The sequence below is a fragment of the Nelumbo lutea genome, chromosome 2 (assembly GCF_056320005.1).
Source record: "Nelumbo lutea isolate HS-2025 chromosome 2, American lotus-T2T, whole genome shotgun sequence".
Classification (NCBI taxonomy): domain Eukaryota; kingdom Viridiplantae; phylum Streptophyta; class Magnoliopsida; order Proteales; family Nelumbonaceae; genus Nelumbo; species Nelumbo lutea.
The window spans coordinates 53,050,712-53,121,621 of record NC_142685.1 but is presented as its reverse complement, the minus strand read 5'-3'; the positions used below and the strand labels follow the sequence as shown (position 1 = coordinate 53,121,621).

The window sequence follows — 70,910 nt, the reverse complement described above, 5'->3', positions numbered from 1 at the left end:
AACTTAGTCAATATAATTTAAAGCTCGGGTGTTCGGTCATCTCAGCATAAAGGCACCTTGGCATAAAGTCAGCTTGGTACCTAATCCAGTTCGGGGCCCAAGAACCGAAGTAACATGTAACTGACTCCAAAAGCTTCATAGTAGACTCCAAATCTCACGGGATCATGCCACATAAACGGTTGGTACTACCCTCTCCCTACCCGGATCGGGCAGAGACGATAGACTTCATTAACTGACACGTTACTCCCCGATTAAAGCAAAAACAGATCTTATCCACTCAGGCCGAAGACCCCGGAACCATTTTTGTGAGGTCCACAATAGCTCAACTATATAAGGGCATCAACCCCTCCGGGTCCCAGGCACGCGTGATTATCTGCTCACTAGTACACTTATCATTCAACTTTCAGCTTGCAATACTAACTTAAGCATCGGAGCGACCTCGTCGGGTTATCCACCCTGGGTTCTCTGAGCTTCACTATTTTGTAGACCGGACTAGCTTGCCGCACAGCTAAGTTCCAGATCATCCTCCAGCTAGGAGCATCCAGATCGCGCACCATCATTTGGCACCATTTGTGGGAAACGATTGAAAGGTCATTCCAACCTTTATCTTACTCTCAATGGACTCTTCCAGCAACACCGTAAGAGGTATCGACATGAGCGTCACCGGGGGGCAAGATCAGCAATCAACTCTCCCTCAAGCTCCCACAGTGTGTATTGGTCAGTTTACCATTCCCCTAACAGCTTCGGGGGTCCCATCATTGTTTGTACCGTAGATCACCCCGCAAGTGAGCATCCCGCTCCCCCAGGTGGGCACCACCTTTTTAGAGCCCTCCATGATTCCCCCTAAGGTCGGGCACTCCCAGTTCAATAACCTGGTTCAGTGCGTCTGGACGATGCAGATCTAGATGCAACAGGTCCAACAATACTTCCTCTACCAATAGTATCAACAATAGTTTCCACCATTGCAACTGAGTCAACAATCGGTTCCACCCCAACATGCCACTCAGCAATAGGGGCAGAATCAAAGCCCGCATAGATCCACACAGGATGTATGCCGATCTCCCCATCGAGGTGAGGGAATATCGTAGGTACCAGTACCTCCCAAGAGCCAGACTTCACCACGGGGCAGGACGAATGGGCAACGCACTTCTTCGATCTCTTAGGGAGCACCCGAGAGACATGCTCGAAGTCAGCCAGCTCAACAGAAGCAATCAACTACAACATTTGCGGCCTAAAAACAATAGGTCATGGAGAGAAGATCATTAGATCGGAGCCCGAGGAGTAGACTTGAGGCAAGCCCCCTTTGTGCCTCACTATGACCAGCGCAAGCTTCACACCCAGGAGGAGTCAACGAGAAGGAACCCTGATCCACCTCGCGATAGTGTTCAGGAGCGTGAGAGAGCAAGGGTCGAGGTACCAAACCAAATTAAGGCCAACAGCACCAATGTCAAACCTGCAAAGAGGTAACAACGGCGGCGTCGCAAGACTCACCACTCTTCAGCCAGGAATAGTCCGCCAACAAAGCCTAGCCAGCCAATGGAGCGGACCTGAGAAAGAGAAGAGGTGAGCTCGGTGGCAACGAAAACTACGCCTGCTCTATTGAGCCAGTCATCCCCCTATCACCTGAGCTCCTAGTGGCCCCGATGCCAAAGGACTTCAAGGTCCCCACGCTAGACAAGTATGATGGGTCGTTCGACCCTAATGACCACGTGGATGCCTTCCAGTCTCAAATGCACCTTGTCAGGGCTGACGAAGCCTACATGTGTGTGGCTTTCTCCACCACATTCAGAGGAGTAGTTCGGACCTGGTGTAGGAACCTCACACCGGGCTCCATCAAGAATTGGGATTAGTTTGCCAACCTATTCACGGTGCACTTCATCACTAGTAAGAAGTGCCCGAAGTCACAGGAGAGCCTTCTGAACGTGGTGCAGAAGGAAGGAGAGTCTATCAAGAGATACATCAAGCGCTTCAATAAGACGTGCTTGTAGATACCGGACCTCGATCCAATGGTGCACCTCACTGTAGTGAAGAAGATGATCACCCACAAAGAGTTTAAGTGGCATGTGGTAACAAACAAACCAAAAAACATCATCGAGTTCCTCAAGCTGGCTGATCAGTTCGATACCGAAGAGGAAATCAACCAGAAGATTGACAATCTGCCAGGTGAAAAGAGGAAGAGAGAAGATGAAGGAACGGACAATAGCAAGCAAAAAAGAAAGAAAATTAAGTTCCTGAGCAGAAAAAAACACAAATCCCCACGTTCGAGAAGTAAGTCCCCCTCGCGTGGCTACAAGTCAGGTCGGCGTTCTAAGACCCCTCCAGTAGAGCGAACTAACTACACCCCCCTTAACGTAAAGAGAGGAGAGATCCTGATGGCTATCAAGGACTCCTCCATTGTCAGATGGCCACCCAGGCTAAGGGGAGACCCTGCCACAAGGAACTCAAATGTTTACTGCCACTTCCACTAAGATCACGGTCACAACATGGAGAACTGCAGGAATCTTCGCGATGAGATTGAGGAACTCATCCGCCGTGGGTACCTGAAGAATTACATCCTATAGGAAGAGAGAGGGCAGGGAGACCGACAGGAAGATCGTCAGGGAGACCAGAGAAGGAATGCCCCCGAGACTAGCAGGCAGAACGAGCAATCACTTGGGCAATTACCAGAGGAGAGACTAGTCCGTGGTGTGATCAATATGATCACTAGCGGGTCCATCATTGTGGGGTGCACATCAGCAGCAGGGAGGACACTGATTCGTGAATTGGGGAATGAAGACGAAAACCCGCCAAAGTGACCTTGGCTCGAAGAACCTATCTACTTCACCAAGGATGATGCGCGGGATTTAGTATCCACATGATGATGTCTTAGTCGTGAAACTCATAATCAATGACTTCGAAGTGAAGCGAATTCTAGTGGACTCAAACAGCTCAACAGATATCCTCTTCAAGGAGACCTTCGATAAACTGCAGTTATAGCGGAGCGACTTGAAGCCAGCAAACGCACCCTTGGTAGGGTTCAGCGGAGAAGAGGTCAAACCCCTTGGCCAGATCATAGTACCAGTGGAGGCAGGCACGTGGCTGAACATCGTGCAATTTGAGCACACTTTTCTGGTGGTCGCGACTCCATCCCCCGACAACGAAATCATAGGTCGGCCTATCACACACGTTCTACATGCTATAGTGTCCACCTATTACTTAGCGATGAAGTTTCCAACTGATTACGGTGTGGGGGTCGTGCGAGGTGACCAGCTCGAATCCCGTAAGTGCCACATGGCCGCCCTGAAAGGAAAGGCAAAACTGGTGGAGGACATCGAGCTCGAGCAACCAGCGGAGCATACAAAGGAGCGAGCCGCTCCGATAGAAGAAATGATTCACATACCAGTTTTTGAGACCGAGCCGACCAAAACTCTTTAGATCGATACCTTGATCAACGAACCGCTTTGAACTCAATTTGTAAGTTTCTTACTCAAAAATCTAGATATCTTTGCTTGGTCCACGACGAAGATGCCCGGAATCGACCCTAAAATAATAACTCACAAACTTAATGTGGACCCTCTAGTCAGGCCAGTAAGACAAAGAAAATGCAACCTCACCCCGGAGCGGTGGAGGGCAGTCGATGAGGAGGTTGGGAAGCTCCTCACCACAAACTTCCTCAGGGAAGTCCATCACTCGAGTTGGGTCACCAACCCGATGCTGGTGAAGAAGGCCAATGGAAAGTGGCACATGTGCGTCGACTACATTGACCTTAACAGAGCCTATCCGAAAGATTGCTTCCCATTGCCCAAAATTGACTGCCTAGTAGATGTGACCTCGGGGCACGAGTTGCTGAGTTTTCTGGACGCCTACTCCAGCTACAACCAAATTAGGATGGACCCTGCTGACTAGGACAAGACCGCATTTATAACTGAACTTGGGTTGTACTGTTATAAAGTTATGCCCTTTGGTTTGAAAAACGTTGGGGCAACATTCCAACCACTTGTAAATAAAGTTTTTGAGCCATTGATCAACAATAAAGTGGAGTGTTATGTTGATGATGTGGTCATGAAGACCCAATTTTCAAACGCTTTGTTAAATTATTTAAAAGATTTTCCAATTTTAAGGAAGTATAAGATGAAATTAAACCCAAACAAGTGTGTTTTCGGGGTCATGTTAGTTAAATTCCTCAGCTACATTGTGAACCAACGTGGCATCGAAGTCAACTCAAAAAAAAAAAAATAGAGCTATTTTAGATATGAGACCACCCCAGAAAATAGAGGAAGACCAAAGGCTGACTGATAGGGTAGCCACCCTAGGCCGGTTCATGTCTAAGTCGACGGGTCGATGCCTGCCTTTTTTCAAGGCAATAAAAAAGAATGAGTACTTCGAATGGATCGAGGAGTGCTAGCTCGCGTTTGACGAGCTCTTAATCACTTGTTCCTTTTGGTAGGTGAACTCTTCTATTCACGACTTAGCGGCCCAGGTGGAGAGGAGCTCGAGGTAGGCGCGAGCTGCCGAAGAGGCTCTTCGTGCTGCCGAGGCGACTACCCGAACTGTTGAGGCGGCTGCTGATGCTGCTGAGGAGGCTGCTCGTGCTGCTATGGCCAGGCAGGCGAGGTCTCAGAGGGATGCCGAGGCCGTGGGGGTGGTTGTGAAGCATATGGCGGACATGAGGCTGGATCTGCAGCATCAGGTCGAATACCTTCAGGAGGACATAAGGGAGAAAATGCAGATCTTTTCCCAAGGCATCGAAGATGCCAAGAAGAAGGTCATTGAGGACTACATTGCCTTGCTGCGCTTTGACGACCTGATGGTGGATTCTTACAGAAGGGGATTCAAACTGAGCCGGCGGATGATCCGGAACACGTACCCCGAGCTCGATATTAATGCCATATCCACTTCGTGTATAACTTAGGAGATGGCCAACGCTGCTGATGGTGAGTCGGATTCTGAGGGCGAGGCAAGACCTTCGGGTGTCGTTGAAGTGCCTTCTGATGAGGAAGAAGTAGCTCCGGGCTTGTGAATATATATATATTTCAAATGTACTCTTCCTTATCTTGCAATGGAATGGACTTTTCTTTTGGTTAAGTGTTGGTCGTTCTTTCTCTCGAACTGGCATATTTGTCGAGCTGACAATATGCCCGATTTGTTTCTTGCCCGGGTTATTGCACTCGCGCGACCTGTTTCGGTGTTTGATACTTAGTCTTCGCTTCGCCTGAGTCTTTTGGCTAACTTTCCTTTGCTTGCCTATGTCGAGGTTCCTCCGTTAGCTCGACATCCTGGCCCTTAGGCTCTTGTAGCGATTTCGTTCACTTCGCTTGGCGGACTATAGGTAGTATCGCCTTAAGTTAACAATGTTCCACACTCGGGGTACTTGTTTGCCCTCTAAGGTTTCGAGTTCGTATGCCCCCTCGAGCACTCTTTTTACTCTGTAGGGCCCTTCCCAATTTGGTCCAAGTTTGCCCATGCCAGGTTCGGGCACCATAATCTTACGGAGAACCAATCGCCGACTCGAAAGCTTTGCTTCTTTACTCTTGCATTGTAGTATCGAGCTACTTGTTGCTGGTAGGCTGCTGTCCGGATGTGTGCGAGGTCTCTTATCTCGTCCAGTAGGTCGAGGTTGGTACGCAACTCGTCTCCGTTTGTCTGATCATCATATGCTTCTAGTCAAAGTGTAGGTATTTTGATTTTCGTTGGGATTACCGCTTCAGTGCCGTAGGTGAGGTTAAAGGGGGTCTCTCCCGTGGTGGTTTTTTCTGTAGTCCGATGTGCCCATAAAACACTTGGTAGCTCATCCGCCCATAATTCTTTAGCTCAGTCTAGTCGTGCTTTCAGTCCGCGTAGGATGGCTCTGTTCATTACTTCTGTCTGACCGTTTGCCTGCGGGTGTGCGACCGATGTGAAGTTCTGACGAATTCTCATATTCTGACACCATTCTTGGAACTTGATATCCTCGAACTGTTTGCTGTTGTCGGAGATCAGTACCCAAGGTAGCCCGAAGCGACATACTATGCTCTTCCAAAAGAAGTTCTATATGTTCAGGGCTGTAATTATTTCAACTTCTATCCATTTTGTGAAGTAATCTATTGCCACCACTAGGAATTTTCTCCCACCTATTGCTGGCGGGAATGGCCCCAGGAGGTCGATGCCCCATTGTGCGAAGGGCCATGGGCTAGTGAGGTATTTGAGGTCGGAAGCAGGCTAATGGTGGATGTTGGCATGCTTCTGACACTTGTCGCATTTTTTGACGAGCTCGACAGCTTTTGTCTTCATCGTTGGTCAGTAGTATCTTTGTCGAAGTGCCTTTTGGGCGAGGGCTCTATCCCCCAGGTGTCCGCCACACAGACCTTCATGAATGCCGCAAAGTACGAGCTCGACTTCGGCAGGTCACAGGCAACGCAAGTAGAGGAGCGTGTAGGACTGTCGGTACAACCGTTCGTTTATCATGACGTATTTGGCTGCCTGGTGCTGCACCCTCTTGGCTGCATTGCGGTCTGCAGGGAGGGTTCCATCTAGCAAGAAGCTCGTGAGTGGGTCGATCCAGCTTGGCTCTGCTTCAAGGACGGGAGCGACCTCCTCTACCCCACCGAGAATGCTAGGCCGAGGTAAGTCCTCTATGTACACTGTTCTCATGGTGTTTTGAATCGTGCTGGCTAACCAGGACAGGGCGTCGACCTCAGTGTTCTCTGACCTCGGGATTTGCCTGATGAAGTGTGACTGGAAGTTGAGCAGAGCTGCTTTTACTTTCGCCAAGAATGCGATCATAGAGAGCTTGCGTGCTTCGTACTCGCCCGTAACTTGGTTGACCATGAGCTGGGAATCACTACAGATGACTATGTGCTTTGCTCTTACCTTTTGCGCTAGGTTCAACCCGGCTATCAATGCCTCGTACTCTGCCTCGTTGTTGGATGCCGCGAACTCAAAGCGTAGTGCGTATTCCAATTTTGTGCCACTCGGGCCGCATAGGACTATTCTAGCCCCACTGCCCTGCTGGTTTGAGGAGCCATCTACGTGAAGGATCCAAGGCTCCTCATCCCAGTTCGCGCTTGGCCTAACCAGGAGAGATGTCACACTGGCTGCTACTTCACTGGGTTCAAACACTATTGTCTTGGGAGCTCTGGGTTCATCCGAACTAGGGATCTCGGGCTCAACCGACCCAGGGGCTTCGAGACTGAATGTGCACTCGGCGATAAAATCTGCTAAGGCTTGGGCCTTAATGGCAATCTGTGGCTTGTACTGGAGGTCGTACTCGCTGAGCTGGATGGCCCACTTCGTAAGCCGACATGAAACCTCGGGCTTGAGTAAGACTTGTCTCAGAGGTTTGTCAGTCAAGACGACGACGGTGTGAGCCTGGAAATATGGGCGAAGTTTCTGAGCTGCAATTACCAGTGCGTACGGTAGCTTTTCTATCTGCAGGTATCTCGCCTCTGCTCCCTGCAGAATTTTACTAACATAATAGACGGGCCGCTGGACCCGATCTACTTCTTTTATTAGTACTGAACTGACCACCTCGTCGCTCGCCGAGAGGTACAGTTCTAAGACCTCACCCTCCTCGGGCCTGGCTAAGGTTGGCACAGTAGCGAGGTAGGTCTTTAGCTCGTCGAACGCGAGCTGGCAATCTCGGGTCCATTCGAAGCCTTTGCCTTTGATTGCCTTAAAGAAAGGCAGACAGCGGTCTGCCAATTTGGACATGAAGCGGCTCGGAGCGGCTATGCGGCCGTTTAGCCTCTGAACCTCTTTTACTTTTCGAGGTGGTCTCATATCTAGGACGGCCTTTATCTTGTCCGAGTTGGCCTCAATACCGCGCCGGTTGACAATGTACCCTAGGAACTTACCCGAGGTGACACCGAAGACACACTTGTTTGGGTTCAGTCTCATGCTATATTGACGCAGAATTTGGAAGACAGAATCTAAGTCTTTTATTAATTCCTGCGAGAACTGCGTTTTGACGACCATGTCATCTACATAACATTCTATTTTCGTGCCAATTAAGGGCCGAAAAAGCTTATTTACAAGTCTTTGGAATGTCGCCCCAGCATTCTTTAGTCCGAAGGGCATGACCTCGTAACAGTACCGACCGAACTCGATTATGAAGCTAATTTTTTCCTCATCGGACTGGTCCATCTTGATTTGGTTGTAGCATGAGTAGGCGTCCATGAAGTTTAGTAGCTCATGTCCCGAGGTCGCGTCTACTAGGTGGTCAATTCCGGGCAGGGGGAAGCAGTCTTTTGGGCAAGCTCGGTTCAGGTCGGTGTAGTCGACGCACATGTGCCACTTGCCGTTTGCTTTTTTCACCAGCACCGGGTTGGCTACCCAACTCAGGTAATGAACTTCCCTTATGAAGTCCGCTACGAGGAGCTTTTCGACCTCTTCGTTGACCGCCCTCCAGCGCTCCAGGGCTAAGTTGCGTTTCTTCTGTCTAATGGGTCTGACTATAGGGTTAGTGTTAAGTTTGTGATTTATAAGGCCAAGGTCAATACCGGGCATATCGGCCACAGACCATGCAAAAATATCTAAATTTTGAAGTAGGAAACTCACCAGTTTGGTTCGTAGAGGCTCTTTGACGGAAGAACCAATCTGTAGCGTTCGAGCTAGATCTGTAGCCGAGGTCGGGATCGCAACCGTTTCTTCTGTGGGTGAAGCTCGTTCCTCGCCCTGCTCCGTAGGCCGCTCCAGTTCGAGGTCGTTGGCTGCCTTGGTTTTTCCCTTCAGGGCGGCAACATCACTTGTGGGACTCAAGCTGGTCGCCCCGCGCTACCCCCACACCGAAGTCCGTGGGGAACTTCATTGCCAGATAGTAGGTGGAGACCACTGCCCGCAGAATATGTGTAATTGGCCGCCCTATTATGGCATTGTATGGGGAGGGGGTCGCGACCACTAGGAAATCGTGGTTGAGTCTGACTGCGCAAGGCCATGTGCCGACTTTCACAAGTACCATTATCTTCCCGAGGGGCCTGACTTCCTCTCCACTGAAGTCCACCAGAGGAGTGTTCGCGGGTTTCAACTCGCTTCTCTGCAACTGTAACTAGTCAAACACTGACTTGAAGAGGATGTCTACTGAACTGCCTGAGTCTACAAGTATGCGCCGGACTTTGAAGTTGTTGATCCTTAGTTTTATGATGAGCGTGTCATCGTGGGAATAGTGGACACCTCGCGCGTCGTCTTCCGTGTAAAAGATCAGTTCTTCTGTCTTCGGCATCTTTGGAGGGTTCTGTTCTTCTCGGGTTGCCTCGCGAACTGACGTCCGAGCTGTTTCCGAAGTGCAACTTGCTACCACCGAACCTCCCACTATCACATTGATGGTTCCCCGAACTGGTCTCTCTTCTAGAGGCGGTCGCTGCAAGGCTTCGGTCGATCTGCTGTTGGATTCGGGGGCATCCTTTCCGTGCTCCCCTTGCCGACCTGCTTTATTATTATTATCATTTTGTACAAAATTTCTCAAGTATTTGCGACGGATAAGTCCCTCTATCTCGTCCCAGAGATTATTACATAGTCTGGTACTATGATTGTGATATCTATGGAAACTACAATATAGATTTTTATTTCTCTCGTTTGGATTACTCTTTAGGCGAGGTGGCCAGTTCACGTAGGGGGCATCCTTGATCGTCATCAAGATCTCAGTCCGCCTTGTGTTCAATGGCGTGTAATCCGTCCGAACTGCTAAGGGAGCTCGGGACGGCTGGCTTGGCTTCGCCTCTCGGGCCTGGTTTCTTCTGTCGCCTGGATTGGAGGGCTCACCTTCCCTTTTTCTTTTCTCGACCCCGCCCTCAGTTCTTTGGTTGATTTCTTCCTCTGTTCTCATGAACTTGTCCGCGAGCTTGAAGAAATCAGCCACGGTCGCGGGCTAGCTAGCCACCATGTGTCATTTGAACTCTTTGTGCGTTACCCCTCTCTTGGCCACCGTGAGCTTCACCACGGGTCTAAACGCGGTATCTGCAAGCATGCTTCATTGAACCGCTTGATGTAGCCCCAGATGGATTCTCCTTCCCTCTGGACTACCCCGAAGATGCTTTCCTCGGTTCTGGGGCACCGCTTGCTAGTAACGAAGTGTGCGGTGAAGATCTGCACGAACTGGGCCCAGCTTCTTATTGATCGGGGGGCTAGGTTCCGGTACCATGTGGGGGCCACCCCCTAAAGGTGGTGGTGAAGGCCACGCACATGCATGACTCACTGGCCCTAGCGAGGTGCATTTGTGACTGGAAAGCGTCGACATGGTCGTTGGGGTCAAAGGACCCATCATACTTGTCCAAAGATGGAAGCTTGAAGTCTCTAGGCATGGGGACTACTAGGAGTTCTGATGCGAGGGGGGAAGAAACCAAGAGAATTGGGACAGTTTTTACCTCGTTCAAGCTCGTCTCTTCCTTGCCTCTAAGCTCGGGTAGGACACAGGTAGCAGTTCGGCGACTTCGTCGCCGCCTTCGTTGAGCGGGCTTAGTGCTGGCGCTGCTGGCCTCCGTGTTGCCGAGATCGATGGGCCCGGAATGTTGGTCTGCTGCTAGGGAACTGAACCGGTTCTCCATGAGTGGGAACTCAGGCTTGGAGCGCCGAGGTGCTGACATTGTGGGCGAGGTTCCCAACCCACCTGCGAGCTGCGAGGCAGGGGTAATTTTCCTTTGCTTTCTGCCTGGGGATGAGGCCTGGCTATTAGGGGGGTTATGGAGTTGGGAAGCTTCTCCTCGGTGAGGGCATCCACCTTGAGGGGAGGCCTAAAACCGGCTTCGGAATAGGGTGTCAAGGTGGAAGCAGTGACTGGTTTAGGGGTAGCTGAGGGAATTGCTGTTGATAATGGTGTTGGGAGAGGTGGTGTAGTACCTGGTGCTACTGGAGTTGATGCTGCTGGAATTGTTGCATTTGGGCTTGCATTGCCTGCATACATTGCATTAGGTCATCCAGCTGGTTCTGGCGGGTCGCCAGTGGGACAACAGTTCATTCAGCGAAGGTTGCTTCGATAGGGAGTGGAAGAGGGATGTTCAAGGCAGGAAGGTTCAGGGGTGCCACTGCTTGTGGCGCACTCAAGCTGGGGATCCCATCCATTGAAAGAGGGATGGTGAACTGCCCAATGCACACCGTGGGAACTTGGAGTTGTTCCCCGGTGGTGTTCGTTTCTATGCCACGTCCGACATTGTTGGAGGAAGCCATGGGTGTTGGGAGTTCTTCTAGAAGAAGAGGAGGTTACGGAAGTATTAGAGGGAGGCTTTTAGAAGCGTTTCCACAGACGGCGTCAATTGATGGTGCGCAATCTGGCCAGTCCTAGTTGTCAACGATCTTGTCTCTGACTGGAGCAACGGGGAGCCTGAAATGGAGAAGATGAGGGAACTCCGGGGGGAACTCGGTGAGATAACTCCGAAACTCAAGTTAGTATTCTCTCAAAGGCAAGATAAAGACCAGATGGCGCAAAGTTCACATACCTTGTTGTTGGGGGTAGGGGCCTTTTATAACCACTTTGCGCACTCACTCCGAGGCTTCTGTTAGGTCGGGTATGATTACTTCTGTGTTTCTGCCAGTTCGGGTGTCATCCTTTCTGCTGGGACAGAACTGCCACTGCTCCTTGTCGGAGCCGTCTTTGTAACTGGAGATGGCGGTGTCAGGTGGTCGTTTGAAATGCGGCTGTCAAGCGTTAGATCCAAAGTCAATCAGGTGCGCTGCCCCTGGATACGAACTTCCTCGGTGTCAGGGATGGTACGGTTTGTTCAGTTTGGCGTCCTGGAGGCGAAGTGCTAGAGTGGTGAGTGAGGTGAAGTCTTGAGTTCAGAGGTATGTCCCGAACTGCCATAGGGCAGGCCAGTTCGGTGAGGTGTGTCCAGAACTACTACAAGGCAGGCCAGTTCGGAGGTGTGTTCCGAACTGCTATAAGGCAGGCCAGTTCGGAGGTGTGTTCCGAACTACCATAGGGCATGCCAGTTCGGAGGTGTTTTCCAAACTGCCATAGGGCAAGCCAGTTCGGAGGTGTGTTCCGAACTGCCATAGGGCAGGCCAGTTCGGGTTTGGCTCGGGGCCTAAGGGAGAGTTCGGGTTCCCAGTAGTGAGTTCAGACTGCTGGTAGATAGTTTAAACCGCTGGTTCGTTCGCGCCTTAGGCGCGCTGTTGTGCCGAGCTGTTGCCTTTGCCACATGTTGCATAATTACGAGGTCGGGCCAAATCTTCCTTCATCGGTTTTGATTGGTCCATCTCGTGTATAGTGGACATGTAAATTCAATTAGAAAGTGTGGTTGTTATTTTCCCAAAATAAAAAAGAAAAGAAAATTGAAATTGAAAATGAGAATATTGAATTTCCCAAATTCGCCTTCTCTGATCATCAAAGAATAGTAAGATTGGGAGAATTGATGCCTATACAAATTGTAATATAAAATAAAAACTTGTGGGGTGGGTTTTAATGAGATTTTCCCATAAAGAAAACTTGGATGCCTTCTCTGGTCCGATGCATGGCACTGAGAACGAACAAAACAAATAACTTTTCTCTTCACCCATGCGAGAATAAAATACACAAACAAGACGCAAAGAAAAGGATCACCATAAAAATAAAAAATAAAAAATAATTATTAACTTACAAAAAAACAAAGGAATGGAAAGAAAACGATAAAAAACATTATTGATGCTGTTCATTTTGATCCTCAGGCATTTCTTAGAAAGAAATAGATATCCTTTGTTTACGCATTTATAGTTTTATTGACATTAAGGGTCAGTTTGGGAAGAGTACAAATGCAAACATATACAGTATAAATACATATAAAATACAATGTTTTGCATTCTACATATTTATATTTATGTTTCTTCCAAACTGAGTCTAAACAACTACGTTGCTTTTCTCTGTTATTTTTACTTAGTTTTAAGGAAATTTTGAGAATTTAACATTCAGTTTTTTTTATTTTTTTTATCACATATTACACATGACAGAGGATTAACGTAGGGGGTGGAGAACTGGAGACAAGTAGATCTGTCAATGGGTCCATCTAATTAATAGAAGAACCAAAACCAACTGATCCAATTATATTGTATCCTACATTTGCTACGACAGTGTTGTAACCCTGCAATGAAACAAGTAAATCAAAACTTTTGATTTATTGTCATAACTCTTAAATTAGACGAAATAACTTTTTAATGGGGCCACTGCAATAATCCAAGGCCATGGTTTTCTATTTTAACCATATACTAGGACAGCGTTAGCAGAAGTGAATTCATTTTATTGATAGTTATGGTTTTATGGTTTGTAATCCAATTAATAAATGAATCCAAACTCGTTCTTAATTATATAGTTAATAATAACAAATAAAAATATTATTATACTGTTAAAGACACTTAACAAGATGTTATTATGATAGATAGATGTCAAGTATAATGAGGACTTGACTATCCTAATTAATAAATGGGTTTGGTTCAGGATCCATATCATAAAACCGATTAACATCTCCATCCTGTACGTTTCAAATTACACCCGACCCATTGACAGCTTCAAGAGGCAAGGGCAGGTCAGGATGCATGGGATTGGGACCTGGGAGGTCTACTGATCACCTTACCATGGAAATATGCAGTTATACCGGTTTGATATTGCGCCTCCATATTTGGAGGAGGGACGGCGTTGAGTGATTCAACTTTCACTTTGTAAGGTTTTGTTTGGGAAGAATGCAAGTAGAATTATGTTTACTGCAAAACCTTATATATGGTCATTAGTTCATTACTCATTACTTGTTTGTACTGTATAGCAGCGGTAAGCGGTGAATATGATAGTATAGCAGTAGAGGTGCGTCTGTAGATGCTATCTGATCTGATGTCTGTATTGGTTACATGTCTTTTTCCCATGGAGTATGGACCGTTTGATAACAGATGAAATTGCGGAATTGAGAATCCTTGCAGTTTTTGGTAATATGGCCCAAGCTAAAGTTGGGTTGATTTCTATATTCTCCATTTCTCATTATTTAATATCATTATTTTATTCATTATAAAACAAAATAGCAAGTCGTTCGGTTCAGCCGTCATCATACCGCCCTTAAAATAATGGGCAAAATGATTGAGGTCCATTCAATGTTAAATCAGCCCGTTCAGTGACCAAAAGTTAGTGAGGTTGGCAAACATAGGACGTGGCAGCATTGAGAGAGTCAATGCATCTGCTTGTTTGCGAATTGCGATGATGATTTTGAAGAATAAATCGTCCATCCACCCCACGGATGAATGAAAATGGAAATGTTCGCAATGTACGTTTAGTAGTGGCTTGCTAGAACGCGTTGGAAGCGTTTTTGTTTCTATTTTATATAATATTCTTTTTATCGCAAACGTATACGTAATTTTCTTGATGTCGGCGATGAAACATGTGAGATCAGCAAATGAGTCAATCCTGCTGCGTATCATTCTATAATTCCCGCTGGTCGAGTTGCTAATGTTACTTTGAGAGTGTGTATGATTATTTATCAACTCTTCCGAAGCGAAGCAAATAGCAGCGAATATGATAGAATTGACACGTGTTTATATGTTAAAATATTATCCCAAAATAAAGTATCGATTGACCTTTTAGGGTTCTTCAATCCATTATTTCATTATCATAAATACAGAACTTATTGTGTCCTTGTCTATGATGATACGGCTAAATCAGTCATTTGAGAAAATACATTTATCATTAAAAATGGGATAATCATTATATCATACCAAATTTTTGGTATATTTTTCATTTTCCTCGGTAGTTCTTCCGAGTTCTGACTGACACAAATAATTTTTTTTTTTCTTTTAGCTTTATAAAAAGGTAAAATTAATTTTGTTTCGAACTTCTTGTCGCTCCATGGAAATATATATACAGGTAATCGGCGTTAGCTTTCTCTCTGAGACATTTCCCTCAAATTTTTTCTATAACCCCATTTTTTAAACGGAACATTTTCTCATTTTATAATGTGTGCGTCCTGGCTTGAATCCGGATTTCTTTGTTAGAAATCAGAACAGAGCAAGCCATGAATTTCTGCAGAAAAGTCTGTAGTTTGCCTCCAATCCTTCTCTAGTTGTAGCCTGCTATTTATTTGTTGCAGAAACTGAAGTTCTTGCACACCTTTTTCTCTGTTTGTCAGTAGGCAACTAAGGTACTGAGAGGTGAGAAAGTGATCAACTGATCAAATACCTACTTGTTGAAATCTCTGCAATTTCAGATTTTGCTCGAATTTTTTAGGACTTTATCCTGCTCCTGAAGCGACAAGTGTTCGAGCACGAGACCTCCAAAATTTCAACCTTGGAGGGCTTTCATGTTCTCCCTTTGCGGCAGTCTCAAGCTGCTCATTGCACTTACATGAAGTTTCAGGTCCTGGGTTTTGGAAATGGCAACCGTAGGGAAGTCGCACTCCCATGTTGATTTGGAAAGGGGAGGTCGTCGTCGTTCTGTCGCTGCAAGCGACGCAGGGAGTGAGGGAAGCACACGCTTCTCCGATGCTGACGACAGATCGTGGCACTCCCAGTTCGGTTCTACTGCCGGTGGGTCGTGTGAAGAGCATAGGTGCTCCAGTGTATCCGATCCCGAGACTGGGAGGACTTCAGGCCACCGCCGGAATTCTTCGGCGGCGGATTGTTCGGTGGAGGTAGATTTGGAAAGTGGGGTTCCGGAAATTAAGGTGCATTCGGCTAAAGTGGACAAGGATTGCAGGATTTGTCATCTGAGCCTGGAAAGCACTAATCAGGAATCTGGGATTCCTATTGAATTGGGCTGTTCTTGCAAGGACGATTTGGCTGCTGCTCACAAGCAATGCGCCGAGGCTTGGTTCAAGATAAGGGGAAACAAGTAAGTAAAAACTCAAGTATTATTGCATTCTGGTTACAAATTTTCAATTTTTTTTGTGAGAAAAAAAAAAAAAAAACGGATACTGTGAATTTGACTTCAGCTTCTTATTGTACCTCATCTTTTCCATACTGTGAATTTGTCAAATTTCATCCCTCAAAAAAAATATTAATTTCCCCTGTATTGGTATATTTCCTGTCAAGTTGAGGCAGGAAATATTTATCGTAGTAATTTCGTGGATTTTAGTTGGATTTTTTTCCCTTTTGATTTTAAAGCTTTTACGCTCAAGTCTTAGAGGTTGAGCTCATTTTTTAGGGGACTGAGATTTAAGGATCTCACTTAAGATAAAATACATAGTTTTAGAAACTTAAATAGGACGCAATATGCTTCTTTGTCATGGATTTATTATATAGAAAAGGAGAAAGTTAAAGCAGGTTATATCAGACAAAGGGCATCATAGAAATAAAGCAAAAGCTAAAGCACCAACAAATTATGCTTGTGTATTTAACTGAAAGAATGATTCCTTTCTTCTTTGTTTTGGAGTTCCAATACAGCAGCGGAAGCTTCTCTTCCTCTCCTTTCTGATTTCTCCTTTGCTTTACGCAAGTATTGGTTTGCTATTAGTGATGTGATCAGCATCAAGACGAGGGATTTATTATTACTTGGAGATACTGTCAAAATGGTATTCTTACTTCATCACTGACTGCAAATCTGAGATATTCCGTTTGTTTAATGTAGTGCCAAATGCATTTCCTACGGAACATTATTTCACAATGCATATCATTGTAAGAGTCCAAGTCACCTCTATCTTCCATCATCACTTTGTTCTGCTTTGACAAAATGATGAATCACATAATTTTTAGGTGAAAAGACCATTGCATTTGACCCCAGAAAAGTTGGATCAATCGTATATTTAAAAGAAACCGAGTTTTTTAAACCAAGAAAATACTAAAAAATTTCTCACAGAACCATCATTTTGTATGCACAATAACAAACTGCATGAAATTTTCATGTAGAATCATCAATTCGTAATGCACTGCATTCTAAAGAGTCCAGGTTCATAATGCTTTGCATTGCAAAGAGTCCCGATGAGATCCTTTTTCCATCATCTGCATTTTCTGTTGCAAATTAGGGGGTATAAATTGCATTGTTTTTGTTTAAAAGGACAATTCTATGTGGTATTATACTGTGGAGTGGAACAGCATGCCAGCTGGACAGATGGAAGAATTTAGATACCTATGACATGGTTAATATGACTAATGGGTACAGATGTGAATATCTCTCTTTTTGTTTTTCATGGTTTGAAATGTTGTTTTCATGTTTTCTTTTGGTATAGCTTTTCATTTGTTGTCTAATTGTATAGAAAACATAATCTAGTCAGTTTCATGTATTTTGATTTCATTATCATGAAGACAAGAAACCAAAAAATTTAATTAGTGCCCTTAGTTATTTTATAGGCATATTGCAATCCAGCTGTTTTTTTTTTTTACTTTTTTTTTCTCAGTAGTGTTTCTGGAATTATCCAATTAAAAGTTGGTTCCTATTTAATATCTCTATGGATTATGTTTTCTGTTAGCATAATCCTTCAACTGCAAATATTTCTTGGCAGTGTTCTATTAGGGGGTGGCAAAGGGCCAGGCACTGGATGAGTTCATGAGTTTGGGTCAGCCCCGGACTTTATCACCATCACATTTTTTTTTGGTGAATGATGCCTAAGTTGTTTTCCATCCCTTTCCCATTAACACCCTTTCTGCTTATGTCATTAACAACATAAGCCAACTTGATGATGCCATCTTGAAAAACTAATACTGTCGCACGTCTGGTTGTGGAAAGTCTAGACTAATAGAGTGACTCCTGATTTTATTTTTGATTACCTGAAGCAAAAAGTATTTTATCCATGGGAAGGGGTTATGTTGTAGATATGGTTCTGTACCCTGCTAACCTATTGGAGCTATAAGGGGAAATAAAGAGACAGAAAAGCACAGGCTTTGAAACAGGTATAGTATTTATTTCAGGGCTTCAATTCTGGAGTCTCTGCGAAACAAAATGTTTCTTTTCAAGAAAAAGAAATGAAAACAATTAATAACAGCAGAATTGTGGAAACAAACTCCTTGATAGCCGTAGAAAGGAACTCCTTTCAAATATCAAATACAGAATCATAGAGAGATCAGAGGATAATAGGAATCAGAAAAATACATCCAGATATTTCATTAACCACAAATATAGCAACTAAGACCAATATGACCTACACTGCCCCTGCCTCACCAGCCTATCCAAGCTTACAGCATTTCCACCTTTTTTCAGTCTTCATATTCATTATGCAAGCTATTATGAAGCAAACATTAACAATGCAAGTTGTTCAGTAGCAAATGTGTTTTCAATGCAGTTTGATGCAAAACATTTTCTCCCACTGGGAAAGGAACAATCAAGCTTTCATAAAATAATCGTTTCTTTGAGATTCATGGTGCTGAATAATTCTTCCATTCATAGTCAATAAGATTTGAAGTTGATTTGAAATTACATCTATTATATCTTGTTTTTCCCTTTTCAAACGTATCAAGATTGTTCAAGCTAGGCCTGCAGGTCTGGAATTTACCAAGTTTCAGTTAGGTCTGGAATTGCATCTCAACCTGTTAACTCCAGGCCTAGCACTATCTGTGTCAGAGATGCATTTGGCTGTACATTCCCTTCGCCATTGATGTAGGGCTGTTTGCTTTAATCACAAATTGATTGGCGATAATAGGGTTTAGAAATGTTTTAGTTATTGAAGATGAGGATATGTTGGGGTTAGTTCCTAGGTCAAATTGCTAAGGATTGCAGATTCTTCACAGGATGACGAAAATAATAAAAATTAAAAAATTTAATGTAGTGATGAAATTTTTATATTGAACTTTGTAGAAGCCTTCAAGTTAAAGGATTGTAATGGGTCGTTTAATTTGAAGGCATTCTGAGTAAGTTTTCAAGAAAAGGATGAAAAGTTCTCTTTGTGAGAAAAATTGTCAGAATGCTATAAATTAGGGTTTTCGATGGAGTTTATGGGATGAAATTTCGTAGTATACCCGTGGAGGGAACCAAATATGAAAGCAATTGGAAGTAGTTTGACAGAAAGATGAAAATGACAGAAAATTTTGGATTTTGACATAGTTAAAGCAAAATGTGTCTTAATAAATTTCAGTCGAGTAAACTCTTTCGATGAAGAATTGATGGGCTATTGATAGTTTAATGGCTGATTGCAGAATTAGAAAGATGGAGAGAGAAAACCTAGAGTGCCTAGATCATTAGAGTTTATAGGAATGAGGAATCACTCACCATTAGCATGGTATGCAGAAAACTTACTCAAATGTCAGGTACAATTGTCTCTCTCACACACACATATAGAAACTATAGGGGTGGCTAATCCTACAAGAACATGCAAAATGACCAAAATACCCCGATTATTGGGAAATACAAAAAATACTTGAAATTTATAAACTCTTTATTTGACCAATTGATTCCTGCCCTAGCCACAATCTCTTTTTTCTTGAAGGTTTTCTAATTCAGTTATATCCTTGTGGGAAATAACTCTATTTAGATTCTCCAATATTAAAGAATAAAACCTAACTGGTAAAGTGGTAAGGCAAAATAAAAGCTCAGAAAGTTGTGGAACTTTTCATTGCTCTAGACAGGTCCAAATGAGGAGCTATTTCATTAATTAGCTGTTGCAGGTAGAGTAACCACAACAATAACATGGTCACTCTAACCATCTAGCAGTCTCATCCTTTTGGATGACCAGTGTATATGAGTAGATCTCTTATTCCTTTTCCTCTTTTTATTTGTTTCTTTGACCGTTTGAAAGCATGCAATTTTTGGATAGCTTGGATCAGCCAGCTGGTGTGGTATTATACTGTGGTGGCTATTCCTAGAGATTGACCTGTTGATTGGACGGTGTGGATAAATGCAATAGCCTCTGGCTCAAGGGCAGGATGTTTCTATTTTTAGCAGCATTACAAACCACTGCTTCTTTTAGGTAAACATGCTCAGAAAGCTAATACCAACAAGGTGTATATGTGAGTAAAATATTGGTATTGCTCTTCAAGAATGTTACTTGGCTTTTCTTCATTTACATGGTAGTGTCTTGTCAAATTAGAGAAATTTAACTACTAGCTTTAAGAAGGCCTTTGTCATGGCTGGATTGACGAACATGAGAAAAACAAAATAACGATTTTTTTTTTTTTAATTCTCTACAGGTTTTGGTATCATAGTGGTATATTGTATTAATTGAGGAAAGTGTTCATTGGTACTGAATCTTTAGGATTCAGTGGTGTGAAAAGGTCTACCTGTATGATCTTGGAGGCATGTGGTCTTGATGTCAAAAATGAACTGTCCATCATGAAAGTCTCTATCTTTGCATGTCCATGAAGATACAATATTGAACACATCATAAGATAGGTATTGCAAATAAGAATTTTAGTGTTGTAAAATCTGTGAGCATATGGGTATGTGTATATGCACATATTTAAATACCAGCCAATATAAACTCAAAGTACGTCGAGGGGTATCATAATATTAAAAGTTGTCAAGTTGAATTGGCTTTGTATCTTCTTCATTGTTCCAAGCTCATCTTGCTGGTGGTGGTTGTGGTGAACTTTTCTTTCTTTGGTTGAAGAAGACCATATTGTTGAGTAACATGGACGTACCACAGCTCCCCACTTGGATTTAGATCAAAGTTTTTGTATAAAAGGCCATATATATAGTCACCTTCTTTGCAGTAAGACCATGCATTTTTGAACATTTAGCTCCACTTGGAATTAGTCCTTTGTATTCTCTTGCTTTATGCGTTTACTCTCTCTCTCTCTCTCTCTCTCTCTGTTTATTTATGCATTATTTCTCTTTACAGGACATGCGAAATTTGTGGTTCAATTGCACGCAATGTTGTTGGTGCAAACGAGACCGAGTTCATGGAGCAGTGGAATGAGACAAACAACCCTGCAGCAGCATCAGCAGCTGCAGCTGCTGCTGCTCCACCTTCTGAGACTCGAAGCTTCTGGCATGGCCACCGCTTCCTGAATTTTCTGCTGGCCTGCATGGTCTTTGCATTTGTCGTTTCTTGGCTTTTTCACTTCAACGTGCCAGCGTGAAACACCATAAAGTAGATCCACTCTCCCTCTCCTTCAATGATGGATGAGAAGCAATCAGGCAAGTCTTAAAGCCTCAGTATCTGTAAGGGTAACTGCCCCTATACCCTTGTCCTTCAATCCTTGTCTAGAGTATATATGAATATTATCTATATTCCTTTCTTTTTTTACCAATCTTATTCAGAGCATCCGCTGGCATATATTTGATGTTATATTTTTGTTGGTTTCCTTTTTTAAGGGGACATATAATATTATATGTACCATTATTGCTTCATTGTATGTCCTGGAGTGGTTTGTTCTTTTTTGTCTTTGTTCCTTTTCTGCTTTCCATATTCCAATGGTGGTCTGGGCAGACTGATTGCAGGGGGCGGCCCTCTCTCTCCTCAAGATAAGGTGATGCATCAAGGCAGCAAATCGACTTCTTGCACTAACCTTCAGATCAGAGCTCAGACTTTACAGTTATGGAGTAAGGCCAAGGGCATGCTTCATAATAACTTGTTCCACACATGCTATTATGATTTATGGTGAACGAGAGACTTCCCTTTATTTTTACAGTGGACATGACTTCTCAGAATCCTGGAACTAGGAATCCTCTTCTGGGTGTCTCCTCTTCAGGCCCATTTAGTTGCTTTTCTGTTGCACAGCAATTTTCTGTCAATTCAGATTGCAGAAATGCAGATACACACGCACACATGGAAAAGGAAGATTGAAAAAAAAAAAAAAAAATCAACAAAATAAGATGGTCCTGCCTTCTGCGGAGCTTACCGCCTTATGTATCTATCGTACACAGAAATTTGTTATACCTTCTGTTTTCTTTATCATGAGCTTTCGAAAGGATATAATGCAACCAATGAGAATGCAGTAGCTTCATGTCTTGGGCCTCTTGGCCCAACTCAATGACGCCGAAGGGAAAAGGACAGACCGAACGGAAGCCAAAATGCCCATGCCATATATTGTCCCTTTATTGCACATGTATTTACAGAAAAGCCCTCGAATGTCGGTTACTTAAGACAGACCTAGAGGCCCGTTGGTGCACCCTGATGGTTTTTTTCCCCGGCTAAGTTCAATGCTCCATCTTAGAGTTGAAATCCAAAATAAACTATATCCTTGAAGGTATTTTCCAACATGAGTTTTTTTTTATTCTTTTCTTCTTTTTTCTTTTTTTCTTGTTTCACGAAAAAATAAAAACTCACTATTGGATGTGTTTTTGTCTTTCCGTCATCATAGATTATCATTTTCCCTTTCCCTTTCTCAAAACAAAATGTAGATTTTCTTTTTGTCTTTCTGGTATCCTAGTCAAACCCTCAGTTGATTGCTTATAAGTTTTTATGGTAGCGTATCTTTTTGGCATCATAAGCGAACCCATTTTTTAATTAAAAAATCTTGTTTAAAAGGATGCAGAGTGCACATGTGGTTTGTTTAGTTTACGGGAATGGAGGGCTTGGAATAGGAACTAGAATGATCATTCTAACTGTGGTTAGGTGGAACGGAATTTCATTCCCATTCCTGTTGAAATGGCATTTCTCCATTTGAAAAAATTGTTATTCCCTCCCTCTCTGAAATGAGAGATCAAATCAACCCTCCACAACCTCTCACAACACATTCTTGCCGTGTAATGGGAACACCTCTCTATGATAATATCAGAAATGATGATATCATCATCAAGAGATGTTTTTAATACAGAGCAGGGATGTGCTGTGGGACGTTGGGGGGGGCTGGATTTGAACTCCTGGAATGAAATCCCATTACAGCTTATTCTAATTCTAATTCTGATTCTAATTCCTTTATGAACCAAGCAGGCTATGGGAATAGGTTATTCAGATTTTGATTTTTATTCTAATTCTGATTGTCAATCAAATTGACCTTCAATTTCATTCTGTATGTGAATACATGTTGCATTAAACACAATTTCAAACCACAAAGTCTGAACGTGCTTTCAAAAAAAAAAATACAATAGTGTAATAATGCATTTTAGGTTTAAAGTCATGGTATATAACCAAGCAAATATTTTCTGGGTTTTTGCTTTTTCAAATTAGGTTACAGATCCGTGGGTTTCGGACTCTTCTTTTTCAGAAGTCAGTACTTGTAAGTTGTAACGGGGAAAAATTCAGACATGGGAGAACACCCCCCTTGGATTGTGATTATTCTCAGCTTATTCCAAGAACCCCTATAGCAAGAGTGAAGAGTATTCCTTTTTGACCCCTTGGTAAATGGGAAAGAAAAAGAACAGTAGTAAGGCCAAACGATTTTTAGAATGATATTGGGAACACTGTACCTGTATGAACTACGAAGGATTTAAAGTTGTTAATAGGCAGAACCGCAAACGCAGAGGTGAGGGAATAGGGAGTAAGAGACGTTGCATTCCTGTGGGAATAAATAGTAGAAAATGTAATCGAAGAAGTTGCTTCTTGCTTGCAGTGGTCCGTCAAATCGAGATTCAGAAAGTTTCAGAGTGGTCTTTTACTTTTATTTGAAATTGAAAGTGCTTCTTTTGATGCATGCTAGCTTTCTTTTTCTTTCTCTTCATCAGTTGTTTTCCAGTAGAACACTAACACCGACCATATTATTTGTTTTGGTGAATAAAGTCAGCCTTTTGCCAAGGACCGAACAGAGTGTTGCATATAATCTGGCCTTAAAAATAAAAATTAGGGAAAATTCTCGATCAGTATCGTGTACCTTGGTTCGAGTGGCAATTTGATCCCCGAACTTTAAAATGCGATAATCCAATATCTGAATTTTCAAAATGTGACAATCTAGTACTTGTCATTAACCAGTTCGTTAATCAACTATTAAGTGACATTTGAAAAGTCAAAAATACCCTTTAAATGTCATCTAATTCTCTTTATTAACCATCCAAATATTGGCAAAAAACTCAAAGGTTCCAAATCCTACCCTCTTCTATTCAAAAAAGTTGGTGACTGTTTAGAAGAATCTAAAATTTGGGACTGCTCATTTTATTGTCAATGTCTGGATGGTTGATAAAGAGAATTAGATGTCATTCTTTGGGCATTTTTTACTTTTCAAATGTCACTTAACGGCTGATTAACGGACTGGTTAACGGCAGGCACTGGATTGTCACATTTTGAAAGTCCGGGCATTGAACTGTGGAAGTTTGGGGGCTGATCAGAAATTTTCCCTAAAAATTATACCTCTTATTAAAAATAAAAAAAAAAAACTTAATAGGAGGAATAGAAATCTTTTGTCTCCAATACCATTCTGTTGTGCATAATTTTGTTTTCCTCATCAGGTTTAGGTGATGTTTGGCATCGACGATGATTTCCTAAAAATGACATCACATGGGCCACATTAGAATTTGAAGAATCAATGATTTTTTTTCTTGTTTGATTAGTCGATTATGCCAATTTCTGGAAAATCAGCCAGAAATTGATTATTGAAATTAGCCCTTTTCAGGGATCACCTTTTCTGGCGATTTCTTGATTTTTAACGGATTCCGTTGTTTTGAAGACATGGCATTGAATAATAACTCTAATACAAAAATAATCAGTCCTTGAAAATCAGTATCAAACAACTCAAAATCGATTTCTTAAAAATCAACTTACATGGCATAAATAATAACAAACAACATTTTTTTATGATTTTTCAAAAACCACTAAGGTGATTTCTGGATAATCGAAAGGAGAAATCATTATCGATGCCAAACATCACCTTTATATTGGATGTACTTTTTCATATGCACATAAATGGGGTTCGGGTTGACTGCCATATGGATAAATTGAAAGGATGCACATGGATGAGTTGAGGATCAACACATATGACATATCCCCAATTCAGAAGAGCGAGACTACGCTGATGCGGCGCATTGCCATTTAACCTATGAGCTGATGGTGAAAACCGCAAGTCTCAGTTTAGATAAAGACATGTAGTGAAACACCAAAGGACTCAGCCTAGCCAACCACTTCACTCTCTTGACTGACTCGAGTGTTGGAGACTTGGGAGTGTTCCTCTTCACAAAACCACCTTAGGGCCTTTAACCTTCTATGTGTGCAAGTCGTTGAATCCAGCACTTGTTCAACACTTCACAAAAAATGGCAGATTATCTGCTATTTTTCAACGTCCGTTTGAACACCAGATACCCTGAATTTTAGTAAATCGACTTCAACATATGTCAGTTTTCTTTTTTTTAATTTTGATATACTTTATGGTGGGCAACTGGAGCTCAGATCTCTTATAAGTAAAAACTCTAACCATATAGCATCCAACTGCATATTAGAAATATCTCCCAATCATGCATATTAATTAATAAAAGTAGCAGAAGGAAAAGGAGGAGGCAAATTCAGGATTGCAATAAAAAGAAATCGCCCCCGGTGAAAAAGTTGTTCGGTATGTTGGGCCCACGATGAGGTAAGAGAACCCTTTGAAGTTGAAGGAGCATAACACAACCAAACAAAATAAACCAAACGAGTTCATTTCCAACAAAATCTAAACCAATTCCAATATACCATTAGCAACCTGAAAATGAAATACATCCAGTTTAGAGGTGAACCTGCCGTACCATACAGTGGGACGTTGGGTAATAGCGTGATACTTCCATAATTCAACTTGCATAGCATGGACGACTGCAGAATCCATATCTTTTGACTCGATTACAGCTATTGCTAATTTTTATCACAACGTTTACAAAATCAATGAGTGGTCAAAGTGAATTCAATAGCTAGGGCTACCATAATCAGATTGGATTAATTTCACTTGGAATGTATTCCTGAAGGGATTTACCTGTTGGTGGCACTGAGTTTGAGTTTACCCTGAAATTCTGAAGCCGACAAACGAAACATTCAAGGAAGAAGATTTATCCCAATCATTATAAATAGAAGAAGCATGCAGAAATGTATCACATAAAAAGAGAAACTTCTTTATCAAAAAGAGGTAAGTAACATGTGAAATAGGGTTTCTATTTATGATGTTTCCTGTGGCTTTAAATAGACTGATATCAAGGTGCAAAAGAAGGTGGCAACACTTTCTATTTTATTATTTGATTTTCATGTCTTCAACAGTTTTACTTGTTCTAAACTCAGCAACAGCGTTGTCAAAAGTGCTCCTCACATGCTGGCACATAATCATGAGATCCTGAAGTGCATCTTTCAATACTTCTTTTGCTGGATCACCTGCAAAACCCCAAATAACAACAAATGTTGTCTCAGTTAATGTTCACTCTTTTCAATGGAAAAAACCTTAACTGGAACTCAGACACCAAAATTCAGAAAAGGCAAAAGAGAAATTGTCCCCTAATAAAATCTTTGGCTTATTTAGGAAAGAAGTTTGCTAAACGGGTGGAAAATAGCTTCTAATAGGAGCCCTTGTTAATGCTGGAAACAGATTGACAAGCAACCATGCTTCAGACATCCCACTTGCAACCAGATGGACGCCTCAACTTTGCATGCTGATAAGATCAACCAGAGGCAATATCAACTATGAAGTGGAATGGCAGAGTAACAGCTGTCTGCCTCTGCAAAGGAAATGCATAAATAAGCTTTCTGTCATCTAGCATCAACTAATAACATTCCACTCTTAGGATACAACAGTAAGTACTTCATATCCATTCAGAGATACTCCAGGCGAAGAGGATAAAACCCCAAAAAAGGCTTGTTTAGCACTTACATTTCATGAGTGATTAAGCAATGTCATATGCCTACTCCTGAAATCATATTAGTCATTTTTGAGTGATAACATTTCTAATAATGAATCATCTAACAATCACTATTGGGTAAACAATTTTGTATCAGGTTTTAGCCAAGGTTCAAAGTATTGATACGATATGCCCCGTATTGGGTGTATCGTGTTGTATCTTTTGGTCTCAATACACCTATTTACAAGTGTTTTGGACCCCCCCCAATTTATTTCAATAAAAAAACACTTAAAAAACATCTCTAAAAATCAAAATTTGAAAAAAAAAACTAAAACATTGAGCGCTTGATTTTTAGTACCGATACGCCCCTACCAATACACAGGGGCATATCGATACTTTGAACCTTGGTTTTAGCAGGTAGTTTTGCCACATTTTCTGCTGCATGGCCTACAAAAATCTTCATGTGAAGGATCAGACTGGAACATGAACTTACAAGTGCAAGAAATGGTTCTTTTCATCTCATCAGCAATATCCGGTTGGGAGCATTTTTTTTAAGTTCTTTAACAAACATCAAACTCTAGAAAGTTGAATTCCTTCTCCTTCAAGAACCATGAAACTTTAACTTTGATGGATTGTTTACTGTTAAATCTAGAAATTAGAAGTTAGAGCAACTTGTAGAGGCCATGATGATGAGGTCATTTTGGTCTCCTGTAGGCAAATGGGAGAAAGGGATATAGTCAAGTGTGTATAGATTGGGTGCATGATATTTCAGAGGGCCCTTAGAAAGGAATAGGTTGGGAGATCACATTTATAATGTGGAGCACTACCAGACCCAGAGAAAGAATTGTACATGGACTACCCTCTGGTTGTGTTTGTTCAGTACTGACTATTGTACATCAATGATAGTTTGCTCTCAGATATTAGAACATCCTGCCTGATTGGCAGGGGTTTCTCTTTGCATCATAACATTAAAGGAGTCAACTGAGGGCATTTGATAACTGCCTAATGGATTAGCTTGAATGACTTATTGCCTTCATCTTTTAGTCAAGAAGTCATTAAGTAGGTTGAGTGCTCCTTAATGGCTGAATGACCATCTAGCCTACCCCCGCGATAGAATTTCATTTTTTTATTTATTTATTTTTCTTTTAGAATGATGTGGTGGTGCCTAAGCAGCACCGTTAATGATAGAAGTTTTTCCACAACCAGATTATTATCTGCTTAAGATCCAAACCCCACTTTGATTGCTATATGTTCTATCTAACATAAATTCACTGGTAAAAAGTTAATCTTCAGGTGAGATGCTGAGGCCCCTTGTTGAAACACAACCCTTATTTATTTTGTATTTTGGTAGCCCTTGTGATTTCCTTTTGATAAAAGAGAAGGTAAAGTTCATTCCAAACAGAAATATAGTACAATAAATTCAGCAGGGGCAAAACCCCTGTAGCACTATAACATTAATCTCTCACAATATTACATTATGCAACAGCTCCCCCACCCCCACCCCCAAAAGACTGACCATGAAATTCTTTAGACACTTACATCCATGACCCGACTCTTCTCACAGATAGCCTAACTGGCTCATCCACTGCCTTACACCGATTATAGAAAACCCTCCTGTTCCTCTGTGACCACAGGATCTGAACAATCAGCTGGGGCCAGCTCCCAGATCTGCTTACCTTTCCTTCTAAAACTCTGAACCACCAAGCAAGCAGCACCTCCTTAAGGGTCCTAGACTCCTAGGCATCACCCAACTCAGACCAGCCACCTTAATGAGCCACCTCACAATGTATAAATAGGTGATCCACACATTCCTGCACCAAACCACATAGTCCAAAAGAGCAGTCTTCATTCTGCAAGCCCCTTCTTGTCAAGTTTTCCTTTGTGAGGCACCCACCTACCCACAACAGCCGTCCACACTAGGAAACCCACTTTTGATGGCATCCAGCATCCTGGGCTTCCAAACCACATGGCAAGGAAAATCAGATTGCCAAGGTAACAGATGTTCCTCACAAAAGGATCTGACAGTGAAGACACCACTTTTCTCCCATTTCCATTGCCATTCATCAACCTGCCCCGGGCTGACATTTTGAGACCTCAACAACTGCAGCAGCTCTAACACCTACTGCAACTCCCAGGGATGACAATTTTGGTTGCCCTTGTGATTTCTCTAATCCTTCCCTTAAGTTTATTAGACAGTGGATGGATTTTACAATTGAAATTTTTGCCTTCACAAAATAAAGTTTATTTAGATTCCAATTAAAAGGTCAACAATATTGACAACATGGCAGTTTCTGAGGATTTATCTCCCTGTATTTGTCATCATTCATCAGTTTCACTCAAAGATCAAATAGTTTGTGGTTTCTACTATTGAGAGTTAGCAAGGCCTATGAGATTTAAAGCAAGCAATCTCCCAGGATGGATGCAAAATGGCCCTGAGAAAAAGATAATCTGCCTGAAACAAAATTTATGTAATACCAGTTGTCTGGACCCTTATGTTGACCCGAGCATCTGAAGGATGAGGAATGCTGTACCCGCAGAACGTCACCCTTGGACTATAAAAAGAAAACAAAGAAAGTAATCAGAAAAATAATAATTAATACATAGATAGATAAAAGTGTTAAAGAGACATTAGTGTAGCCATCCCCATATAGTGGGGACAATGCTTAGTTGAATTGACTTGAATAAATGCATCAAAGACTAGAAACAACCATGCAGGTGCTTGTCAGATATCCAGGCTAAATGATGCACTATAACTAGGAGGTAACTGTGAGCTCAATTTCAATGAGTTTTAATAAAAAGTACAACGGTCTTACCTAGCAAGGTTCAAAATGTTGTCACGTATTGGTATGTATCATATTGGTGGGTCACTGATACGCGAAATAAGGGGAGTTTTGGGGTGAGACCTGTTTCAGGGGGTAGCCAGGCATTTAACCGACCCACCTGAACATGTTTGGGGAAAAAAAATAAAAGAAAAAGTGAGAGCATGTTGATACAAAGTCCAATAAGCCCAATTCGGTGTATCGGATTGTATCGATACATCAAACCTTGTTACCTAGGGTTTCAATCCCAGTAACCTGAAAATGTACAGCTCATTTTTCTACTTGTTTAGTATGATGAGAAGAATTACCTTCAGAATGCTGATAAAAAGAAACTATTGTCCTCAGAGTATGTCAATCAAAATACAACTCACATACTTCAGATAAGTACATGATCAGTTTAAATGATATATTTTTATCAGGTCATTGACCTTGACAAATAAAACCATAAGACAACAGGGGTTGCTTAATGTATTTGAATGAGAAAGAACAAAAGGAGAGAATACAATATAGCTATCAACAGTCAAATGATTAGTTCAAGACATCTGTAGACATAGACCATTAAACATGTGATTAAAGCATCAAATCACAAGTTTGAATCAAGAGAAAAAAGTAATTGAGATAGAATACAAACATGTGTACTAAAATACACAGATTGTATGGAATTTAAAAGGAAGCCTTGAAAAGGTAAGGTAAAAATTTAGATGGACTGATGGAAAGAATCAAAGACCAGTGAGTGTTGCTTAATACATAAGTAGCTTTACATGTATTTAAGAATACTAACTCTTGATTCAAGGTGAATCTGACAGAGTTTGCCAAAGTGTGATCCTCATCGGCCAAAGAGAATGTTGATGCTGTTAGATCCTTGCTGGACCCATGTTCCATTGCAAACAATTCTTCTGCAAAGAAAATAATAAAAATCAGGAAAAAATAGATGTTCTTAAAAATGTTTTTACAAATTTGTTAATTTGTTATTTGCTAGACAGAATTCTCGGTATTTAGATCTATTTGTTTAACCAGTAAAGCTACTCTCACAGAAAAGAATCTGAACCCTAAATCAACCATCTCAGTTAGGTTTCTATTACAAACTTATTAATAGGGTTTCTCTTTCTCCCCTTCATCTAAGATTATAAAGATTGGAAACCAAAATGATCAAAATTCTGTTACATATACCTAAGAGAGGAAAAAACTGTTCTCAATTTCCTCTCTTCCAGTCTTCCTTGGTATGGAATGAGAAACAAGAATGAAGCTTCCGGTCTTCCTGTTTCTCCCCTAATCATATGTTTCCACCTGTTACCTTATCAATTGCCATCTTTTTTCTTTCCTTTTTTATTTTATTCATCAGTAACCTATCAATTGCTCAGTTCCAGTTGAGTAATCATTACCTTCTGACCTTGTAGATGTCTAAGGTGGAGCTTGTCCTAATCATGGTTCAGAATCTCCTTGCACATGCAATGTGTCCCAACATTGATCCAAAGATAAATCACACGCAACGGATTTAGCAGTGTCTTAAAACCAGTATACTTAGAAAATCAGTAAAAGGTTGACTCGAGTTAACTTGCAATCCATCTGAGTTAACTGAGATTCTGCCAAGTTAAACATTATATATCATGGTTTTTAAAAACGAACCGGTCAGGGGTCCGATTACCGGTTTGAACGGTCCAACCGTTCGACCCAAACGGCCGGCCCGTTCTGACAAAATTTTGAAAAATGGTCAAAACCGTTTGAACCGTTGGAACGGTTAACCAGCCGGTTCAGCGGTTTGCTGACCAAAATCAATGGTTTTGGGGGAAAACGGAACCGATCAGGTGACCGGTTCCCGGTTTTTCCGGTCCGGTCCGGTTTTGAAAACCATGTTATATTTTATGTATTATGTCTTACATTGCAATATTACATTATCAGAGCCAATGGTCTGTGACCTGGTGCAACCCCCACTTGTTTTTCCACACAACTTGTGTAAAACATGTGGAATTCAAATCCTCCATCCCTCCTATGTGAAATCCTAATTTCTCTCTTCTCCCTCATCCAAACGTAAAGCTGTCTAATGTTCTAAAACTGCTATCGGATTCTCCCAGTTTACTTGACTCTGAAACTGCTGTCTGAATTCTCTCATCATAGTTCCTACTCATTCCTTAAATCCCTAATCTCTTAAAATAAATACCACATGGACAATTGTGTTGGCCCCAATTACTCAGAATTTTCTCCTTAAATATTTCCCATTGAACTCTTAATACCAATGTTTAAAAATGCAGGGGTATGAGGCAAGGCAGGACTTCCAGATGTCTGAGAGGTAAACCTCAAGACACATTTTTAAGGAAAAAAAAATAATACAAGGGAAGTATATAACATGCAAAAGAAGAATACATCTTTATGTTGGAAAAACATAAATGAATAAATGATCATATAAACAAAGGAATTTAGAACTCAAGTTCTTTGGAACTTGAATCAAACAATAACACTGCTTTTGTTTGTGTGTGTGTGTGTGTGTAACATAAACAAAAGAGTGAACTTGGCATGTCCGTCAGAATAAATCTGACAAACACTTTCTGGAAGGTTAATAAGAAGAGACTATTCAAATCTTACAAGTTCTTTTGAACCAAACCAATAAAAGCATCAAATTTGGTCGGTGGAACCAAACTTGATGGAAATACATTCATCGTCTTCAGGAACTATCTGGAAAGGTTACCAGAAGAGACTATTCAAAATTTTAGAAAGTTCTTTCGAAAAAAAGAAATTAGTAAAAAGTACGAAATTTTCGTCGGTGGGACTGAACTGGTTGGAAACACATTCATCGTCTACAAGAACCAGTTTACCCATGACTCAACAAAAATCATAAAACAAATTTTGCAAATGAAGAGAAGAAAACATAAGAACTTTCCTGCAACATTCGAATGATTGGAGTAAACTAAAAAAATGCAAAACTAAAAACAACAATCAGATGTGAATAAAGCTTACAACGTTTGAAAGGTTTGAAGTTAAGACTTGTTCGGCTGTACTAACGGTCTCTTCCGAGTCACCGGTTGCCAAGCTCAGGAACGGTGGCAGAAGTCTAGCAGAAGTTGGATAACTGCGGGCTGCGGCGAGAGAGAGAGACGAGGTTTTGGTCTGAGATCCCAATCTCTAATTTTTGACAAATTACATTTATACCCCTTATTCAAGCGTCTCACGAACACACGTATTCGAAACTTTGAAGTTACCGTCGGAGTACGCGCGTTTCTCTTAACCATTTCTTTTTAGAAGCGAGAAATTCTTAAATCTTTAGGGGTAATATTGGAAATATTGCATAACATACCTAAGGGGGGATTTCATTAGCCGATTAGGGCATTGGCTGAACCTGCACGAAGTAGGATTGTAGGAAATAGTCGACTGGGGAGAGAGACAGGCCTCCGAGAAACGAAGACCGTCGAACATCTCAACTCTTAACAGCTAAGTGTAAGTCCACTCCATCTTTTCTTTTTCTTCATTATCTTCTTCTTCCAGAGGATGGCAAGGCTGTGTAATATATGATGCAGCAATTAGTTGGTATGAGTTCTAGTAGATTCAATGCAGAAATCTGTTTTAGGTTTTTCTCTCCCTTAAATTATGTTAATCAAAGAATTTATCTTCATGTAGATACCCATAACACAAGACAGAGCACCGACAAAAGTCTTCATTTTTCGCCTCCTCTGCCCTTTTGCTCTTTCTCAGAAAAGGCCTCTCCATTACGGAATAGTAGGCATGGTTAGGAAATGGAACCATTATCTCTCTATAAGATAACTTTTAGATTGAAAACCAAGAAAAGCTTTCAAAATGGGAAAATAGATACGAGTTCTGAAGTTAGTCTTTCATTACTACATAAAGATTTATTTCTAATCTATGAATAACGAAAGAAAGAAGAAACCTTTGTGAGTCTCTCTTAAAGGTAAAAATAAAATAAGATGTATATAGATAAAATTGAGAAATACACCTATAGTTAAAGTGTACCGGCCCCTGCTTGATCTCTGGGTGTAGATCAATGAATAACTAAATTCTTGTCTTGTTTCACAGGACTTGCCAATCACCACGTTGAACTAAAACTGAACTTAAAGTTCTTTGCCAACTGCCCTATATAACATTGCAAGTACAAAATTAGATCATAGTTTTTAAACTCATCAAGTCAAATGAAAACTATGATATGGTGTAAACAGAGTATGGAATGCTTTTAGTTGACATAAAACAGAATATAGAATGATGGTTGGGATCTTTTTCCTCAAATAAGCTGATAAAAAAATAGTTTCCTTAGACTATGAATACAAGATCATGCATTAAAGACTAGTAAACTTTTTATGGTTACAATGGGTTTGTTTTCTGAGTTGTTTTCGTTGGTAAGGCTGTTCCACAGTTATTCTTATCAAAAAATTCACCAGTCTTACCCTTTACATTTGAGTTGCAATTCAGATTCCAATATATAAATAAAACTGTTGGAAAAATATGCAAAAAAAGCTAAGACAATTGGGGTCTGAAACTGCACAATTTGCCCATGTTCATAATTTAAAAACCTTTTTATTTGAAGCTTACAGCCCGCCCCTCCCAGATCCAACTGCCTTGCACCCACCTTTAGCCTTTCAAAACCTTGCTTGTAGGTTTTGTTTCTCTTACTGGCTCTGCTTTGTGCCCAATCGGATCCCGAACCCTAAGAAGATAAGTTGAACCGGAAGCCCTGTGTTGTGAGCTTCACAAGGAGTAGGTTCATTTCATTTAGTCTAGTTCTGAACTGCAAAACATCGAATGGGAAATCCTAGAATCTAGAATCATCATACTGTAGAGCCTAAAACCCTAATGCAACTAGTAAGATGGTATAATTCGTTGTGTAATAGATTGTGTAACGATCTGAACTTTCCAGAGCTTCTTTGAGTGCCTTTTTCTATTCTACTAAATTCTCCATATCTTATGGTTTTCTTTTTTCTTTCATTTTCAGGTCTGATGGCTGCCAACAATGCCCCGACTGCATTAGACAAAGAACAGGTATTTTGACTGTTATTATGGGAATAACATATCTGCTAAGAAATAACAAGCTGAAGTAACTTGAATGTCAATAATCATTGTCTTGGCCTGTCTCATTTTATGTGTTGATTGAACTGGATTTTCATCAAGTTCATCAATTGCTTTTATAACTACTACAGATGCAGATTGATTGCATATTGCAGATGTTTCAATTTTCTCTTTTTCTAGGCATATTGATTTTTTTTTTTTTTTTTGAAAGAAGACAACAAAGAAACTAAGTTGCTGACTACAAAGGCAGACTTCTGTCGCTATACAAAATATCTCTCAGAATCCCTGACTTAGCTAGAGCATTTAGATGTCTTGGGATCCAAAGTAAAGATACATTCGTGGAATCTAAAAGGTTCCTAGCCTCATACAGAAAATGAGCAAGCCTCCAAGGACCACCTTCTTTCATTCTTAACCAATTTATAGTGTTTATGGAATCTCCTTCTATGGTCAAATTCAAGATGCCCAAACAGTTGGCAATTTGGATTCCAGTAAGAGAATATCAACTGACCCCATAGTGCCACTAAAATTCCAACAAACCTACCCTGACCTGTCCTGATCACACCCCCAATGCCAGCAGCTCCAGGGTTGCTGAGTGCACTACCATCAAAGTTTAAAGTTGTAACTCCTCATCTAGGGACTGGACCAGAATACTGAGGCAAAGTTAGTGGGCATATTGAAATATTGTTAGGTAGTACAATGTACCTTGTATGCCAATGCTTTCCTGCTGTCATGTAATTGAGAGCCTTTATTATATGTTGTACAAGTGATGATGAATAATTAAAAACTTTGTATGTTGTACAAGTAATGATGTCGATGGTAGATAGTTATATAGTTCATTTAGGTTTTATTCTGTTTCATGATGCTAAACTATATATCAGTGAAATAAATTATATGTCAGATTTCCTCTCACGTAAGTCCGTGCTTAGAGACTTACTTTAATATTCATGCAGATCTTTGGGATGGCAGAGAAAGAAATGGAGTATCGGGTGGAGCTGTTCAATAAGTAGGTTGATGTTTTACAACATGAAACCATATACATGTGTATTATTCTTTCTGCTGATTTTGAGGCCATCATTGTAGTTTATTTGAAAATCATGATTTGATGAGCTTTTCAAGGGACTGGGTATTACAAATAATTAATGAGCCACCGACAATTCTGTGTTAAATGCTAAGTTCCATTTTGGTACTAAACTATTTTTTATCTGTTTTTGTTATTTCATTCAGGCTTACAAGCACATGTTTCAATAAATGCATTGACAAGAGGTATGCTTGATTATATTTTTGAAGTATGTGTAGAGATTTTTAACACAGTTTGAGGACTCTATGTGTTGTGATACAATTAATTCCAAAATCAGTTCATTTCAATATATACGTATATAGACAAAGGATCCTAAAAGAGGCTACCACCTGAACCTGAAGTCCCTTATTGCTACTCCAGGTACAAGGAAACTGAGCTCAATATGGGGGAAAATAGTTGCATTGATCGATGTGTTTCGAAATATTGGCAGGTAAACTATTTGTATATCTATTTGCATTTTTAGTACTGCTTGTGCTGGACATTGGATTGGCGGGCCCTAACTATATATAGATTTTAAATATTGATTCTATACCTGTCAAATTGCTAGTAAGTTTTCTCTTTCACACCTTTCTCTGCAGAAACATTGGAGAAAGAATCATTTCATACTTGCACAGTTGCACTTGCTTCTGTTGCTTATAGATTTGTTTTCTTTTTCTCTTTTTCATCCCCCTTGGTCTCCCGGCTGATTTTGCTAGCATATGTGCCTCCCTCTATAGGCAACTATTTAATTAACTAAAGATACTATTTTCATCATATTTGCCCAATTTCTTTTAAATTGACTAGGCATATGTAGGATAAACAATGCTGGATGTTGAGAATCTCTTTTCATGATAACACTTTTGTTGTTCTTGTTACTCCCTGTGATGATGCACAGAGCTTTCAAGTTTTTTTAATCATCGTATTCATCATCATCCAAGCCTTATCCCAGCTATATGGGGTCGGCTACATGAATCCTGTTTTCCCATTCTGTTTTGTTTAATGTCATATCAATTGTTAAATTATCAGTGCTTAATTTTTTTCTTACAGTTCTACTCATGTCCTTTTTGGCCTACTGACCCTTCTAGTTCTAGCCCCTTCAATTGGCATCAGATCACTTCTTACAGGTGCTTCTATGCATGTAATCAAATGGTCTTATTCTTCTCTCGTCCACCTTAGCATATGCATTTCTAGTTTTTTAATGCAAATTGCTATTTGTTCCTTCAAAAAAGAAGACCCTACCCTTTCTTCTGCACGGTATTATGTTCTCTTTTCATTGTTAGCAGAGCGCATAGACCTTCATGATTGAGTCAGTTGCTTCAGTTTTCCATTTCCCTCTCTCAACAAGTAGGTCAACCAGGAATGTTACATTGGTTGGTTTTACCTGCATTGTGGTGTTGCAGTATGAATGTGATATTCTTCTTTTCCAAACAAATGGATAATATTTATTATGGATCTGAGCAAGTGGGTTTATTTATTTTGTAGGTGACAAATTTAATTGGACAGCTTCTTGGTTCAAATCGTCCCCCAATGTAAAGTCAGTTTTGGTCTGCTCTGGTTTGAATAATTTATGTTCTCTTTTTGTTTTCATGTTTTCTAATCATTATTGCTTCTAGGAGTAGAAGCATCGAACTGAAAATTATAAAGCAGGTTTTTGCTTTCCTATTTTCTCCTTAAGAAGTCCAACCTTTGAGTTGCTTGAAATAGATTAGTATTAGTTGCTGTCATAAAACAAGAAACTTACACAAATTTTGTTTTCTTGTAAGGAATTTTGAGTTTTTCTCATTGCATAATATTTTTAGTCCATGAGTCAAGAAATATCTCCAAAAGTTGCATAATTTTGTTTTCTTGGAACTTGTACCAAGCCTCATATCATGGCTAAAGTTATTGGCTGATCGATGCATAGGAGACTCCCATCCTGTTTGGTTAGACCCATGTCTCTTTGGTTTCTTAGTGCTTTTTTTTTTTAAATCAATTATCAGAAAAAAAAAAAAGATGAAAAGGTATACCAAAAGGTCCAAAAGGTACATTACATAAGAACAAAGATTTTTTTTATTTTTTGAATTAAGAATTGGGAATAGTTAATTCAGACTCAGATTCGATGTCAGCGACAGCAAGAGTAAAAGTATTCGGCAATGGGCAAATTGAAAATGAAAGCTCAACACAAACTCTTTGGTTAAGTTTGGTTTGAAGGAAAAGGTTGGGAAATGTAGGAAAACTTATACAAGGTTTGTAAAGATTTCCCTACTTTATCCTTCAAACCAAACACAGCTTTAATTGATGTCCCGTCGGAGAACGGGCATGGTTCCCGATGCCTCTCTGATTCCACGGAACAGCAATGGAACCAAAACATTCAATATCGATCTCATATTTACAATTCCAAAGGGTATTCTCAGTCCAATGATGAAATCTAATCATCTAATGGATCAGTGGGTTATCCTTTTGGAGCAGAGTAGTGGCTAAAATCCCTACCATTAGACTTGGATGAGGATTGCTTGAGCAAACTTGAATGGTGTTGCCTGTTATATGATTTGTGTATTCGCATTTGTTACAACGGGTACTACGTACTATGTTCTCCTAAGGATTTCAGCATCACACTAATACCGAACAGAACTTTGCTTTTGTGTCTAGCATCCCGAGTTCTGAGTATTCTAACCATGAAACCACAGTTAATTGAATTGTTCAAATGGAAGGGCACTCAATCCAGGGGCGCTGAGAAACGAATCCATTAATGCGACAGCCACATTCCAAAGTTCATGATGTGACGCACCTTCGCGGATTAAGTAGCATCATCATAACAGCTTTTTAGAGCTCAAAATTCGATTTCTTGCGAGAAGAGGAAAATGTGCATACATCAAGCAACTAGATTGTATTTGGTTCATTCGATTTATCCAGACCCCAACAAAGTAACTTTCCATTGTAGAAATGCTTTTAGACAACAAAAATTAAAATCAAGAAATGGGTAAATTTGATGTGAGATGAGACCACAATCCCCCATGACAAAAGAAAAGGATGAAAATGGAAACCAATGAATTAATGGTGACGATGTAAAATAAACATTAGAACCAACAAAAGCTTTTCAGATTTTGGAAGAGTCCTCACGTGTGCCAAAAACTCAGAACTGAGAAGGATCCTTAAAAAATGGAAGAAGATTAATACAACAGCGAAGAACAAAGAACAAAGTTGACTAGGAAAAGAAAGCAAGAAAAAAAGAACCAAAAATCCTATACATTTTCAGTTTCTTCTATTCATTTTTGCCTCTAAAGCTGTACCGTCCTTGAGGGTTTCTTGAGCATCAGTATCCATCCCAAGACTGAAGAGAGAAGCTGCTTGAAGATAGAAAGCAGTAGGCCACTCGGGGGATATCACCTGGGCTTGCATAGCATCACCAAGTGCTTCTTGTGGCATGTCACTCATCAGGTATGACAAGCAGCGTCTAGCAAACACGGTTGGTGATATCATGGTCCCGCCATCAATAAACTGCACAACAATCAGATCAAAGGTGCATTTACATCCATACTGAAACAATAATGATAACATCTCCATCAAAAAGAGAAGGTTTTTGAATCGATGATGCAAATAATAATAATAATAATAATCCAATACCATCCATGTCCATGATATTGCATCATCTAAGAACAAGCTACACTCTTTTGAATTGATGAAGATATTCTAGAACAAGGTTTTAAATCAACAACTCAAAGTTCATCCAAACCCAGTACTTCCTTTGTGTGTGTGTGTGTGTGTTTTGGCAAAGAGAGATTCATTGCAAAAGAGCCAAATTACAACGCTTCCCTTGGCTTGTTACAAATTAAGTGTTTATCAAGCCGTGGGGGTGGGGGTGGGAGAATTAATATGTACTATTTCACAAGTCAAAAAGTTGCATAGTCCATATAATTTCTTCTATCAACGCTTATTGCATCCAAGGTTCAAAGTATCGACGCAGGCTGGCGTATCAGCTTGTATCGGTGCTTTTTTTATGTTCTATTTTTTTTTTCAAAACCAGTTCAGAGGGATTGGTTTAAGTCCCGACCACCCTTTGAACCATGGTCTGACCCAATACAACCCCTAGAGGGGCGTATCGGGAAGCAAGATCTTTGGCATCCACACTGAACCTCTATTTCCAATATTTCCTAGATCAACTAGTTTATGGTCTTGAAACAGAAGGTGCTAGAAGAATACGTTTCTTTGTACAGACTATAAAAGGTACTCTTTCATGTCTATCATTCGTAATTGTCAATGAAGAAAATGTGTCATTTTCTTTTTTGTTGGAAAATCAATGAATAAAACGTGTTGAACATCGGAACTTTCTGGTGCAAACTTGTTGATCTAAGCATGTGCCAGAAATCTAATTTTAGTCTAAATTCCAGACTATGTTCCACGCTTTTTTTTTTTTGTCAGACTTTCCAATAAATGTCTGATAATTTGTTGGTATCTGATGCAGATATACTTTTGCAGCTTGCCTAGCCAAATGGAGTTTCTGCTTAGAAAGATAAAAGTTTAGTGGAATTCCCAAGCAAAGGACTTACCTGTGTATAACAATCAATGGCAGTTGCAAAGTCTTTGGCACGAAATGCAGCATCTCCCCGTTTCTTAGAATTCAAAGTTTCTTGCATTTGATTGGTCCACATCTGAAAAGAAAGCTGCAGGATATGCAATAATCATCAATATTAACAGTAAAGTGACATAGGGAAATTCAGTTCAAGTAATAATACAAATTAACTTATAATCTTATACAATAGAAGTTAAATTCAAGTCTCAAACTCAAATTTCAGTATCTTTCATGGTAGATCAGTACCTATTTTTTCCTTTTCCTTGTAATTTAGAATGTCTATAAGTGTGTCCATGCATGTGACTGAAGGAAAAATGTGTTTCAAATGCTCTGATTGCAAAATAGAAAAGGCACTACTACTATAACAGAAGTCATTATTCTTAGTGGGGAAAGTTACACTTGCTGGCCTGCTGAGTCATTTCACAGGCTTAAAAGAGCAGCATGATAGATTTCAAAAAATAAATAAATAAATACTAGTTTGGTTTTTATTTTTTGAAAAGGTAACATAAAATTTTATTAATAAAAAAATAATAGTTAAATGGAAAACCACTTAGAGCTACTGCTCATGAGAAATAGAAAACTAGAATTCAGGATAGATGGTCACTAACCTCATTGGCAACACCCTCATCATCTTTGTACCCAACCTTCTCTAATATTTCATGTATGGCAGTAAGATCCTTTCTGGAGCATGCTTCACCTAAAGGTGTTAATGACAACTGTGATTCAGTTCCTTGTGGAATACCCATCAAGACAAATGAAGAGACCTGCAAAACAACAAGAAATGAGAATATATATGTATTTTTCCAAAAGTGCCAACAGCACTGTGCATAAAAAAAAATGTTTGTCCAACTATTACTTTAATGACAATTATAAACTATAAAGACTAAATAAGAGAATTTGATAGGATAATATAGTATATATCCTTAACAAGTTATGAGACTTGATGAGGAGATTTACACCATAACAGAACCTAAAAGAATCAGAGTTTCTTTAGATTGAAAACAGAATTGGGGCAAGGAATCTTCCTAGCCCTGCAATTTCCAAATTTTGTAGTTTTGTCTCCAAAATTAGAAAAAAAAAATATCCACAAGGTAGCAGATGTCTAGGCATTGTTTCAAACATTTTAGTGCACTATCATTTTTGCTCAAGCATGCAGACACGAGTTGGGTGGTTAAATGTTCAAAACAGATTACAGTAATATTATTTACCTCTGTGTCTTTCTGAAGTGAAGCAAGGGCAGTCACAAGGGACTTCACATTTGGCCTTTCACGAGGTTCATACTGTAAACAACGAGAAGCTAATCGAACCAATTCAGTTCCATCATCATTAGAAAAGTGACCCTCCAAACAAGAATCTATCAACATCAAAAAATTCTTTCCACGTATTAAGTCAAGTGCCTGAAAACAAATATATATAGTTAGTCCCATCTCTAATTTTGGAAGTTTTATTTTAAGAAAAGCAGCAAGAATCAAGCACTGGCATTTAATGTTAGCAGAATACATTCCCATGCATGCATGTGTAAGCACCTATGACTAAGTATGAACATAGATGGTTAGACCCAATTACTTAAGACAAATGCACACGTGCAGAGGATTCTGTCATTCTGATATGCAACCAAGTTTGAGCTTTGCTGAATGTTTTTTTGCATTATGGGCCAGCAGAGCATGTAATTATTTGCCCTTAAGGACATTCTTTCAGCCTTCCCAGCAAATGAATGGTAGTTAAGATGCTAATAGTTCTTAGATTCAATGTTGTCAAAATCTTACAATTTATGATACAATTCACAATTTGAATCATAAATCCCATGGGTTTTTATTCGAATCTTAGGTCTGAATCCTTTTCTGTGAAAATCTTACAATTTTTGTTTGAATCCTACGTTTTGATTCATAAACCTTACGATTTATAGAATTTCTATGATTCAAATAAATTCAATTAAGGATTAGTTCTCTACTTTGTTATTCTTTTTTGTTTATATTTAGTTTTGCCAAGGGAGACTTTTTTAAGTCTTACTAGAAAATGATTTATGTAGATTATTTAAGACTAGAAATTGAGTTTATTTTCCATCATATGTAGGTTAAAGAGCCATTTTTAGATTTGTTTGGTTTTTGAGTCAAATTTGATTATATCATCTTAGGTTTCTATTGTATAAGTGGTAAATTCTATCATTTTAAGTACATATACAGTAGATATAGATTAAAAATAGGGTAAAGACACTTTCTTTTTTTTGATAAATAATAGGGTAAAGTCACTTTCCTACATATATTTAACTTTTTAATATATCTATATTTAATTTTTTGACAAGTTTGTAAAAAATAAAAATAATCTTACAATTTATGATATGATTCACAGTTCGATTTGATTCTGTAGTGAGAATGGGCCGAATGGGCCTTAGTGTTCTTGATTTCTTCTAAGTAGTATTTTAAAGTTATGTTTCTTAGTTATGGGCCTTCTTTTATTTTCTTTAGTGCTGGCCACCCCATTAAGGGCATCCAAGTAATTGTACTCAGATTTAGAATTATTAATAAAAGTGATGAAAGAGAGCTAGAGAGAGAGGTTCAAATTCTTCTTTTCACCCTTCCCTTCTTTTCTTCTTCCACAACCTATTGCTAAAACTTCTTTCTTCTTCTTTCTCTCTTTTCTTCTTTTCTTGCATTATCAGAGCAGGTTCTCACTTTCGACTTCTTTCTCCTTTCTTTGCCCATACATAGTGTGTATGGAGAACTGATCGTGATCAATCAACTACTTATGCATCCCAATTAGGAAGGTTTTTGGAGAGTTTTGTGGAGGTTTTTCATCCTTAGTTGAAGCTCGGGGCAGGTTCATGGAGATTTTTCCCGAAAACCCTAGATAACTGGAGAATCCTTGTTACAGGTCATAGAGACAGTTTGAACCAGGCGCTTAGGGATCAGAGTAAGCCTTTCGATTTCTATTAGGGGCAGTTTTGGTTGGATTGAATTCTAGAACCTTTGGAAGGGGCAGTTGAAATTTCTCTCTTTCTCCCCATCCCGCAAGACCCTGTGAAACCCTAATTTTAGGGGGGTTAAAAGGTTGTTTTTTGCTTAGAACAGTAAATCTAGCCTAGTAAAGCCCTAATTTGATTATCGTTTGCATCCATTTACTCAATGGAGCAAACTGGAGGAGAGATATCCCTTGCTCATGGCTCCTTAGCCCCTCTCACGGGAAAAGGAGACATTAAGACCTCTAATGCCTTGATCTTATCATCTGTTCTTCATGTACCTAAACTTAACACCAATTTGCTTTCAGTTAGTAATTTGACTAAATCCCTAAATTGCGGTGTGACCTTTTTTCCTTCATATTGTGTTTTTCAGGACAGAGTTTCAGAAGGTGATTGGGAATGGCCATGAGGCGAATGGGATCTATTTGTTAGACATGCCTAAGCAGAGCCAAGTACAACCTAAGAGAACTACATTTGTTTGAGTCCACTAGTCATATTTTGTTATGTCATAGTTGTTTGGGTCATTTGTCCTTTTCTTCATTGAGTCAGTTGTTTCCAGAGTTATTTAAAGGAATTAGTCCATCAAGTCTTCATTGCGAGTCTTGTGTGTTCACAAAGCATTGTAAGAGCACTTATCCTTCAAAGAATTAAAGATCAATTATTCCTTTTAATATTGTTCACTCTGATGTGTGGGGGGTCTTACCATTTACCATGTATGGGTGGACATAAATATTTCATCCTGTTTATTGATGATTTTTCACGATATACTTGGATTTACCTTATGCGCTCTCGGGCTGAAGTGCCTAAACTTGTGCAACAGTTCTATGAACACATACTCACTCAGTTTAATACCTACATCAAAATATTCCGATCAGACAATGCTAAGGAATATTTTGAGAATGGCCTTATCTCCTATATTGAGAAGTTTGGGGTTATTCATCAGAGTTTCTTGTACCCCCACTCCACAACAAAATAGAGTAGCGGAGAGGAAAAATAGACACATTGTGGAAGTTGCAAGGAGCATTCTTTTTGCTACCCATGTTCCTGTGAAGTTTTGGGGTGATGCAATTTTAACAGCTACCTACTTTATTAACCTCATGCCTTCTCGAGTCTTGGGGTTAAAATCTCCTTTTGGAGTCCTCTTTCCTAATGTTGAGATTTTCTCTATTCCTCTGAAAGACCTTGGTTGCACTTGTTATGTCCACATTCCCAATTCCAAAAGACACAAGTTTGACCCCAAGGCTCAGAAGTGTATCTTCCTTGGTTATGCCTCCACATAGAAAGGGTACTATTGTTTTGATCCAATTAGTGGCACCTGGTTTATTTCCATGGATGTCACCTTTGCAAAGTCAGTTCCTTTTTATAGCCATCCTTCTAAGGAGGAGAGATCTCTCAAGTTGTTTTCTTTATCCCTTCCTTTGCCAACTCCAGTTGAGTCTTGTGTTGAACCCTCCATATTTACCCCCATTCCCATGGATGGATCTTCTCCTTTGAGGTCATCCCCTCTTGCTCCTCCCCCTCCTCCTACTTGTCCTCCAGTTGTTTCCACTCATCCTATTCTCCAGAGTTGGTACCAATGAAAAAAGCTAAGGCAAACAGAGGTTGATCCCACACCTCCGATTGAGTCTCAGGCGCTCCCGATTACTAAAGAGAGGACGTGTCCATAACCTCATCTACCAGCACCCTCGTTTCCAGACCTTGACCTACCCATTGCTTTAAGAAAACGTAAGAGGAAATGTACAACTCATTGTATTTCCAAACATTTTTCCTATAGCTTGTTGTCCCCATCTTATTATGCCTTTCTAGCCTCCATTTCCTCTCAATCCATCCCAAAGTCTGTTTCAGAAGACTTAGCCACACCAGATTGGAGAGATGGATGCAATGAGTACTAAAATAGAAGCCCTTCATAAAAACAATATCTAGGATATTGTTGACTTGCCAACTGGGAAGGAACCTGTTGGGTGCAAGTGGGTTTTCACTATCAAGTATTGTGCAAATGGGTCAATTGAGAGGTATAAGGCTCGGCTTGTTGCCAAGGGATATACCTAGGCATATGGGATAGCTTATACTAAGACCTTTTCTCCAGTTGCTAAGATGACTTCGTTGAGAGTTCTTTTATCCTTAGCAGTGAGATATGGTTGGCTTTTGTATCAATTTGATGTTAAGAAAGCATTTCTGAATGGTGATCTCACTGAAGAGGTATACATGTCCCTTTCTCCTAGTATACATGGCAAGGAAATGCAGGGTAAGGTGTGTAGATTGAAGAAATCACTTTATGGCCTAAAACGATCTCCACGTGCTTGGTTTGACTGGTTTAGGGCTGCTCTTGTTCACTTCGGCTATACTCAGACTCAATCAGATCATACCCTTTTTGTTAAGAAAAAAGGCACTCTGATGACATTTCTTATAGTTTATGTCGATGATATTGTGGTTACCAGCAATGATACAGAAGAAGTTAGTGCTCTCAAGAAGTTTCTCAATTCTGAATTTGAAATTAAAGATTTAGGGGAGTTGTGGTATTTTCTAGGCATTGAGGTTGCTAGATCCAAGGTATCTTTATTTCTCAACGGAAGTACGTGCTAGACTTTCTTATTGAGACTGGAAAACTTGGTGCTAAACCTACCTCTACCCCTATTGAAGTGAATCATAAACTCTCAGCTAATGAAGAACTTTTAGCTGACAGGGGAGTGTTTCAAAGATTATTGGGAAAACTTCTTTATCTATATATGACTCGTCCAGACATTTCATATGTCGTGAGTGTCATCATCCAGTTCATGCATGCTCCTAGAGACACAAATATGGCTATTGCAGAAAGGGTGTTATGCTACCTTAAGGGAACCCCCGGGAAGGGTATATTATTTGCTAAACATGGACACATGAAGGTAGAAGCATATACAAATGTTGATTGAGTAGGAAATGTGGATGACAGGAGATCCACATTAGGATATTATGCTATGGTAGCCGGAAATATTGTTTCTTGGAGAAGTAAAAAGCAATCAATGGTTGCTAGATCTTCAATTGAGGTAGAGTATAGAGCTATGGCCTATGTAGGGGTATCAACGAGTTGAGCTTTTCACAAGCTGCTCGAGCTCGGCTCGTGAAAAGCTCAGCTAGGCTTGGTTTCAATCGAGCTCGAGCCCAATTCAGTGGCTCGATTATTAAGCAAGTCGGCTCGATAATAAAATTATAGAAAATAATATATATAATAAAAATATTATAATTATTAATTATTATAATTCTTAAATTTTTAAATATAAAATAAAATTTTTATATATAATTTTTATTTTATAAAATATTTTTTCTTAAAATCGAGCTCAAGCTTATGCATTTTTTACTCGAGCTGAGCTTGAGCTCAAGGTTCTGGCTCGAACCGAGCTTGAGCTCGAGCTCGAGCCTAGTACTATTTGGCTCGACTCAGCTCGAATCCACCCCTCGGCCTATGGTGTTTCTGAGTTGTTATGGCTTAGATCTCTCCTTAATGAGATGGGTGTTTCATGTGACGAGCCACTGATGTTGTATTGTGATAACTGATAACCAAGCTGCTATTAACATTACTCACAACCCAGTTCAGCATTATAGAACTAAGCACATTGAGGTAGATAGACACTTTATACAGGAAAGAGTGGCTTCAGGAGAGGTGTGCCTACCTTTCATTGCATCAGAAGAGCAGCTAACAGATTTTCTAACTAAGGGAGTCCCAAAAGCAAAGTTTCAAGATTATGTAAGCAAGTTGGGCATGATTGGCATCTATGCTCAGCTTGAAGAGGGGTGTGTAGTGAGAATGGACCGAATGGGCCTCAGTGTTCTTTATTTCTTTTAAGTAATATTTAAAAGTTATATTTCTTAGTAATGGGCCTTAAAGGCCTTCTTTTATTTTCTTTAATTATTTCTTTAGTGCTGTCCATCCAAGTAATTGTACTCAGAATTATTAATAAAAGTAATGAAAGGGAGCTAGAGAGAGAGGTTCGAATTCTTCTTTTCTCTCTTCCCTTCTTTTCTTCTTCCACAACCTATTGCTGAAACTTCTTTCTTCTTATTTCTCTTTCTCTCTTTTCTTCTTTTCTTGCATTATCTGAATTACTGTACGAGTATTTTTCAACTGATTCAACTTTCTCTACAATTTACAATATGATTACAATTTCAAAACATTGCTTGGGCTATCAATATGACCGTGAGCTTACAGTTTTTAACTTTGCAGTCAAGTGTCCCAAAGCATATCTAGAGAAAAGTAGTGAGTTACCACAAAGCTTAGAAGGAACAGGAAAGCTTACATGGCTTGGAGGAATATGTTTCCCACTGAGAAGATCAAGCAAAAGAGTGCCAAAACTGTATACTACACTTTCTTGTGTCACTCTACCTGCCAAAGAAATAATAACAAAACAATAGCATCTGCTCAAATTGAACATATTGGCTATTCTATCCACCATCTGTTGGGATTTGAAGAAAAATAAATCTGAAATACACATAGAAAAGGATTTGAGAAATAAAACCAACAACCTACTGATCTAGGGAGGCACCATTTGAGCTATTCATAGAGAAAAGAAATTGCTCATTTGGTCCACTTGGAGAAATATCCAATATAATGATTAAATCTTGTCTGCTAGCTTATATTAGAAAACAGTGAGAAACCGTTCTCTACCTATGAAACTATGATACCTTTGAGCTAAAGTATCATTGAAAACTTGCTATGCATCCTAGCTAGGAAATAGTTGCCATTGCTGATAGTTCCAAAGTCATGGAACTGTCATGGCAGATCAAGAAGAAATATTTCTAGAGCCCACCATGTGTATGTGTACCCCCCCCCCCGGCCTTTTTTGAGAAAGCAAAGAGCAGTGAAGATTCCTCAAAAATTACATAGGCAAGTATTGATCACTATTCAAAATATCCAAACGAGCACCAGATTTTGCAAGACTGTCTGCTAATATTTAATTCCCTAGAGATCCAAAACACGTTTGCATTGATGAGAGCTAGGGTGTCTCTAGCCCCAGCCTCCAAGGACCACCATCCTTGAACCAATTATTTCTATTGCATAGGATGTTTACCTGTTCTCAAGTACTCTGGAGGAGTAAAAGCCAAGTTGGTACTGTAGCTTACTATTTTTCATGAGGCCAAAGCACGATAGCCTGGGATTACCATCCTGTCAAGTGCTGACTACGATAAGGACTGGACAATGAAAAGAAGATGATCTTTTGGAAGTGGAAACAGGTAAAAGAGATATGGAGAAACAACTTACCTTATCGAACAACACTCGATAAGCATTGAGGTCATGATACAGCGCCCGCCCTTTACTGCTGCAATATTCCAAAGCTTGTGCCAAATACAGGGCAACCCTCAACCTCATGGCCCATTTCATGGGCTGGGTCTCCCCTAACCATTTCAGCCGAACAATACACATAAGAACCATTGAAGAGTCCAAAGTTAAATTTGATAAAGGAAAAATCAATTTAAGCATTTAGCAAGAGGATTTTTTAGATTTTGTCCAATTAAGGCTCAAGCAGTCTACTTTTATTCTTTGACCAATTAAAGCTCACATTTCTTGTTAAAAGTTTGGCATCTCATGCATTCCATTTCCACCAATCCACCCAGCCCAAAAGAAATTTATAAATAAAGGACTGTTCTTCATGTTAGATTTTCCACTAAGCGCAGCAACAGTGGAAATTACAGCAATGTCTACACCCTACATTATATCGCGAGGACCAAAAAGTCTTAAGGGATCTGTCTTAAAGAGTAATAAAAGCTTACAATGGAAGAGATGCTTAGCAAGGGTTTCATTCGGCATGAACTCGGCAACGAGCAATCTCTCATCTCCTTCACAGCAACATCCAATCAGATTCGCCAACCGCTCATTACGAAGCTGACCCACCGCTCTGGCTTCTTCCTGCGGCACGACCAAATTAATTAAAATTCAAAAAGAAATAAAAGATTCAACAACAATATTAAAGGAAAAGGAAACATATCAAATGCAGATAGAAACGAAAACCATAAGGAACGTGTCTGTATGAGAGAGAGAGAGAGAACGAACAAGGAATTGACGAGAATCGGGCCAAGCGGACTTGTTGAAACGCTTGACGGCGATCCAGCGGTCATTCTCAAGCATTCCTTTATAAACAACATTGGGAGCTTTCTCTCCGTGCTCGGAAACGATGTTATTGGCAGAGAAGCCAGAAGTAGCAACCTTTAGCAGTTCCAAGCTGAACTCACTGAAACCCGGCAACAATTCACGGTCGTTTTTGCCACCGCCCTCTGCAAACAATTAACCCGTGGAACAAAAAGAGAAAACCAAAGAAGTCGATGTCGTCAGAATTTTCAGTGTAAAGCAGACAGAGAAGATCTGGAGAGTCGAAAGACGTAAAACATTTACCAGCATCGGAGGATTCGAGGTTGGTCGATTTGAGGTTAGATTGCCACCAGCAGAAGGAGAATTTGGCGCAACAGGCTCCCATTGCCGGAGATCTAACGGCACAGGAAAAGAAAATCAGAGATCAGACGGCCTGTATTCCTCTCAAACCACAGGGTTGGAGGGTTTTCATTTGAGAGGGAGAGAAGGAACGTTTTGAGGAAGCACAAAAAAGAAGAGAAAAGAATGACAGCGAGAAAGGGTTTTGTATAGCGAATGAAAGAGAGAGAGAAAGAGAGGGGATCTGTCGATCCAAGGTTTTTCTTTCTCTCTCTCCCCCTCGTCTGTGTATTCAGTTTTCACTCTCCCTCTCTCTCTGTTATATTAAAAGTATAAAATAATTGATTAAGCAATTTCTCTCTCTCTCTCTTATAACATATTCCTGTATCTCCCTCTATCTCTCTCTACGTATAAGCAGCAAATTGCCTTTTCACCTTTTCCTTCCAGCTTTCTGCTTTTCTCTTCCTTTCTCTCCACCTCATCATTTCCCTCCTCCTCTCCTCCCCCTCCACCACCCCTACCACCACCTCCTCCTCCACCTCTTCCCTCCCTCTCTCTCTCTCTCTCTCTGTGTTATATTTTTTAATTAATTTTTTTACAGAACAATTTGGTTCGGAACCCCGTTCTGATGAATGGTTAATACGTCGGCGGCAGAGTTACGACTTACGATTATAGTTAAGTCGTTTTCTAGCGTAGACTGGGCAAAATATTTGAGTTTTTTTTTATTTAAATAAAAAAAATATCCTCCACCTCTCCCGTCCTCTTCCTGTTTCAACGTTCAACAAAGCAGTCTATAATATGCGGAATACAGATAAGATAAGCCAAAGATTAATATTGATGTAGACTCGTCTTATCAACTTACTCCATTAACTAATATTAATTAATTAATTAATGACTACGATTTATTTATTTATTAACAAAATACTTGTGTTTTCAGTATTTTCAATTTCACCCTCGTAATTGAATGATTTAAGAGCTTTGCTGAGCCTTTGACCCATAAAAGGTGTTCTACTTTGACAAATTGAAAGCTGTTTGGCTTTCCTTTGCCCCGCCCAACGTCTGTGGTCTTTTATTTTATTTTCTTTTTTCTTTTTACTTTTTGGCTAGAAAAGCCGTAACGGTGTTATGGTGCTCTATCTTCTTTCCTTCAACTAGGCATGACCCCTGTATTAAGTACGAGTCCATGATCTGAATTATTTCAATTTTTTAAAATATTTTATCTTAAAAATTTAGGTTAGGTTTTCTATTTCATTTTTATAGATTTTTATTTGATTTAAAAGATTCTTTCTAAAAGAATGGCCCATATAATTTATTATTCCATTTGAGACCACAACTTATCCTCATATGATAAATTTAATTTTGGCTTTCATTTAAGTTAGAAAATTAAATCAGGTTTAATTTGCAATTAACATTTTATGTTTTTTCTTCTTTTTAACTTACGTCAAATCTTAAGTACAGGGCAACTATTATTTTGTTTGTGATTCAGTATTTGTATGGTAAGTTTTATTTTAGTATTTTAAGAAGGTGGAGATATTTTAAGAAGCATTAGATAATTGAGTATTTTATGAGAGTATAGAAATATAGGTAATGTTAAGAATTAATACACACATATATACATATAATACATACTCAATTAATATTTATTTAAATAGTTGGTTTTAACTTTTTATCACATTTTAATTAACTTAAATTAAATTATTAGCTTCATTTGGTTATTTAACCATTTTACTAATTATTCAATCATTTTCTTTTTTGGAATAATCATTTTTAATATTTATTGGATCATTTTGTATTTCTTTTTATAAACTTAATAATGTATATTTTATATATTAATTACATACATGTATTAATGAATTGAATAATTAATTTTATGTACTAAGTTATTAATTTAGCTTAATTAGATAAGTTATTAATTGTATTAAATTATTTAAGTTAAAGTAATTAACTTTAATTGAATTAAGGGGCCAATTTAAATTCAATGACCTATATCGTGTACAGATTAAACATAAATGAGTTAACTTATGTGCCTATAAATTGTTAAATTTAAGTAATAATTTTTTTATTGAATTAAGGGGACAAGTTGGCTTATCAAAAAAGCGGGTCAAGTTGAATTGTATGACCCGTATAGTTTATAGGTTAGACATAATGGGTCAATTTATGTATACCCGTAGATTGTATGGGTGACTTAAAAAATACCTGTTTTGCCTATAAAAACAAATCAATTTAATTTGTCTTTAATGACCTATGTCAATTATTTTCAATTAGCCGCAAATTTCAATAATTGCGGTTTTGAGTAAATGTCAATTAATTTCAATTAGCTGAGAAGTGTGAGACAATTTGGCAGAGTTTATGATAGTTTTAATGGGTCCCACCATGTATTTTTTTATTGGGTTGATTATGCATCTATTTTCTCAATATATATATAATATGCATCTATTTTAAGATTTTGAATGAAAGGGAGGAGAATGACCATTTAGCCCAAGGTCATAATTCATAGGCTCAAAGTACAGTTGGGATAGGTGTCAATTTAGAATTGATGCTAATTTACGGGTAGATATGGGTGCATAGAATGTGGGTTTTTAACATTTTGAATGTTTATAAATTTGCAGGCGAATTCAGAAATCTGCAATAGGCCTGTCCGTACTTTTCTGAAGTAAATATTTGAATTGTGTTTGTGGTAGTTTTAATGGGTCTCACCATGTATGCTTCTTATTTGGTTAAGCATGCATCTATTAATAAATATTTTGAAAGAGTGATTTGAATTTTGAATTTTATTTGAAAATGTAAATAACCCCTTCTTAAATACCTTTTTCCAGAAAAATGGGGTTGCCACGTGTCTGAATGGTGGGGGGTTGTCGCATGACGAACTTTCTTTAATATATATAGATAGATAGATAGATAAATAGATAGATAGATAGATGGATTCCATAAATGAGCTTTGGATGTGCAACACTCAAGCCCTTTTCACGTCAATTGAAAAGAAAAAAAAACTTTACTACAAAATTGGATACACCTCCATTATTAGGGAACTAGGGGTGTTAATGGACCACTTTTAGGTTGGACCCAATCCAAATCTAAATCAATTTGGACAAATTGAATGGACCAATAAGATATATTGAACTAGACTAGTCTAGATTTAAGATCCAAAGTATTTATTAAATTAGATTGGTGTTTGTCCACCCATAATGAATTTATATTGGATTGGATCATATTTAACCTATATTTAGTCCATTAATAGAAGATAAGAATGTTGGTGTCAATGGACCAAGTTTGAATTAGAACCAATTTAAATTAAAATCAATTTGAATAGATTGGATAGTCCGGACATTGAATTAGATTGTTCCAAAATGGTGCAAAGTATTCATTAGATTGAATTGGATCTAATAGTCTAAAAGATTTAATAATTTTATTTACTATTAATTAATATTAAATTAATAATCAAAATTTGTTGTTAATTAACTAAAAGTATTCAAAGTTATTGTTAATATCTAAAATGTTAATAATTGTATTTTTCATTTAATGTTGATTTATAGAAAATAATAATTTGTAGTAATTTTAATAATTGTTGTTATTTTTATTATTTTTAAATGAAATATTTTTCATTTAATGTTGATTTATAGAAAATAATAATTTGTAGTAATTTTAATAATTGTTGTTATTTTTATTATTTTTAAATGAAATTTTGATTAACTTTAAATAAATAAAAATAATTACAAAAGGTAAAATTTTTATTAATTTCACTAATAATTAACAAATATATAGGAATGACAACTAGGTGGGTTTAGGGTAGGGCACCCATTAGGGGTGATCATGGGCCGGGCTTGGCTTTGCCTTCATAACAATGGCCATAGGCTAAGCCCGGGCCCGACCCTACCCACATTATGGGCCTAAAAATATAAGCATGGGCCTGCCCCGACATGGGCCTGGGCTGGGCCAAGCCAAGATTTTGGGCCTAGTTATTGTATTTCAGTTCCAAAATTAAACAATTGTGCTTTTATTTTCACTTGTTGTCGTGGAGACTATAATAACATGCAAGAAACTTTAAACTTAATATCAAGATAAAAGCTTCTAACATAAAAGAAATTAAATAATTATACCTTGTAATTTATAAGTTTCAATTGGTCATTAGTATGCTAAAAATTATAATTTTAACAAACCAATTCTTCTATCAACAAAAAATCAGCCTAGAACATATAATATCTATCAAAAAATAACCATCAATTGTCATGTAATATCCACAAAAGGACTTTAAACATCTCTATAAGGGGCTCCATCTTCCATTCAACTCCTACAAATAAAAAGTGAAATAAAAAAGACAGTAACAAACTAAGAAAAAATAGTTCAAATTATTGTAAATAAATAAGTAATAAAATAATGAAAATGGCTTCAATTTTACCCAAAACTTGCAACCACTCTAAACTACAAATTTATCTTCATTAATGGAGCCTTCATCACTAGAAGATTCATCTTCGGAGATTGGGCGCGACAGTCGTTTTGTGAAATTGGTGAGAGAGAGCCGAGAAGATTATGATTTAGTAATTTATATATTTTATTAAATACTAGATTAAAAATTTGCAAGATCTAAGAATATAGGATTAAAATCTTTAATCTCGTACAAATCTTTATTAATCTCTATTTAATATATAAAGCATCAATTATCAAATATTTTTAAATAACATATATATATATATATATATATATATATATATATATATATATATATTATAAATATCTGGATCAGGCCTAAAAAATTAGGCCCAAGCCCGACCCTAAATTTTGAGGGCTTGATGTGGGCCCAGACTCAGGTTGGGCCTTAACAAAAAACCTAGGCCTAAGCTTGGATTTTCTGGCCCGGGCTAAAATGATCACCCCTAGCACCCATCCCTATCCCTACCCCATAATCGATACACTCTACCCCATCCCCACCTCGTCCCCAGTGTCAAGTGGGTTCAAGGCAAGGCAACTACTCCTCAATGCGGGGCGAGTTCAGGGGCAATGCACCCCACTCCTCATCAAGGATGGGGAATCCTCAAATTTCCTCTCTCCGTCCCCGATATTGGGTGGGTTCAAGTAAAGGTGTAAATCAAGTTGTGCTGGGCCAACATGGCATGACTCGCATGTGGTGCGGGCTGTGCCCACGAGGCATCTTAGGTCATGCCTCCCTCCCCTGGGATAATTTGGGGGGTCAGTTCGGCACGGCCCATGGCTCTAGCCCGCACGGGCCCATGCCGTGCCATGGGTCGAGCTAGTCCATTGGTCGAGCCTTGGGCCAAGCTATGAGAGGTCCATTTAAAAAATAAAAATAAAAAAGATGTTTAAAATTTTATTTCATATGATTTTTGATGTATACAATTGTTTATATATGCAATTAAACCTATTTATGGGTCGGGTAGCCCGACAGCCTGGCCCATGGGCTCGAACTCGGGCTTTCTCAAATAAACCAAGCTCGAGCTCGAGCTCGAGCCCGAACCCGACCCGATACTATTACATATATAAAAAAGTATTTATGTTATATAATATATATATATATATATATATATATATATATATATATATGCTTCTTAAATTATTATTAAATATCAATTTACTATTAGGAAATATAAATTAGTTTATTAATTTAATAAATTATTACTAAATCAATATAATATTAGTTTATAAAAGTATACTGAAAATAAGACATTTTGTGTACAGATTGGGCTTCGGGCTCGGGCTTGAGCTTCGGGCTTTATATAAGGGCTGGGCTTGGGCTCAAAATCTAGGCCCGATGGTTGGGCTAGGCTTGGGCTCAAGCTTGCACATTTTTTGTTGATAAAGTGGCCCATGTTAATTATAAAACTATGATTTTTTACAAATTAAAATTTTTATTTAATTCTAGTATAGTATAAAAAATATATAACATTTATATATATATATTAATATAAAATTTGTTATTTAAATATTATATAATAATATTTAACATATATGCATATAACTTCCAAGTTGAGCTTATTAGGGGTTGTTTAGTTTGGGCCTTATCCACTAAAGCCATCATTGGACTCCAAAAGTTTGATACCCAATTAGACTTCAGATTTGATTATCCCTAATAATGTGTGGGCATGGTGCATATCTCAGCTAGACTTAACTCAAAAGAAAATAGTTGCTTGAGCCTGCAAATTTATAAATCTAATTGGGTTAGGTTAAGTTATAAATGATTTGTTACTTTTTATTATTAATTATTAAAATACTGTTAGCTATTAAAATATTTTAATTATTAAATTCTTGTATTTATTTACAATATAGTAATTTTTGGAAATTATCATATTTTCAGAAATATTTCTAATTTCTTTTGTAAAACTAATTAAATGTAATTTTCTACTATTTATAGCTTAAATAAAAATTACTGTTAATTAGATTTTTTAAAACAATTATTGTTAATTACATTACTATTAATAATAAAATACATTAATTTTTCATTATTATTCAGTATGTGTTGCAATAAAATACAATTAATTTAATATTTTAATTATTTTCAGTATTTTAATTAAGCTTTAGGTTTTTCAGAATTTTCAGATTCTTAATTAATTTTTGATGTTTTTTTATAATTATTCAGTAATTTTTGCATATGAGTATTTTTCAATAATTTTCAGTATTTTCATCATTTATTTTTGCATATTAGTCACCATAAAATTAATTTGCATTTTCTTTTAGTAAAAATACAACTAATTTTTAATATTTTTCAATAAATTCTGGCTTGGGCTTTTTAATATTTTTTTTTGTATTTTTAATAATAAAATACTATTAATTATACATTTTAATTATTTTTAATAAATACCCTTATTAATATAAAATATTGTTAATTTTCAATATTTTAATTATGTTTAGGTTTTTCAGAATTTTTTGGATTTTTAATTAATTGTTGGCATTTTAAAACTATCAATTAATATTTTTTATTAGTATTTATTAAGGTCTCAACTCATAAGTTGTCTAATAATATTATTAAAACTATCAATTACTATTTTTATATTTAAATTTATTATTTTTATTAGTGTTTATTAAGTTGGACTTTTAAGTGGAATTGAAACACATTTTTAATATTTACTAAGGCCCCATTTGGTTCGTGGGAATAGGGGTTTAGAATCAGAATCGGAATGGGCTATTTCGATTCCAACTGTTTAGTTGAATGGAATCCGAATCCCATTCTTATTCCTACTGGAATGGCATTCCCCCATTTGAGGGAATGACTCATTGATCCAACTACTTACTGGCCGTTGGTGGTCTTCTAAGATTCAAGCTCTTTTTTATGCTAATACTATGGAAGCTATTCTTCGTACTCCCCTCTCATTGAATCCAGCTTTCGCTTGTGACAGATGGGTTTGGACACACTCTCCTAAAGGTTAGCTCACTTGTTCATCACCATACCGCTTTCTATGCAGGGATGAGGCGTGTTCCTCTAATAGTGGCTGGACTTTTCCCGATGTCTCTTGGAAAGAGTTTTGGAGCTGTAGTAAGTTACCTCCTCGAGTTCTCATTTTTCTTTGGAGATGTTTGAACCATTGCTTACCAAGCAGCGCTGTCATGGCTAGAAATGCTCCTAAATTGGACGATATATGTTTTCTTCTATGTCCCGCCATGAGGCCGGTGTGGTTTGGTTATGTTTTGGGCTAAAAAATGGACTTTGGGCAATTCAGGGAGTTGGGTGAGTGGTTGTCGATGCTATGGAAAAATAATGACAAATCCATATTCAGCTTTGGGGCCGTCTTAATGTGGAATGGTTGGAAGTCCAAATGTAAGTCCCTTATGTGTGGGGATCCTTTTATTCCTGAAAGTATTATCAATAGAGCTTCGACCCAGTTCGCTGAAATTGCCAACCCAGAGGAAACTGAACATACAGTGACTACGGGTCCGGTCTCAAATCCACCCACCTCCTGGATGCCTCCTTCAACAACCCAGATTAAAATTAATTTTGACGGAGCATCCAATGACTTACAATCAGGCATTGGTGTTGTCTTTCGAAATCATAAAGGAGAGTTTTGCTTGGGCCGGGTTGTTAACGTACCTCGTAATCACCCAGAAGTTCTGGAAGCTATGGCAGTTATGGAGGGTTTATTGCTGGCTGTTAACGAAGGAATTAGATTGATCTGGATTGAAGGAGATGCTCAGCAAATTGTTAAGTTCCTGTTGGACCAACCTCTAGATGTCCCTTGGAGGCTGCACCATGTTTTGGCTGATTGCAGGAAGTTGCTGCTTGAGTTTGATCAGTTCCATATCTCCTTTATTCATCCTACGGGTAATTCTGTTGCTCATTGTATGGCAAAACATGTTTGTACTATTTCTAGACCAAATACCTGGTATGTTTCTCCACCGTTTCTTTTACCTGTACTATTGAAAGATTTAACTCAATGAAATTGCCTTCGGACTTATAAAAAAGGGACAGTTTTTGCACAAGCTTTCTTTACAATCCGTTGATTATTCTTCCTAGAAAGATGTATGATTCTTTGCAAAAAAAAAAAAAAAAAAAAAAAAAACAAGAAAACAACTCTTCTGCATAAGGTGTTGTTTGATAACAGTTGAAGTGGATCAATTGAGCTGTTTATTGCTTTGTCTGTTATGACTGAAGCTGAAATTGGATTGATGATCAACATACCATCAAACATCTTAGGCCCCGTTTTAGTTTACAGGAATAGGGGTCTAGAATTGGAATCAGAATGGATTATTCCAATTCCAATTATTTGGTTGGGTGGAATTAGAATTCCATTCCTCTTCCTGTTAGAATGGCATTCCCCCATTCGAGGGAATGGCCATTCCCTGTCCCTTGGGGAATGAAATCTCATTCATGCTGATTTCAATTTTCATTCCCATGCCCATCTGAACCAAACAGACTATAGGAATAGAGTCATATACCATTTCAATTTCAATTCCAAAGGATTTTGATTTTGACTTCGAACCAAATGAACCTTTAGTTTTTTTTTTTTTTTTTTTTTTAAGGCAAGAATCATATTTCATTCAAACTAAGAAACTTGTATGAATACAAGGAAATAATCATAGTACCAAGCAAAAAAGCGCAGATAAAAAACCTTATAAAGAACAAAGTATAGACTATGGATAAAGGAGAACAAAAAAAGAACTGCAACCAACATGAGGTGAGATAGAATTATCAAAACTCAGTTTGGAAAGAATACAAATACAAATATATACAATAAAAAATAATAAAAAATACAATGTTTTACCCTTCCAAACTGAACCCAACATAAAAACAATTAAGCAACCATCGAAAATAATGAATAAAGATATCGACTCGCATCTCAAACGGACCCTTAATTTCTTTAATAAAAGACAAAGCTATAAGACATTCAGCTCTACCACTTTCAGCAATTATCAAACTACTACCCTCTCTTAATGCAACTCTTTGACACGCTCACGTTACAGACAAGGTGAGACCCATAAAAGCATTTCATCTTTGTTTTATACTGTCTTTTCATGGGTCATATCGGTCCATTATGTTTTGAGGTAAAGTTTGTCAAGATTTGCATAAACTTATTTATTATAATTCCTAAAAATAGTTAAAGAATATGGCAATCATCTGGTTAAAACCTATTTTGTTTTCTCTACTTTATCAGAAACAGGGGGTCTGTCTATATAACCGCCCAGCGAAAACCAATAGCACCTCTGCATCTTTTTCTAACAAACACCAGTAAGGAATAAAGATTATGGGCTTGACAAGACAGGCACAATTACAATGAGAATGCGGTAAGAATAGGATCTATGAGGTGCAAGTGTAAGCTGCACAATAGCAATTGTCCAGTTAGAATGGATCGGAACCTACCATTCCAAAACCCAGCTAACTCCGCCTATTAGGCTCAGTTTGGAAGGAGTATAAATACAAATATCTAGAGTATAAAATCTTATATTTTGTATTATTTTGTAGTATTTGCATTTTATATGTTTGTATTTATATTCTTTTCAATCTAAACTTTATTATTTATTTGATTATAAATTTGACTTCATTCAACTGTTTGATATTATTGAGATTGATTTAGATGTTAATGGGATTCATTGCCCAAATAATATGTTTGTGAGATTTCATTTGAAAAATTGTGATTCCATCATCTATTCCTCCCCCCAAAAATTAGAATATCATCAAAATAATGTAAAATCAATAAAATAAATTAAATTAACAAAAAAATTGTCTAAAATATAAAAAATTTCAAACATTTCATAATAAACTAAAGCGGATGTTTGCCAATATACATATGATTTTGTTGTTTATGGACAAAATCAATATACATATAATTTTGTTGTTTTCGAGCTCAAAAAGTAATTTACAAATAAAATGGCTAAGAATTATCTGATCTTGCAACTTTTTCTTCTAGGTGGACAATCTCCTATATATATGACCTATTTGATGAGTTTAGATTTTCTCCCAACACTATCCCAACAAGCCATTATAATTGCAAATTGGGAATTTCTCCCCATGAATGACAAAAGAGACGTTCCCTATGTGCAATTGCAATGACTTGTTAAGACAGTGTTGAGTGGGAGGGATCCCAACTTGAAAAAGTATTCATCATAAAACTTAGCATGGTTGAATGATTTTAAACATAATTTGCGCATTATTCTCAAAGCTTTCCAAGAGTTTCAGTACAACTACTCAAATGTACAACAAGGGCCAGAACCAATGGGCCCTCCAAAAATTTGCATCACTATATTACATCATACGTCCAAAAAACTACATTATGTAATGGCCCCCATATATACAGAGGAATTTTCACATTTTAGTTTTCTTTTCTTTCATCTCATTATTTTCCTTTTTGTTTTGATTTTTTGTGTTTGCTAGGCAAATTAGGCGGTTAGGGTGAGGAAGGTGAAATAGGATTCTATCCCAGGTGAGAATAACCTTATTGACTTTACCATATGCACATCATCTTTAACAACTACAACAATAATAATATTGAATGAGAATAACGACTTGGATCTCTCGCGGGCAGTAGTATAATCTATAATGGTTGAACTATAGGCTGATATGTATCATGCCAATGGTTTTCTAATACGCCTTTTAAGAATTGTATCGGGTCAGATATTGGTTCAGACCTTAAATCAATTCTTTTGAATCAGTTTAAAAAAAATAAATAAAACTTAAAAAAAATACCAATATAAGCCGATACACTAGATAGTTTGAACCTTTCATACAACTTGCCATGCCACGTATCACATTTTTTTCATCTCCAACTTTACTATTCCAGGTGGAGGGGGGCCATGTAACCATTATCAAAAGGCAGAGAAAACACAGCCAGCATGGGAGGACATATCCCACCTTGCCCCAAACCCATAGACACGCGCTCCCTTAAACACTCAACCCAGTCCAATACAACAAATTAAAAAAAAGAAAAATAAAACTGGCAGGCTTGGAGGTAGACAAGCGACAGCTATACGGGAATACGCAATGCCCTTGGACTGTTAGACAGTGTTGAAGTGAGTTTATATGGCAGGAAACCCTGCTTCGTTATATGAATATCAGCGCATTTGATTCTTTCTCTTGGGCTGTGTTATTTGTACAAATTTCCTTTTCTTTTCCTACCTACCTTTTCCTTCAAACCAAACAAGGTGAGGGTGTGAAAAACCATTAACCTAGAGGCGAGGAGAGATTGAATCCATCTCATAGAATAAGCGACCTCCCAAGGGGTGGTAATATTACCTACGTACCTTTCATGCATGATGTCAATGAGGACTTTGATCATAGCAGCATCGAAGTAGAATAAATAGGCATCAATATGCATCAGTTTACAGTAAATTTGTATGGGAGTAATAATGACACCCAACACGCACACTCTGTGTTTTAAACTTTCATTTCATGGGTGAAGGGAGTATTCTTTTCTTTTGTTGAAACAGAATGAAAAAGGGAATGAGGTTGTTAGACTTAGACATGCCTCCATGATGATAAAAGGGTGTAAAGAAGCATTCATCATGCCATCAGATCAGGGAGATATAATTTAGGGTTCCGGTGGTGCATAGCTTGATCCATTTTCATGTGCCTTTTGTCTAGGGGTGGATTTGAGCCAAATTGAGCTGAGCTGAATAGTTAGTTATTCGAATTCGGCTTGTCAAGGTAGTATGGGGTTCGAGCTAGAACCTTGAGCTTAAACTCGGTTCGAGTCAAAAGCTAATAAGTTAAAGTTTGATTTGAGAAAAATGTTTTATAAAAAAAAAAAAAAGAATTATAATAATTAGTTATTATAAAAAGAAAGTATTATATCTATAATATTTTTATTATATATTATTTTCTATATTATTATTATTATTATTAGGATAAATCTCTTAAATTACCACTTGTGAAATTGAGTAAGTATACCCTTACTGTTTCACTATTTCACTATTGCCTATTCTAATGGTGCCCGCTAACTCTACTCTTGTTATTTCTGACAATCTCTAGATGCTGGGAAGGGGGATGACTTGACGTCGGCAAGTGACCAGTAAGGAGATGTTCGAGCGCCACTTAGAATCTGTGGGTGACCATCAAGACGATGGTCTCTGACATCCAAATCTAGTTCCGCTCAGAGCTTATTACCACGCCAAAGAAGAGAACCTCTCTCTCCCCTTATTCATCACTACCGGCAATTCCGACAAATCTTTCTTTCAAAAGATTCACCACCACGATCCTTCTCCCATTTAATTTTCCACCAACTCTGTTTGTTCTTCAAGATTTGCAATTCCCAGTTTCATCGAGGTTTTTCTTTTTTATTGAGGGTCTCCATCCTTGCAGGTGGTCAAAGCTCACCTGGTGCCAGCGCCTCTACATTGCTCACTAGACAGTTGAGGCCTGAAGGTAGCTTTGCTCACAAAGGCAGTTTGAGTGCCATAAGAAGAGAAGACAAACCTGGAGAAACCTTGTTTGCAACTTCATGCCATTCATCAGATCGAGGACTCTTCCTCCCAACCTGAAGAAACCGATCACCCCAAGCATCTAGTAGAACAAAAGTTTCATGTTCTGTTCAATCCGCTGGGGAATTCTGGCCACTGAAGGATGGCTTTGGCACAGTAGTAACAGAGTGACAGCAACAGAGGGTGCTGCTACCTGAGGAGCAAACTCGTAACCTAAATTCTTAAGCTTTCGCTTCTTTCCGTGACTCTCAGACTCATCCTTAACTTCAACCCTCCTCCGGTAATTGTCTCTCTCTCCATCGTCATCCTCGACATCATTTTCATCTTCATCCGCTTCTTCTGCAATACGCTGCACACTTGCTTCGTCTTCCTTTTCATCCTCTTCCTCTTTCGCTTCATCTTCATCCTCACACTATCGTTTCCAATGAGCAAACCCGTGACCCAACCCCCATTCCATTCATTTATTATTAATTAATTGCTTCTTCCCTTGTCCAATATCAATCATGATCAAAATATGAATACACAGTGCTGATGATTTGAGTTTTCATTAATTGGTTACTGGAATTTGATGTTAAAATCATGATCACAAGGCTCCTTGTGCTGTCGTTCAAAGGATAACATCTACTACATCCCTCCAACTTGAACTTGTAGGGGACAAGTTTGCTTGGTTAAGAGACGACGAATTCACCCGTCAAACACTTGTAGGCATTAACTACGTCAGCATCCGGCGGCTTGAGGTCAGTAATTAATCCTCTAAAATATCCAAGCAATGGCGACGTTCACCAACTCGCCGCCACTGGGTTTGCCGCTGCTAAAAGGACAGTGAAGGAGCGTACAAGTTTTCCATCTAATTTTCCATCACCGTCGGCGATTCCGACAAGCTGGATCAACTCCACGTCTCCGTCATCTGCAACGCCGAAGATTTAGGTCCTCGGTATGCAAAGCATTCACCTCCGAAAAACAGTACGAGTAGTTAATATTTTAACAGCAATGATAATTTTCTAAACAGCAGTGATACGTTAGAAAATATTCAAGTAGTAAGGGTATATTTAATTAATTTCGCAAACAATAGGAATAGTTTACCCTTATTATTTTTATTATCATTCGAACTCGGCTCAATTAATAAATGAGCCTGTAAAGTAGACTCGACTCAAAATTTGGTTGAAACTAAACCGAGCTAAACTCGAATAATTCATAAATAACTCGACTCGTGCCCACCCCTAATTCCGTTTGGAGCCTTACGCACCATGTACAGTCTCAAGTCCCAAACAATAGGATGGGCCTCAAACCCACTATACTTTACTCCCCTTTCCCCAGCTGAACAGCTGGGAGAAAGCCCATGTGGTCAAGCAGCCCGCCCCCCTCCATGTCTATGGGAGAGAAAAGCACATGATGAAGGGGAGTTGTCTCCAGCATAAATTGTAAAATAGTTGGATTACCAGGACCAAGACCGGGGGCCCAAATAAACAAGGTTTTATGTCAAAGAGTGAGAGGGGTGAACATGGACCTGTTATTAGCATTGAACCCAGGGAGAAGTTTGCCTCTCCCTGTTATTAGCAAAATTTGCCTCTTTAATGTGTTTTTGCTCATTTAACAACCAGAACGGACCTGTTATTAGCATTGAACCCAGGGCGGAGCCAGGGTTTTATGTTGGGGCTCAAAAGCTAATGAAACATGGATTGGGGGAGGGGTGGGCTCCACTCGGCCACCCCCTGGCTACCCCCTGATTGAACCCTTTACATTCTGAATAGAGTCCACATTGATCCATATATTATTTTAATATCTCAAATTTTACTTCAGGTGGAGTGGTAATCACCTTAAAATTTTATTAACCATTATGGAAAACAGTGTAAAAAGATGGGAAGAACATAGCCTACTTGTCCCAAACCCAAAGAACAAAGAATTCTCCCTAAAACACTCAGACCCACCCAAAACAAAAAAGTGATAATTTACCTGATTCTTAAAACAGGGGGACTGACATAACATCTTCAAAAACTATAGGGTGTTTTGTTTAGCAACATGGTTGTTTATGCTGATGTAGCAGTTGGTTTTATTTTTAAAAATAAAATCAACCATATTGTCAAACAGCCCCTAAGGCTCAATTTGGAAAGAATACAAATATAAATACATATGAAATAATACAAAATATAAGATTTTGCATTTTACATATCCACATTTATACTCCTTCCAAACGGAGCCTAAGATTTTGAAATAACCTGGAAGCTGAGAGACGTGGTTAAAAGCCCCCTCCTCATACGAAGGCAAAAGTAGTGTTGCCAGTGGATTGGAGTTCCTTGAATTGCCATCCTACGCAAACAACTATGCTGAATTAAAGATAGGAGCAGTTCGTGTTTTTTTTTTTTTTTCTTCAGCTCCATGAGTTAAAGTAACTTGGATTGGCCCTAATTATCACTTTACAGTTTCTCGGGCTAAAGCCTTTGGGCCAAGCCCATTTAAATTTTGACAAAATCCCAATTCGAACCTGCCCAAATTGCAACCCTAAGATTTGATTTAAGAAACAATATACTTATGGAGTTATGGGTTCAACTATGATGCCGGAAAAACATACAATTAATCAACCAATATCATAATAGAGGTGACTGATCGGATGGTATTCTGTATTCATCAAAATTCAAGCTATTGTTTTGATTGGTCAAAATTGTTTGGGTACCATGTCTTTCCGATATCATAGATTTTCCCTATACCTTAATTTCGTATTAAATTTGAAAATAAAACACTGTTTTTAAATAAAATTGTTTTCCTTTAACATTTGCGGTCTCTTCCAAACGTTAGATGTGGACGTCTTTGGTCAGGGGGTAAAGGACTGATGCCGCATCAAGACCAACATAATAAGATGAATTTCGTCCATAATCTAATCCACGCCTTATCTTTTCGAGCTTTTTGATGAATTATGGTAGAAGTTTCCTCCTTGTTCCAAATTTATGCAACTGCGTGTGATAATGTTTCATTCCAATTTTGCCATGAATGTGAGGCCATTGATGACGGGTCCTAAACCTAATCACCTGAAAGTGTGAACACATGACAATTTATGGAGCCCCAGACTGCTTCCATGTCCTATGGGCCCAGAGTTAAGTGTTGGGCTTACATATAATGAGACTACAATCCAACATTCACTATTCAGCCAGTCCCACCAAAAAGATCTATGAAGCCAAAATCAATACAACTGTAAAACTTCAAAGTATTTAATGCGGATGAATTCCCTTCAAGCTTACTGATATGCAGTGGCTGCTTCTAATTTTTAAGACTTCTCAAATTGAAATTTGTTTCTCATGAACTCCTATATATTCACCTCATTAGCTCCTATATTTAAGCTATTAACTCAAATTCATATCCCTTTGTTTCTTCGGTTAACTCCCATTCTCTCTCCTCATTGTCATGTAAGCAACTCTCTCTCTCTCTCTCTCTCTCTCTCTCTCTCTCTCTCTCTCCTCTCAATAACTCCATTAAGTTCCTTAACTAAACTCAATAAATACTATAATTGCAAAAGGTTACAAGCAAAGAAAGTTGAATCTAGGTATTTACATGGGGAGAGTAAACAAATCTACCACCTCCCCATGCTTCAATCACTTGTTATAACAATATGAGCTTAAACCTGAAGTTATGTTTTCTCTTCTTTATGCATGCCTATTACCAAATTTTAAGAAACAATTGATTATAAAAATTTAAATATTTCTAAACATTAACCATAGTTATATTGGTTTCCTAATAATTAAGATATACATGCATATCTTAGCTATTCTATCATTTTTCAACATTTTCCAATTGTTTCCTAGCCTGGATTTATTTAACTTTTGGAACATGCCTTGAGTTTTCCTAATGTGTATCCTACATTTTTCACTGTATCCATGCATATCAAGCATATCCAGATGCAGCTCTTAAAATTGCATTTCTGATACTTGTGTTTCCAATGATCTAAACCTTGAATGGGATTGAAAGGGGTGTAGAGGTTGGACATCAAGCAGGAAGCAGCAGCCAGCAGGAGGTAGCATAGATAAGCTCTGTGATCTGTCGCGTTACATTTATCCAGATAGAAGACCTTCAAGCGTATTTTGGTAGATACACAAATTACTTTGTCCAACAGCCTTCAACCCTGCAAGACCATATTCCCCTTGATTACTACAGCAGGCATATCAAAACTGGAAAGGATCCTTCCTAGTGGCCTGTGCAATCTGCAGAGAATGCTCATCTCAGCAGGCTGGCTATAGATTAGTTATGATTAATCAATAATCATATCAATTACCCATGCCAAGTCTTGGATTTAACTCTCGTCTTCACCCTCTTTTCGAGTGATTGGAAGAATTAGTAATAGGGACACTTCTAAATTTTCTCTTATAACTGGGGAATGTAGATCAAAATCTCAGAAAAGTTCCTCAAATAGGAATTTTTGCCCATTAGGTCCCTCTTGTATTCAACTTATGTGCAGCTACTTCTTTTTATATCCACAAAACTGATTTTGAGAATAGAAGCTATTGAAATTTCTGTGTGCCATTATTTTGTGTTTCAACATTAATTCCATCCTTTTAGCTAGATAAATATCATTAGCTGGGACCTTTACGATGCACTGACTTTGTTAAACAAAATTGAGGCAAAGGAAATCCTATGAAATTCTGGATTGAGCCAACACAGTTCAAGTTCAACTCAAACATTATTTTATTTATTTATTTTTTTTTGAGTTATGTCTTGGTCAAAATGGCCAATTGTTGTATTAATTTTAAATTAATACAAATGAATTATAATTTTGAACTTATATTAATTATTATTTTTATTATTATTTTAATTTTAATGACTTTCTATTAAGAAAAATTAAAATCAAATCAAAAGCTTATTAACGTACTTATTTTAAATGGATAAAAATAATTAGAAAAATCTATGATGCAGGAAAGGCATGGTATTGAAAGAGTTTTAATCAATCAAAACCCATCCATGAGATTTAATAATAACACCTAATTGGATAACCAAATTTATGATTCTAGTTGGCTGGTAAGATGTTTTTCAGATATCATATTTTTTTCCATATCATAGTCGAACCAATATAAGATTAATATTTTTAATAGGTTTATCAATTTTTATAAATTTTAAATTGAACTTAAGGCTGTGTTTGGAATCAGTGTAAAAATACACTATGACGTTTTACACTGAACCAGTTGCTTTTTTTGAGAATAGTGATGGTGAAAGTGTAAAGTTTTACATAAATCGATGTAAAACTTTAGGATTGATGAGATTTTACACTGATTATCCACGTAAAACTACATTCCATGCACACAAAACTGAACCGAAGTATAGTTTTACGTTGATAATAATTACACCCTTTTCCAAAATGCATACAAAGCCAAACTGATGTAAAATTTACATCGCATCCAAATGCAGCCTAAATGAATTTCCACTAGGTGCTTCAGCGTGGTTTAAAGTAATGGGAATAAAACGCATGTATTTGAAAGGTGGATAGAGAGAGTGTTTTCAGGTAAAAATGTTATGTAATTTGGAGTGAACAATTTACAAAATATTTTAGGAAAAAGTTTTCAAGTAATGAGAAACGTGAGATAGCATTTTGCAATAAAGATTATGTTAAAAACACAAGAAACCGTAAAAAAAAAAAGAAAAAAAGAAAAATAATGAGAAATGGTAGAGAGGGGTGCTGACATGGACAACACATGTATATTCCATGTCAGCTAGGAAAAAATAACAATCGTTCAACGGATAACAGATTGATGCAGATGCACCCTATTTGCTTGGTGAAATGATGCAATTAGAAACATATGGAACTTCATGTTTACATGGTGACAATGGATGGAATTGAACATAAAAGGAGCAAAACTGTTAGAAAAACAAAAACCCATAAACTTCCATCAATTCAAGAATACAGATCAGGTTTACACAATGTATGTCACTGGCCCAACAACAACCACACAGTTGAGCTGAGCTAGTCAAGGTCGTATGGGTTTAAAAATCAGCGTCCATTGTAACACTCGTAACTGCAGTGTTACTTGCAACTAATCTCAGTGCCTAGTGCCTACCAACATCTATGTGCCATTTGTCACTGTTTCAGCATGGACCATATTTCCATTTTCTAGAATCTTGCCATTGACTTGTGCTCTCTGTCTCAGGAGGAATAGAAATGACAAATATAAAGGCTCAGCGAGAGAGAGAGAGAGAGAGAGAGAGAGAGAGAGAGAGAGAGAGAGAGATGCAACAAAATGATTAGGAATTGATCTGGCATACCCAGTCTGCGGTGTCCCCAGAATTGCCATTCAGGAGTTTGTGGTGTTCTTCTTTGTCTTTGGTACTCAATGGAAGCAACGGGGATGAGGTTCCATTGCTACGGTCAGGGAGTTCTGCATGGAGGTTACAACTTAAAAATCATTACAGTGCCTAAAATCTTCAGCATTGAGCAATGAAGGTAAAAATTGAAGGAATGGCCAAAAGAGGTATCAACTTTGCACCTGGCAACTTCTTATCCACAAAGAATACCACCAAATTTACCGTATACCTGCAGAAGAATGAACAGGTCAATCTTAATAATAACAAAATTTGTAACCTTCCGGAAAAGATAATAGAAAGAGAGCAACTACCATGCAACAACAACATCAACTGTGTAATGCTTGCGGGATGCTATAATAAGGAGGCTCTGAACAACAGCAAATAACCAAGCAAGCTGCTTGATGCACCTAAACTCATATATCAACATAATACAACCAAAATTAGAACATTATACACCAATAACTACATGGGTGGAAAATTTTATATATGGATTGTTTTATTAATTACCAATCAAATAGAGAAGGGATATTTAAACAGCAAGGTCTTAGTTGTCAGCCCAGATGGGCTCCACAAGGCTGTAGCATGTTTCATGCCAACAGCTCCGTACCACATGGCAACAAGAAAGCCCCCTTTTTCTGGGCAATTTTTTTCTCGTATTTAAAACTTCATGAGCTGGTTTAAACCAGGGAACAAATACAGTGCATAGGATATAGAGATGACATGAACTGCAGCATGTCAAGGAAGCCAATCCAGGGAGTTCAGTTAGATAACCTGGACTATCCAAATCTTCCCTCCACATGATGTGCTTCCATATATATAAATCACACATAGAAAGTCGAGAAAATTAAAAAGGAGACAGAAAAGGACCTACCTTCGTGTGCCATATTTCTGATATGTGAGCACAAAAACTAGAGTAAAGATCATATGAGATGAAAAAATCAAATCACCACAACCATATATTACACCATGAGGGACTGCATCATAAGTCAGGATAGAACAAATGAATATCAAAATTACTTCTTGAAATATGAGATGAAACCATAAAAATAATTTTTTTTGAGCAATAACAGAGAAACCAAAGAAACGATAGTACAAGGTTATTTACAGTTAATTAATAACACTTCAAGTACACTGTCTGGATGAGGTAGCCTGGCAAGCTTCGAACCCTGCAAGTGAAAAAGTGAAGTACCAGACTTAAAAAATATCCCCTGGAGAGGGTAGCACTTGAAGAATCAAATAAGCTATGCATAACTAAACTAAAACATTAGCCATAAAGCCCACAATAACATACATAGTATATATTTTTCAATGTTTTACCTCACGACAGTGGTAGTTTGGTCCAGGAAGCTGTGTTGAATAAAATGTAATGATGCGGAGAATTTGAGAAGCCTGCAGGAAATAAACATATTGTTACATTGATGTTGGATGACATGCAATGAATAAAAACATTTAGTACTGATACTCTTGACAGGTTTCATCCAGACAGGTTTTATTAAGAAGTTAAGACACTTCGGCAGAGCCACATACACAAATAGACCAAGGCCCAGGTTTTGGTAGATAATCATCCTATCAGATACTGATAGAGTTTAGCCCAAAATATATTGAGGGCCATGTTTCGCTAGCATGAAATCAAGGATTTCCACAGGCAAAGAATTCACCTGTGGTTCATGACAAAGGTGACCACTTACAAGAGCACATGAACTCAATGAAAATAAGACAAATACCTAAAGAGTAAACTTAGATTAGGAGAACCTCCAAACAGCAGAAAACATTGATTGTACATGCAATAATTTGAACTTACAACTAGGAATGCTAGAACCCTTCGCCATATTAGAACTGTATATATCTTCTTACTGTGACAAATGAAAGGGTGAAAACTCCACTGCAACAAAATAGAACCCATATTAAGAATTTAAAATAATAGAAGGAAAAAACAATGACTCAGAATAGAGTTTAGTTCCTGTATGAGTAACAAAAACTTCATTGAATAGTAAAAAAGAAAATAGAGATTAACAAATATGGTCAACAGAATATATATACTAATTTTAGCAAATGTATACCTTGAACTTATGCCCAACTTTTGAAAAACGTTTTCTGTGTCTTCTTTTCATTCTAGCACCCAAAGCTAGTAATTTGCACTATGGCAAGATAGGCTTCTTACAGAGTATAGCATATAGTTGCAAAATAACAGATCATAAATGAACAATATACAATAATTAATGAATATGCACATACAGCCTCTATGTAGAAGAGTTAATTGACAGCATTTCTTTCAGATTGGCTCATTGGCTTAAAACACCGGACCTGTTCAAGGATTTTTCTGTTGATGATATTTAAGGAATTGGAATGCAATGGTGGTTTCCTCATCCTCAAGGCTCAGGAGGTTTGGTTCCCATCTATATGTCAAAGATTGAAGCTGAATTTTGATAGTTCTTATGGCAATCCAGGTCCTTCCAGCATAGGTAGAGTGATAAGGGATGGTGAAGGGAAGATTGGGGCATTATGTTCTGAACCTAATAGGAGAGGGTGATTCTCTAGGAGTTGAAGTGATAGCACTCCTAGAAGGGCTGAG

At 38.4% G+C, this 70,910-nt stretch overlaps 6 protein-coding genes across 18 annotated transcripts in view; 3 read left to right on the top strand and 3 right to left on the bottom strand.

Annotated features, from left to right (window-relative positions):
- The first annotated feature begins 14,633 nt into the window (after positions 1–14,633).
- LOC148870715 (uncharacterized) lies at positions 14,634–21,653 on the top strand. Of its 9 annotated transcripts, none has more exons than XR_016107892.1 (4): positions 14,634–14,761; positions 15,102–15,724; positions 20,598–20,896; positions 21,200–21,653. XR_016107892.1 is itself a non-coding variant. In XM_088972736.1 (3 exons), the coding sequence occupies exons 2-3, from the start codon at positions 15,267–15,269 to the stop codon at positions 20,836–20,838; spliced, it is 699 nt and encodes a 232-aa protein (XP_088828862.1). In that variant the 5' UTR covers positions 14,634–14,761; positions 15,102–15,266; the 3' UTR covers positions 20,839–21,114. The 9 variants fall into 9 exon arrangements, 2 of the variants coding, with proteins under 2 accessions (XP_088828862.1, XP_088828861.1); XR_016107889.1 differs by having other exon boundaries at positions 21,189–21,653; XR_016107890.1 differs by having other exon boundaries at positions 20,598–20,926; positions 21,189–21,653.
- Positions 21,654–25,680: 4,027 nt separating this feature from the next.
- RPC14 (RNApolymerase 14 kDa subunit) lies at positions 25,681–32,441 on the bottom strand. 2 transcript variants are annotated; one of them, XM_088973878.1, is made up of 4 exons: positions 32,191–32,441; positions 30,020–30,134; positions 28,895–28,971; positions 25,681–25,958 (listed from the first exon to the last, which is right to left on the bottom strand). In XM_088973878.1, the coding sequence occupies exons 2-4, from the start codon at positions 30,118–30,120 to the stop codon at positions 25,822–25,824; spliced, it is 315 nt and encodes a 104-aa protein (XP_088830004.1). In that variant the 5' UTR covers positions 30,121–30,134; positions 32,191–32,441; the 3' UTR covers positions 25,681–25,821. The 2 variants fall into 2 exon arrangements, with proteins under 2 accessions (XP_088830004.1, XP_088830005.1); XM_088973879.1 differs by having other exon boundaries at positions 30,020–30,131; positions 32,191–32,430.
- Positions 32,442–32,456: 15 nt separating this feature from the next.
- Positions 32,457–37,117, top strand: TIM10 (Tim10/DDP family zinc finger protein). Its single transcript, XM_088973880.1, has 6 exons — positions 32,457–32,667; positions 34,172–34,218; positions 35,196–35,248; positions 35,470–35,508; positions 35,684–35,753; positions 36,785–37,117. The coding sequence occupies exons 2-6, from the start codon at positions 34,177–34,179 to the stop codon at positions 36,833–36,835; spliced, it is 255 nt and encodes an 84-aa protein (XP_088830006.1). The 5' UTR covers positions 32,457–32,667; positions 34,172–34,176; the 3' UTR covers positions 36,836–37,117.
- A 1,193-nt stretch (positions 37,118–38,310) lies between these two features.
- LOC148870712 (serine/threonine-protein kinase BSK5-like) lies at positions 38,311–49,800 on the bottom strand. The gene is given in 11 exon segments (XM_088973874.1): positions 38,311–38,779; positions 39,829–39,942; positions 40,460–40,615; positions 41,060–41,248; positions 47,079–47,164; positions 47,850–47,899; positions 47,901–47,944; positions 48,041–48,174; positions 48,550–48,685; positions 48,830–49,050; positions 49,169–49,800. Coding segments are annotated over 11 exon segments (1,458 nt in total). The 5' UTR covers positions 49,251–49,800; the 3' UTR covers positions 38,311–38,533.
- Positions 49,801–56,851: 7,051 nt separating this feature from the next.
- LOC148870711 (uncharacterized) lies at positions 56,852–57,586 on the top strand. The gene has a single exon (XM_088969987.1). It carries the CDS (start codon positions 56,852–56,854, stop codon positions 57,584–57,586), a length of 735 nt encoding a protein of 244 aa, XP_088826113.1.
- An 8,121-nt stretch (positions 57,587–65,707) lies between these two features.
- Positions 65,708–70,910, bottom strand: part of ATIPCS3 (Inositol phosphorylceramide synthase 3) — a 9,168-nt gene continuing 3,965 nt past the window's right edge. For 2 of the 4 annotated variants that reach the window (XM_088973872.1, XM_088973873.1), the window contains 8 exons: positions 70,140–70,220; positions 69,656–69,727; positions 69,444–69,504; positions 69,210–69,312; positions 68,650–68,745; positions 68,521–68,567; positions 68,300–68,412; positions 65,708–66,170 (listed from right to left, as the gene is read on the bottom strand). In XM_088973872.1, coding sequence (XP_088829998.1) covers positions 66,165–66,170; positions 68,300–68,412; positions 68,521–68,567; positions 68,650–68,745; positions 69,210–69,312; positions 69,444–69,504; positions 69,656–69,727; positions 70,140–70,220 — 579 coding nt within the window. In that variant the 3' untranslated portion in view covers positions 65,708–66,164. Of the gene's footprint in view, positions 66,171–67,804; positions 68,176–68,299; positions 68,413–68,520; positions 68,568–68,649; positions 68,746–69,209; positions 69,313–69,443; positions 69,505–69,655; positions 69,728–70,139; positions 70,221–70,910 lie in introns of those variants that run through there. The other 2 variants (XM_088973870.1, XM_088973871.1) reach the window with 1 other exon arrangement.

Excerpts from the sequence above, each read along its gene's own strand:
- LOC148870715 (XM_088972736.1), top strand. The coding sequence starts at position 15,267 with ATGGCAACCGTAGGGAAGTCGCACTCCCATGTTGATTTGGAAAGGGGA. Across the intron at positions 15,725-20,597 it reads TTCAAGATAAGGGGAAACAA|GACATGCGAAATTTGTGGTT; the intron begins GTAAGTAAAAAC and ends TTCTCTTTACAG.
- RPC14 (XM_088973878.1), bottom strand. The coding sequence starts at position 30,120 with ATGGAACATGGGTCCAGCAAGGATCTAACAGCATCAACATTCTCTTTG. Across the intron at positions 28,972-30,019 it reads AGATTCACCTTGAATCAAGA|TCCAAGGGTGACGTTCTGCG; the intron begins GTTAGTATTCTT and ends TTCTTTTTATAG. Across the intron at positions 25,959-28,894 it reads CATAAGGGTCCAGACAACTG|GTGATCCAGCAAAAGAAGTA; the intron begins GTATTACATAAA and ends GGGGTTTTGCAG.
- TIM10 (XM_088973880.1), top strand. The coding sequence starts at position 34,177 with ATGGCTGCCAACAATGCCCCGACTGCATTAGACAAAGAACAG. Across the intron at positions 34,219-35,195 it reads CTGCATTAGACAAAGAACAG|ATCTTTGGGATGGCAGAGAA; the intron begins GTATTTTGACTG and ends ATATTCATGCAG. Across the intron at positions 35,249-35,469 it reads CGGGTGGAGCTGTTCAATAA|GCTTACAAGCACATGTTTCA; the intron begins GTAGGTTGATGT and ends TATTTCATTCAG.
- LOC148870711 (XM_088969987.1), top strand. The coding sequence starts at position 56,852 with ATGGACTTTGGGCAATTCAGGGAGTTGGGTGAGTGGTTGTCGATGCTA.